Below are 72,089 nucleotides of genomic sequence, written 5' to 3' on the forward strand. Positions count from 1 at the left end.
ATATGATTATTAAACTAGTTTCATCAGTAATGTAAGCTTGCATGGTGCATTATAGGTTCATATGTATAGGTTCATAGGTATTTACTAGGCTAATGACCACAATGGCCTTTTTAAGCCTAGCCATGCATCCCAAATGTATTGAACAAATGTTGACTCCTAGAGGTTATTTTAGGAGTATGTAGAAAAGCTAGGGCATGTGTGGTCAAACATTTGCAGTTTGTCTCTATCCATTACAGACATAGGTGATAGATAGGGGAAAATTTCCAAATTTTCCACCCACTGCTCAGGTTATGCCTGAATAGGGTCAGTAAAGAACTCTGCTTCACATGAATGGGAAACCATTTCCAAAGAAGGGGTATTCTCTGAGACACATACTTATGCTACAAACAACATTTAAGTCCCTGGGTCAGGTAGCTATGATGCTCTTTATTTTGTAGATATGCAAGAGCTATATCAGAGTAGAATCCTGGAATGTCTTGTGTGAAGGTTGCTAGCCTAGCTAGATAGAATTTTGTAAATAATTCTACGTCATTGTAAATATTAATATGATTCACATGCTTGGTTTACAAATGTAAAGAGAACTATATGTTATGGTTAAATTGTATATTGTACTGAGCTTCAAAAATGTAACCACAGTGTTCTCTGGTTGAAGAAAGCTTATAAGTCAAGCATTGTATGACTGTTTGATCTCAAGCTCGGAGACTGGATGTCTGGACTAAGGAATTATTTCTATTGTCTTAGGACAAGAATTACTAGATTTTACATGTAAAATGTCTTTTATTGCTGTGGCTTCCTGCAAGTGCAGATTACAAAAATAAATGTACATTTTGAGTTTCTGTTAGCCTGGGAAACAAAATCAGAACTGTTAAGAATGATGTAATCTGAAATGACTCAGCAGTACTGTGTTATCAATTTAAGGACAGAAAGAAAAGATAGAGCATTTTGGATTTTGTCTGAACCTGAACACATCAACTCACCAGCACTCTGCCTTTGCTCCGTAAGTAAGATATTTATTTAGAACAGTGATTTCTCTTAGAGATAGACAGAAATAGCCATATTAGTCTAGCTGTTTTCTATATGTATGTCAGACTATTCTACAGTATTATTTAAAGCATTTTCCTGTGATGTCTGAACTCTGTAATATCATTGTGTTGAAGTAATAAGTATTGTCTTGTGTTTTCATTATTTATTATTAAATATTTTTAAACCTCTCAACTGTGGCTATTTTGTGTAAAGCTAATTTAAGCTCTTAGAGTACATTGCATGTATTTGGTGATACTGTCCAAGCCACTCCAATAGCTTTAGCCCGGGGTCACACTATTTGGATAACAGTAATATTACACAGTGAAATTGGTCACCCTTGTGGGAAGGGCCTTATTAGTAGCTGATAAGAGTAGTTGGCAGTGATTACTACCTTATAGCCTGGCAGGAGGAAGCATAACTGGAAAAACTGTGCCTGCCTTCCCCAGGAGTGTGTGTGTGTTTCTATATAAACCAAATCTCAAAGTGTGTGGGTGTCAGCCACTTGGGCAGGAACATGAAACACTGGTTGGACAGAGAGGGTACTGGAGGTTTTGGCTTGACTATTTGGCTGGGATATGAACCTTATAGCTGTGCCACTGGGGAGTTTTATTGGGTATCTGGAGAGAAAGGGAGAAACCAGACCCAAACTGACTGTGATCTCTGTGTGCTCTTAAGGGAAATTGTACTTTACTGTGTGTGTACTTGTTATCCTTTCCAATGTGCACGCCCCTCACTGGTACTAGTGGTGAGGATTGAGGCTTCTTGATTACTGGGCCAGTGCACGGGCATCATATCTTGTTTGCCAGATATAGATCATCCCTCAACAGTCTGTAGGAGACAGAATATATGGATAGGGATTTCAGTGGAGCAATGAATTCTTTGGACGTACGGGTTCATAATAGGTTAATGCAATGGTATAAGTTACATTTATTTATTTATTTATTGTGCTTTGTTTACCGAGAAAGTCTGATTGGCACAAGTTTCATTTTCAAAACAGGTCCTGGAAAAAAGGCTTCACATAAAATACATATTTACAATGAGAAAAAAAAAACTTAAACATTTTTAGTAATACTTTGCAGTTAGATCATATACCTTAGAATGTGTAAAATTTTAACATAAGCCAGACATGTTAACATGTAATAAGTGGTGATGCAAGAGCAATGATAATGTACATAGATTCAATATATATCTGTTGACATTTTTAAAGTAGGATGTCACTAGAGCATGAACAGGAATTGAGGAGTTAGGATATAAGCAGAAAAAATCAAGAAAAACATAAGTAGTAAAAGTTCTGATAGCAGAGAGGTTGAGATAACAGTAGAGAGTTAAGATGATGAGGTGGGTAAGGAGGGGGTGTTAGTAGGACAGAATTACAGATATAGGTTATTTGGAGGAGTAGTAGTGGGGATGAAAGAAAAAGAGACAGGGATAAGAAAGGTGAGTCAGTGTGATTTTTAGATTGGCAATGGAAAAGAAACTGAAATAAGGGTTTAGCCAGGATGAAAGCATTTATATAGCCATGAGGAAGTTAGGTGTTTTAGGTTTTGTTTGAAACATGTGGTAATGTTGTCTTGTTTTAGGGTGTGTGGGAAGGACTGAGCTCCAGTGCTTAGTAATATATGTTGAATAAAGTCACCTGTATTGTTATGAGACTTAGTTCTGGTCAGGAGATATTTGCTCTGTGAGAGGAGATTCCTAGAAGGAAAGTAATGTTTGAGGATGTTTTGTAGTGATGGGCAGGTATCAGGTTTCTGTATTATTTTGTGGGTACTAAGCAGTTGGAAGTTTATAAGGTAATTAGGTAATTTGAGCCAGTTTAGGTGTTTCAGACTAGGCAGTGGTGTGAATGGTTTGGTAAGTTGGATGCAAACTTAGCTAATTTTATTGCAGCAAACATCTAGTTTATTTTTTAAGGTGGACTGAAGACTAGTCAAGCCGGGCGCTCTAGAGAGAAGTGAAGTGAGAAGATATGATGTTGCTAAAGAATTCCTAGAGTAGTCAGTGAGAAAGGGTTAGTTTCTGTAGCGGAAGCCCAACTTTTGGTTAGTTTTCTTGATGTCTTGAGTGCTGTGTTGATCATATTTTAAGTTATCATCAATTAAGATGCCAAAAAGCTTCATCTGAGATATTCTGGTGGCAGGCTGTCAGCAGATGGTATGAATTTTTTTTTTTTTGAGTTTTTAGTTTTTATTTTTGGCAGGTGTTTTTTGACAGAAGAGGTAAATACTGGTTGGAGAGAAAGAAAGGATGTTTGTGGTGCTCAGCACTGCGTGGGATAGTGAGGCTGGTGGATGGTTTGTTGTTAAGAAGGAAGAGAACAGAGTGCATGAAATGTGTATTGCACTGGGTAGTTATAGGGACTGAGCTGTTGGTGATAGTTGTCGAAGGAGTAATAGTTTGCCTGGGTGTAATAGTATTTTATCTGCATAACAGAAAAGCTTACAGTTTTGATGATGGTTGACTTGGAGGTTGGAAAAGTATTTATTATTGTCTGGTCTGATTATTTTTGTTTAGAAAGGTTCTTAAGCTGTCTAAAATATTGCCAGTTTTTGTGTTTTCTCACTAGACCATGCTTTCTCTCTGTTTAGCATGAGTTGCATGGTTTCTTTTGTGAGTCATGGGGCTGGGCTGCATTTGATTTGTTTGGATCTGAAGGAGCTAGTTCACTCAGTGTGTTAAGGAATCTGTTGTTAAAATGAGTTACATTGTCATCTAGGGATAAGAATTTTAGAATATCCCAGTTGAATTTGCTGAGATAGCTAATGAAGGTGTCATTCTTGAAGGAGGAGAGTGTATGCACACTATTATAAATTATGTATTTATGTGCATGTTAGATTGCTGCACAACAAAGGTTTACAGATGGCCACTGATGGTGTCAGGTAGACAGCCAGTAGTGTTAATTTTGTCAGGGGTGGTGCTGAAGATCCAGTGTAATGTCGACTCCCTATTGCTGGATTTGTCTATTTGAGTAGCAGGAGTGATAATTTGGGTAAAACAAAAAGGACTGATGGAGAGTGTGGGAGAGTCACACCCAATAAGAAGGTAGTTTATACTAACATCATCTATGATGATGGTTTCTTTGTTGATATTGTGAGAGATCCAAAATAGGATTTCTTCTTACAATGGGCTGTTGTTTCCAGGAGGAATATAGATGGAAGTGATGCATATGCTCTTATGTTTGTTGATTTGCAGGAGAAAAGGAATTATTTCACCAATGGGAAAAGTTGACATGGTTGAGGGAATAGAAAGTGATTTCAAGGTGTTTTTTATATATTATAGCCATGCTACCAGCTATCTTATGCTGTCTGTCATTTCTAATGATGGTGTAGCCTGGGGGAGAATTTCCTGGTCTTTAGTACATGATTTAGCCAGGTTTCTATGGCTATTTGTATGTCGGGGTGTATGAGGCTTTTAAGCATGTAACTGTGGTAGTTTATTATTGATGATCCTAAGATTTAAGTACACCAGAAGTAGACTATTAACTTTGTTGAGTGGAAGAGGAGTACTAGGGGGAGCTGAGGGAATAGAGATACAGGTGTGTAGAGGCATACCTCTCAACTGTCCAGATTTTCTCAGAATGTCCAGTTTTTGCTTCATATTTTTGTTCTATTCCTCAAAAAAACTTGTAGTTTTCCAACAAATCAGCAACTTTCTAAGTTTCTCAGAGCAATATTTAAAATCAGTCCCAATTTCTGGGCCTTTGTCCCCCCATTTTCTCAGGCTTTGTCAAGATTTTTTGCACTAAGAGGTTGAGAGGTATGGTAGAGAGGTCTAGTATTATTATGTACATTATCATCAAGAGCAAGCTGATATGAGAGAGACATGTTTGTGTGTGGTAAAATATTTTTTTACATTTAGTTTTCGCCTTTAAATTATCTGTGAGTTCTTTGGTGAATTTGTAATTAAACAAAGCATGGAAAGTGATATAAGTATAGACTGGGTGCTAGAGCAGAGTGAGAGGGGGATGTCTTAGAATTATGGTGTAGGATTTTGGGGGTGATAGTGAAGTTAAGTAACAATGGAATGTGATAAGATATGGCATGGGCAAGAATAGATAGCTGAAGTAGAAGCAGTAAGCGAAAGGGCAGTGTAATGTAGTTATAGTAAAGAAAAGTAGATTTGAAGAATGTAATAAGGACTGATCATTAGAACAAATTAAACTAATGCTATTTAAATAGAGGTGAGTGGATGTAATCGTAGTGAGAGAAGTAAAAGCAGAGTAAAGAGGGAAGGACCAAAAGAAAGTTAGTATAATGTAATGCAGCTACTGTACATAGGTTCATAGATGTTTACTAGACTAACGACCACAATGGCCTTTTTAAGCCTAACCATGCATCCCAAAAAAAAAAAAAACTCCACCTAAACTCTGTCACACATCATCTACTCAGAGGCGATCCCTGCTTAACATACAAGGCCATGTCAAACCCAGAGCTGTTGGACATGCTACATTTAAAGAAATCCCAATCCCTCAGAGACACACGCTCCAAGGATCTAAACTTTGTTATCACAATGAACAAAACATGATGGAGGGATATGTTCCTGACCCAGAGACAGCCCAGACTCTGGAAAAGACTGCCCATACATGTCAAGCAGAGCACCTCTTTGGCCCTCTTCAAAAGGAATCATGATGATTGAATGGGAGATAGGAAATTCACCCCAGGGATCATGTCAGTCACCCTGCTAGACAGGGGTCCAGGGAAGTAAATACTGTGGGAAGAAATAGCCAGGGAATTGTTATGGCTAGGCTTGTATAGGCCGTAGGGCCGATAGCCTAATACCAACCTATGAATCTATGAACCTATGAAATCTCTGACAAGTTCTGCCCTGGGATTCAGGAAGCCATATTTTCCATGCAGGAACAGTGTAGGAGCTCCTGCATGGAAAATGGCCACAGAGCAATCCAGGATAGTGCCGTTTTCACATGCACAAGTAGCCCTACACTGTTCTTGCATGGAAAACCATCAGATATGCAAATCACCTCATTTGCTGGTGAAAAACATGCAAATGAGGTGATTTTGTGATTCACCAAGCTGCACAAACAATGTGGAAGAACAGTGTCAGTGTAGAAATGTATTCAGCTAGTAAGCGAATACATTTCTGCATCTGACAAAATGGAGGCATGACAGCATGTGTAAAAGCATGTATCACGTTTAATACATATGCCAATGGCCAAATATAAGGCCATTGGCATTAAAAACAGTTTATCTTTTTTTTTTTTTTTTTTGTCCGATCTTGGCCGTTTAAGCTTAGGGCAGCGGGGAGCAAATGGGATCATGCCGAAAATTTAAAAAAATGAGAAAAGTAAATTTTAAGTTAATTCTGCAATAGGCCATTATAGTCAATGGCATGCAGAATGTAAACATTACCAGGGAGCACTGATTGTCAAGGGGAAAGGGTCCGTTTTAGTGCAGTAACTGATGACCTACACACTGGGGAATCCAAATGAGGGGAGTTACATGGAATCACATATTTCTTCAAAGTGTCAGCTTGTACCTAAATGTGTAGGTACAGGAATACAACAGTACAAGTCTAAGATCTGGATGAGTTATTAAGGGGGTGTGTCATGCTTGCTGTAAGCTCATTAGAGCTCTGTGGCCCATGTTTGCCCTTAGCTAAGCACAGCTAAGGAAGAGGGTGTGTCAGATATGGGAAAGAAAACACACACCACAAAGTAGATGAACCACCAGGTATAATTTAATCCTGGTACCTCGGCATTTTGCCATTTTTCTGAGGGGTCTTTTCTAATTTCGTTTCTAATTTCTTCATTAAATTTTGTATACATTTATTAAAAACTATTGAAGTGCAATGATAGAGTACACTGTCATTTTAAATGTGGGGAGTACTGTTTTTTGGGTGATTGCATTTATATTTGCCAATTAATCAATTGAGAAAATTGTATAATTGTTTTATTAGGAAATTTCTTAAATGTGTTGCTATTTAAGATGCTGGTGTTTTACAAGGAAATATCCCTTGAAGGCAAAATGTACAGGTACCAGGATTAAATTATACCTGGTGGTTCATCTACTTTGTGGTGTGTGTTTTATTTCCTATTTTTGATGGTCTGGTTGTTGTTTGTTGGTATTTGAAGTTTTGGAAGTCAGTGTGTCCACCATGAAGTTAAATGGTTCCAGCAGTGGCAGTAATTTTCATAATGATGACTTTCCCTTTACCAGTTTTATTAAGGAAAGGGAAAAGAAATTTTCATAGACTAATCCATGAGGCTCTTCTAAGAGATTGGACAACTTGGGGCAATTTGAACAACTGGAGAGACTTTGACTCAAAGAAGTGAGTTTATTTTTTGACAATAAACTGCTGGAACAATATGTTAGTTTAAAAATTACCCCTCATGGTTTAAGGATAGATCACTTGCCAGCCGGAGAATTCTGTGAGGATGAGTAGATTATACATGAAGAGTGAAGACAGGTGTCTCTTGAATGTATTCTAGGCTGGCTAAAAATCTTGATCAAACGTAACCTTTGGACCAGCGAAAGGTTACGGAATGACATTTCAGTTCTGGAGGAGTCTATTAAAAAAAACTTCCCAGCCACGATATGGAGTGTTAAATTCAAAGAGATTTCAGTTAAAGTCAGCAAAATGAAAGGTGAAGTCATGAACAGAAAGGAAAAAATGCTGACTTGTGATCTCAATGACTCATTCTGGGCAGATTTACCAAAGGCAACAGAAACCACGTTGGGGAGATTTACAAAGAGACAACAGAATAGTCAGAGTTCCAGCAAAGAATAGTCAGGTTCTTTCAGTGATCTATCTTCAAAAATAGCATCTCTTTCAAGAGTATCCCTGGAGAGGAGTCACCTGACCATGCCAACCAATCGGGACAGCAGCAGAGACCTAATGAGGGAGCGAACGGAAGAAAGGGAAGAAATGGGAGAGCTAAACGAAAGGGAAGATACAACAGATGAATATTTTCTTCCCTGTGAACCGAATGGTTTCGACATTATTAATTTGTCGAACTTGGAACTTTCTTCCAAAGCCATTAAGGTACTGTTAAAAGGCACAAAATTTATGCCGACCAGATTGTCATCATTAGCTAATGTTTTAATTGAGGCTAACAGATTACACCTCAGAGTATCTTTTCTAATAAGATGAATAATGTTGATGGCAATAATTTATTATCCACAGATAGTGTAGATTGCATTGATGACATAGATGATTCATTGTTAAATTTATCTTTGTATGATTACGATGATAATTTTGTTGAAAATGTGGCAGAGAATGACGATGTAATTGAAGAAGTGCATACTTTCAACACGGGGTATGGTTGTTTGGAAATACCAGCACTGCCTTTTTCTTGTAATACTTTTTTTCCACCTAAATTAAGTCAGTTGGTCTGCATTTTTGAAAAGTTATTATTTTTTAACATTGAGAAAGTGTTCAAAATCTTTAAACACATGAGTTACAACTTGTGTAAAGAGAATGGCAGGCTTTAAAAGAACTCTGGACTTAGGTGAATAATGTTATTTTCAAGGAGGTGGACAAAGGTGGAAATTTGGTTTTAATGAGTAAAAGCCATTATAACCAAATGGTGGACAATTTACTGGGACAGGTCAAAGATTATATTAGTTTACATATGAATCCAGTAAAAGAGTATAACAGAATGTTATTTGAACTATTGGAAAAAGGAGAGAGGTTGGGCTTTCTGACAAAATCAGATGTTAAGAACCTACATATTACCGAACTCAGGATCCCATATTCTTTGCCATTCCGAAGATACATAAACACATAGAGACCCCCCCCCCCGGAGAGACCTATTGTCTCATGGAGGGGTTCTTTTTTGTATAATGTGGGGGGGGGGTTGGATCATGTGTTAAAACCCTACATGAATAGAGTTTCATCTCATATTGGGAATAGTCAGGACTTATGTAAATGTATTAAAATTTTGGAATGGCAGTGGGATTATTTTTGGGTTAGCCTTGATGTAAATGCCCTCTCTACAAATATTGAAACACAATGGGGGCTAGAAGCAGTGGGGGAAAACACTTGGGGAAGGGCCATGTACCTCATATATCATAGAATTGTTAGAATTTTGTTTGGGTCACAATTATTTTTTGTTTGACAAGAAAATTATTTTGCAGAATAGGGGGACTGCTATGGGGCAGCATATGCCCCTTCATATGCAATCCTATACATGAGTGATTTTGAGCAAAAGTTTATGTATTTGACACCATTTTTCAAATAGAATGTAGTCATGTATAAATGGTTTATTGAAGATTTAACTTTTATTTGTAAGGGACCCTTTCAGTAGCTTGTGGCATTTTTCGAAGTACTTAATTTAAACCCCCATGGTTTAAGATTTAGTTTTCAGACAAACAATAAAACCATCAGTTTTTTGGATTTGTGCCTTTTTGTTGATGAGGACAAGAGAGTTCAGTATAAACCCTTCTGTAAACCTACTGCAGTAAACAGCTTTTTGCATGCTTCAAGCATGCATCCACCACACTTGATCCAGGCACTACCCTGTGGGGAATTTAGGCGTATTTGGGTAACTACATCTCAGGTACATTGTAATGAGTTATTTTTGGATGAGGTGTAACATAGATTACTGAACAGGGTTTATGATAGAGAAATTTTGGAGCTCGCTAGGAATAGGGTCTAGGAAAATTTCATTAGGACTAATAGTAGCAGAAGGGTAATTAATTCAGGAAGAAAGAAGGAAAACATTTTTTATGTTATGAAATATAGTGCTTTTTCTGACAAAGTTGTACACATAGAAAATTTTGGCCAATAATTAGTTCTGATGAATTTTTGGGTAGCATTTTTCCTAGCAGAATAATTTTTTCCTATGGAATTTTTTTTTAATTTGAAGGAATTATTAAATAGACCAATATTGCTTCCAGAGACCAATGTCCGACAGGGGGCTTTTCCCTGTGGAAATTGTAACCTTTGTTCTAAAATAAAAAAAAATTGTCAGGAATGGTGATTAATGGTAGAAAATATTCAACAAGGGGAAAGTTTAATTGTAAATCCTGTGGGAAATATCCCTTGAAGGTGAAATACTGAGGTACCAAGATTAAAGTATACCTGGTGGTTCATCTACTTCATGGTGTGTGTTTTATTTCCTATTTTTGGTGGTCTGGTTGTTGTTTTTTGGTGTGTCAGATATGCCTGAGCAGTGTGTACATAGCCTAAATAGGTGTGCGTGCAGTGCAATGGGTTTAAACAAAAAAAAAAAAAGGAGTAATTGTCAGCACTGTTTACATTTGAGCACTAGGGGTTAAATAGGGAGGAACTGGGAAGGGGAAGCAGCAGTAGGAAGGCAGTCAAGGAGAACTAGCATAGCTGGCAGGTAGAACGTATCAGAATCAGCCAATTACACATGTAGCAGCCCAGCACACTACTATAAACTATGCAAACACCTTTCAGACTGGTCTTTGGGGAAACAGCAGTAAGAAGGCAATCAAGGAGAACTAGCATAGCTGGCAACTAGAATGTATCAGAATCAGCCAATTACACATGCAGCAGCCCAGCACACTACTATAAACTATGTAAACATCTTTCAGACTGCTTTTTCCACAAACTCTGCATCACCGGTATATACAGATGGGGGATTTTTAACTGGCAAATCTAACTAAAAATGTTAGAGGCTGCTACTGTTTTCTCCATCAATATGTGTTACAGACTGAGGGTGGTGAGGAGGAGAATGCTGAGAACCAATCCACAGAGAGGAGGAGGAGAAGAGTGTACAGACCCAAGGTAACCTACTAGGGCCTACATGAACTGGAGATAGTGGAGCGCTACAGGGTGGACAGGGACATTCTACAGCAAATCATTGAGCTGTGCCGGCCATGCCTCACACACAGAACTAATAGAGAGGAACCCATCCCAGTGGATACCAAGCTATGTCTAGGGTTAAGAGTACTAGCCACAAGTACCTTCCAAAGACCAAATGGGGATATCATGGGGTCTCACAGGTATCAGCATCCAGGGTACTCCACCAGTTCCTGGATGCCATAACACCACATGCCAGTGAGCACATTTATTTCCCCAACACCCATGAGACATTGACCAGAAGCATGCGTCTCTTCCACTGTATAGCTGAATACCCTGAGATAGTTGGTGCTATAGACTGTATGCACATCTACATCAAAGCACCACCCGCTGAGCAGGGTAGGGTCTACATAAACCGCAAGTGCTTCCCCTCCATCAAATGCCATGTAGTGTGCAATGCCCAGGGCATTATTATGAATGTGTGTGCTGGCAGCCCTAGAAGCTATCATGACTCCCACATCAGGTATTGCTCACAGATGTATCAGGCATTTGCCAGTAAGGACATCCCATATAGCCATCTAGTGGGGGATGCTGGCTATGCATTGGAGCCATGGCTGATGACACCCATCAGAAATGCACACACACCTGAACAAGAACACCATAATGAGGCAGATGCACAAACCAGGATAATTGTAGAGCATGTGTTTGGGATGCCCAAGTCACATTCTGCTGCCTTGACATATCCAGTGGAGCCTTGCAGTACTCTCCAGCTACATGTACACAAATGTTCATAGTATGTGCCATGCTACACAATATGATCCTGCGTAAACAGCTGCAGCAGGAACAGTATGGGGCAGGGCCACACAGCCCACGACCATTGCCAAGGCCAGCACATGCACAGAGGGACTCGAAGAAGGAACATCTTGAACCTGTACCCATAGGCAGAAGGAGGCATGCCCGGTATGCCCAGGCCTTGGAAAAGAGGCAATGCATGGGTTCATAGGTTCATAGGTTCATACTAGGCTATCTGCCCTAGGGCATTTATAAGCCTAGCCAGAGTGTGTTTGGCTTTCGCCACCCATTTTAAATTAATTTTGCTATGCCCTTTTTTGAGGTTAGTATACTGTGCCTCGGTCTAACAGTGACACAGAAGTGATACCCGGGGTAAACCTACGATCTTCCATCCACTCATCAAGATTCCTCTTGAAGAGAGTCATTGAGGGACTCTGTCTAACCTGGTCTGGGATTTTATTCCAGAGTGAAGGGAGCCTCTGGGTTATGAATCTGTCCCTCCAGCATGTCCTATTTATTTCAGTGCTGAGGTTCAAGTCTCTTGAGCGTGTAGCTCGATGGGATTTGGATTTTCTGAGGTGCAGCATATCCATTAATTCCGGGTTGGACATGGCTTTATACATCAGGCACAGATCACCTCTGAGTAGGTGGTATGCCACTGAGAAGAGCTGGAGTTTCTTTAACCGGGCAGCATATGGCATCTGTATGAGCCCTTTGATCCTCTTGGTGAGGTACTTTTGGGGTCTTTCCAGTTGCTGCAGGTGTCTGGTAAGGTACATACCAAAAGGGGCATTGTACTCAATTATGGGCCTGATGAGGGATGAGTAAAGAGGTACAATGACCTCCCCTGATCTAGATGTGAATCCCTTCATGATTAGGTGGGCTATATAAAATGTTTTTCTAACCACTTTGGCCACGTGGTTGTCAAATGAGAGATTGCTATCAACTTGGGTCCCCGGGTCCCTAATTACTTCTTCTGTACTTAATGGATTACCACCTATGTGGTAATTTGCGGGCACTTTGTTTTTGTCAAAGGGGATGACTATACACTTTTTGGCGGTTAGCTTGAGGCCATGGCTCTGGCACCAGTTGTCTGCTTCTATGAGGCCCTTTTGGAGGATGCTTGTGTCATGTGGAGAGTCGATTATGGCACCCAGTTTGCAGTCATCTGCAAACTTGGACAGCCACAGTCCTTCCATGTTGGCATGTACCTCCGAGAAATATATACCGAACAAGAGAGGTCCCAGGACTGAGCCTTGTGGGAAGCCACTTGTAACTGGTTTGGAGTCTGACATTGCTCCAGCAATTCTAACCATGTGGGTTCTGTCCTTGAGCCAGTTTGCAACCCATCTAGTGACATAGGGGTTTATATTTAAGCTGGTGAGCTTATCTATAATGCCCGAGTGGGGTATTGTATCGAAGGCTTTTGCGAGGTCCAGGTAGGCTGTGTGGACCACCTTCCCCTCGTCAATGGACTTGGTGACAGTTTCAAAGAAATCAACCAGGTTTAAGAGGCAGGATCTGCCCTTAACATAGCCGAACTGGGTAGGATCCAGTCTCTGTAGGTCCCCAATATCTTTATTTATGAGGTCCATGATGATCCTTTCCATAGCTTTGCAGACCAAGCTAGTCAGGCTTATGGGGTGATAGTTTCCAGGATCCATTGAGGCACCACCTTTGTAGAGAGGGACCACTGTTGCTGTACGCCACTCTTTGGGTACATATCCTGTAGTAAGGCTGAGATTGAACAGTAGTTTTATGTTTGGGTTTAGCTCTTCTTGGAGTTCATGTAGGACGCAGCCCGGGACACCGTCTGGTCCCACTGATGCTGTATTTTTTGCTTTGGAGAGGGCAGCTCTTACCTGAGCATCTGAGATGTCAGGGGGGCAGCACTCTGCTGGGATAGATATTTGCCCTTTTGGTGGGGAGGGGGGGAGAAGTTTGCGCTGAACCTGTTAGCTAGGATGTTGGCAATGTCTGTGGGTTCGCTGTATTTTTTGTCATTTTGGACTAATTATGAGCATATCTGGGAATTCCCACCCAGGTTCCTAAAACAACTAAAGAAAGCCTTGTGATTATCCTTAGTGTCCTATGCAATTTTTCTCTCGAAGCTGGCCTTAGACGATTTTATGAGTGCCCGTAGTTTTTTGCTAATACTGATCAGAGATGCCTTCCCTTTTTGGGGTTTTGCTCTATCATGTAGTAGCTTCCTCCTTCTATTGTATAGTTTGTTTATGGCTGGGGTCCACCAGACAGGACTTCTGCCTTTGGAGGATTGGGTCTTGGTTTTATTTGGGATTGCATGATCCATGCATTCCTGAAGGTGTTCATAGAATGAATTTGTAAAGGATTCTGCAGTCTGGGCCGTATTTTCCACAGGCCCGGGGGCTTTGAAGGATTCCACCTTGGTTTTGAGGAGTGTGAAATTTGCTTTAGAGAAGTTTTTCACTGTGGTTTCCTGGGCAGGGGGTGGGTCGGGATGTGAATATCCAGTGAGATTAGTTTATGTTCTGATCTTACCAGTGAGGGATACACTTCTGGTCTGGAGCATAGAGTCCCCATGTTGGTGATGATCAGGTCCAGTATGTTTTCCCCTCTTGTGAGAGTGGTACCAAGTTGTTCCATAACATTTGAGTTTATAAATTCTAGGAACCTTTGGGCTAGGGTGTTGGAGCTAGAGTAATGCTCCCAGTCTATGTTTGGGTAGCTGAAGTCGCCCAATATAATGGTGTTTGGAGCGACCTTCATATTTTCCAGTGTACTCAGGGAGGCCGAGTGGGGTTCCTGGGTTTGGGAGGGTGGTCTGTAGCAGGTTATAAACTGGAAGGCAGTTTTATCCACTGTTAGTTGCACCTGGATAGTCTCTGATGCTTCGTGCTGTGCCACCAACCTGGAGGTGTGGGTATCTTTGACGAATATTGATACTCCCCCTCCTTTTGTGGTTCGATCCAAGTTTTGGGGCCGAAAAGCATGGCATGAGGTATAACCTGGTAGTGCTGGGGTGCTCCCAGGAGCCTTGGACCAGGTTTCTGTTACTACACAGATGTCGATGTTCTCCATGCTAAGGAGAGTTTTGAGTGCGTGCATCTTGAGGTTTAGACTTCTGGCATTGAGTAGCATTACTCTTAGTTTCTTATCCCTTGTGATACCTATGGAGGTGGGTTTGTCTTTTGAGCCTTGCCTAAAAAAGGCACTATGGGGATAGCAAGAGCCTTTGCCAATATCCAAAAGCCCAGGGGTGACAGGTGCAAGCTGTCCCTAGCGAAGCATCGTGGCTTGTCGAGCATGTCATCCCAGGCTAACAGGCATTGGATCCTCTTTGAATGACACCAGTACTTAAGCCAATTGTTGAAATTGATCATCTTGTCTTCATATTGTGGCATCATTCTTGGTGAGGGTAAGATGCTACTCAAGGTCAGGGTCATACCGGCCTGGGCTACATGATCTGAGAGCTCCTCTGAGTCTCTTTTCATGTAGTCCAGGGAGGTACGTCTCAGGTCATTCACACCAGCATGGACAATGACTGAGTCATATTTGTACTTCCCTTGGAGTGACCTGAGCGCTTGTGTTATGTGGCGGATCCTAGCGCCCAACAGGCAGCTCACCGTGACCTTCTCCTTGTTCAGCTTGGTGAGCGGGATGTCAGTGTGCCTGATGATAGAGTCACCTATTACAAGTGTATTAGGTGTGTTGTTTAGCCTTAAGGGCTGTGACTGTTCGGCACACTAGCTTTGTGAGCTATGTGTTGAATGTGTTTTGTTTTGGGGTAGCGGTTGCTTGGGTGTCTGCTTTGGAGGTCTCTGCTGCTTAGGCAGATTTTTATTTAGAGCCTCCGAGTATGTTTTTGTGTGTTTATGTGTTTGGTTTGCTGTCGTGGTAGGTCTATGTGAGACTGGAATTGTAGTGAGGGTGGTTTCCTTCTCCTCCTGACTGGTTACGCCAGTACTGAGTTGAGAGAGCTTAGCCTCCAGTTTGCCTATATGGTTGCATCTCTCACATGTGTTGGAATTTGTTGGGAGGAGGAGAGGGTTGTCTGTGTACATGAGGCAGTTGTAACATTGCCTCAAGATTCCCAGATTCACCAGCTGGACCGGAGAGGAGATTGACAACTGATCTTTGGAAATGCTAGAATAGTATTGGGCATTCCTTTATAATTGAAAAAAAGGGCCAATGGGGAACAAGGTACTCAAGGGGAGTTTGTGAGAGTGTAGTGCTTTTAATTTTTTAGTGCTGACCTAGTGAGCAAGTGCCAGGTAACTTAAATGCAATGTGTTGCAGGTAACTTAAATGCAAAAACAACAAACAGTAACTTTCTTTCAAGTGAACCAAGGAAATAAGTACAGTAAGCAATGCCGATATCACTAGGGATCCACAGAAGCGCTGAAAAGCCACGTTTTAGGTGGAATTAGCATTTCAGGGAAATAACAAGCAAACAAACAACAAGCATACAAACAAAGCTAGATTTAGCAGGCCTGGATCTAGTCTATGTTACAGCAAACAAGGTGTACCATTTTCAGTAAGAAACAGTTCAAATATGCAGGCACTATAAGCCTTTAACCAGAAATTCCCAGCTCAGAAGGGCAGAGTCCAGCCTCTCCTCCCCCAAGAGTGCAGACCACGAACCTTCTTAATGTAAAATAACTGGCCTGAAGCCCAAGTGCTTAAACCAGAACTAATACACTTTTAGAATAACAGACACTGAGCCCTCAATTAGCAGTTCCCATCTTAGAAGGATGTAAGCTACCTGTCCTACCACCACAGTGCAGGCCACAAACCTTCCTAATGTAAAACAACTGGTCTGAAGCCCAAGTGCTTAATCCAAAAGACTTGGAATGATAGCTACACTTTAATCGTTGCTACCAAGCAGTAATAAATACAATTGAATACTTTAAAGAATGCCTGGATTAGTGCTCAAGTTATACAAACAAAGCTAGATTCAGCAGGCCTGGATCTTGTCTATGCTACAGCAAACAAGGTGTACCATTTTCAGTAAGAAGCAGTTCAAATATGCAGGCACTATAAGCCTTTAACTAGAAATTCCCAGCTCAGAAGGGCAGAGTCCAGCCTCTCCTCCCACAAGAGTGCAGACCACGAACCCTCTTAATGTAAAATAACTGGCCTGAAGCCCAAGTGCTTAAACCAGAAATAATACACTTTTAGAATAACAGACACTGAGCCCTCAATTAGCAGTTCCCAACTTAAAAGGATGTAAGCTACCTGTCCTACCACCACAGTGCAGGTCACAAACCTTCCTAATGTAAAACAACTGGTCTGAAGCCCAAGTGCTTAATCCAAAAAACTTGGAATGATAGCTACACTTTAATCGTTACTACCAAGCAGTAATAAATACAATTGAATACTTTAAAGAATGCCTGGATTAGTGCTCAAGTTATACAAACAAAGCTAGATTCAGCAGACCTGGATCTAGTCTATGCTACAGCAAACAAGGTGTACCAATTTCAGTAAGAAGCAGTTCAAATATGCAGGCACTATAAGCCTTTAACCAGAAATTCACAGCTCACTGAGCCCTCAATCAGCAGTTCCCAACTTAGAAGGATGCAAGCTACCTGTTCTGCCACTACCGTGCAGACCACAAACCTTCTTAATGTAAAACAACTGGTCTGAAGCCCAAGTGCTTAAACTAAAAGGCTTAGAATGAGTTACACCAAGCAGTAATAAATACAACTGAGTACTTTTAAGATGACGCAAAAGCAAAATAAAGTAGGAAGAAACACAAATACAGTAAAAGCAGAGAAAGGAAAGAGAGAAAGGAGTAGTGGAAACTAAGCTGATTGGCCTTCTCAAATGTTCTCCCTGTACTGGGTAGAATGAGGTAATGACACTAGACTGGGAGGAGGGTCCCAGATCAAATTTACACTAGGTGCGGGCAACTGCAAAGCCACCAACTATAAAAACACTCTACCAACAGGGAAGGAGGGTGAGAAACAAACTGCAGAAATGTTTCTCACAGCTGAAAAGCAGCAGTGAGCCTTTAAATGAAAGTTTTAAACAGCCAAAGGAGCCTCTAGAAAAAAGAGTTTAACTGCAATAAGTTATCAGAAACAAACAACCCAACAGATGCTTAATAAAAGTGGGCACACTGACACTGTTGAGACCCAGGGACTCATACCGCTCTCTGACTTGTGCATACAGTAAAAGGGATGCCAAACATGACACTACCTGTGCTTTACCATGTATAGGGAGTGTACTACTTGGGTTCCTATTAATTACTTGAACTTTTTAAAGTTCGAATGTCATATGGTCGACACCATATGATCAAACTTAAAAAGGTTTGAAGGTGAAAAGCAACGGCTTCGTACAGTGCATAACAGGAAAATTTCCCTTTTCTGCACTGAAGTCCACTCTTGGAGTTGGTATATTTAAGTAGCGGGGGTGAGGGGGGTGAGGGGGGGCTTGCCTCCCTGCTCAGAGCATTGAGGTAAGTTTTTTTTTTTATTATTTTTTATTATATTTTTGATGTTTCAGACTTCGCTCATATGTTGTCGAACATATGAGAATCAAAGTTTTGAAACTTTGAATATATAATATAGACCCTACTGCATGCATCCGACATAGTCTGACCTCCAGCACCATCCTAAATACTGACCCAGCAACAAGGTAAGTCACCCTTCCTACCAATTACTGAATGGAGTAGTATGTTCTCATAGTTGTATGCATGATATGGATGCAAGCATGCAAGGGAATTGGGTGGCTGAATGGGATAGCAGCAGACAGCTATATGGGACAGCAGGAAATTCACAACAAATACTGGTGTCAACATACTAGGCAGCACTACAGAAGGTGACAACCCCCCACCATAGTACATGTGATGGCCCAAATAACTGTGGGTGTCAATAGGTCACACACATGGATGTCTGTGAGGGTCACATACCCACCACCAGCCTCAACCAGCAGGACACGTATAGATGACCATAAAGAAAGGCCGGGCTAAGGCCCCCAAATGATGGCAATGGTGAACAGTCCCCCACCAGACCTACACAGACATACTATAACAGATCTGGCAGTTGCATTCCAGTTCTGAAGGGTAAGAAGTCTGAAACTGAAATTTATGCCATTAAGATCTAACATGTGTACTCTGCTGATATGCTTCCTTTCTGAATGATAGGTCACAATAAAATATGAAATGGAAGCCAACAGAGTAACCGGAATACCAGTACAGTCATTGCAAATGTTCAAAGTCTGCAGGTGTGTACCCCCTCCACAATCCCATGTAGAAATGCAGTAACAGATGGCCTGCAGCATTCTCATATCACCTACAGTCCTCTGGCAAAGGCCCATGCCTCACCCATAGTGCCTATGTATGGAATGTCAGGGGTCCCAACTAATAACCTAACACAGTAAACAGAATTTTGTCATTGTCCACGCTGGTGTGAACAACCTGAGACGTACCTCCTTGGACTACATGAAAAGAGACATAGAGGAGCTCTCTGATTATGTAGCCCAGGCAGGTATGACCCTGACATTGAGCAGTATCCTACCTTCACCAAGAATGATGCCACAATACAGTGACAAGATGATCAGCTTTAATAATCGGCTTAAACTCTGGTGTCATTCAAAGGGGATCCAATGTCTGTCTGCCTGGGATCCTGGGATGACATGCTGGACAAGCCACGCTGCTTCGCAAGGGACGGCTTGCACCTGTCACCCCTGGGCTTCCGGATATTGGCAAAGGCTCTTGCCACCCCCATAGTGCCTTTTTTAGGCAAGGCTCAAATTCTAAACCTACCACCCTAGAACACAAAAAAGGAAAAAAACTAAGGGTAATGCTGCTCAATGCCAGAAGTCTCATCCTCAAGATGCACGCACTTGAGGCCCTTCTCAGTATGGAGAACATCGATGTCTGTGCTGTGACTGAAACCTGGTTCAAGGCTCCCGAGAGCACCCCAGCACTATCAGGCTTTACCTCATATCATGCGTTCCGGCCCCAAAATCCGGACAACACCAAGAAAGGAGGGGGGGTGTCTATATTCATCAAGAACACCCACACCTCAAGGTTGGTGGCAACGCACGATGCATCGGAGACCATCCAGGTGCAATTAACCATATGCAAGACTGCTCTGCAATTTGTAGCATGTTACAGGCCACCCTCTCAATCTCAGGAACCTCACATAGCTTTCCTGAAAACACTGGAGGGGATAAATGTATCTCCAAACACCATCATACTAGGTGATTTCAACTACCCGAATATAGACTGGGATCACTACTCAAGACCCAACACTCTAGCCCAAAGGTTCCTAGAGTTCATAAACTCAAATGCCATGGAACAACTAGTCACCATCCCCACAAGAGGAGATAACATACTAGATCTCATCATCACGAACATGGGGTCACAATGTTCAACACCGGAGGTATACCCTTCACTGGTGAGATCAGACCATAAACTAATCTCACTGGAAGTCCACATCCCGCCCCCACCTGAGATAAAAAAGACCACAGTGAAGAACTTCTCAAAGCCGACTTCACACTCCTAAAGGCTAGTGTGGTCTCTTTTAAGGCCCCTGAGACTGCGGAAACCATTACTCAAGCCGCTGAATCACTTACAAATGCCTTCTACCAGCACCTACAGGACTGCATGGATCAGGCAATCCCAAACAAAACAAAGACTCTTTGTACCAAAGGCAAGCGTCCAGTTTGGTGGACCCCAGCCATAAACAAGCTCTACAACAAAAGGAGGAAGCTACTACAAGATAGAGCAAAATCCTTAAAAGGGAAAACACCCTTGATCATTATAAGTAAAAAACTAAGATCTCTCATAAAATCATCAAAGGCAAATTTTGAGAGAAAAGTCACTAAGGACTCAAAGGAGAATCATAAGGCCTTCTTTAGCTATGTTAGAAACCTGGGAGGAAACTCCCAGATATGCTCAGAATTAGTTCAAAATGATGTAAAAATTACTGAACCTACAGACATTGCCAACATACTGGCTGACAGGTTCAGTGCAAACTTCTCCCCCCCCCAAAAGGTGAGATATCTATACCAGAGAATTATAGCCCCCCAAACATCTCTAACGCTCAGGTGAGAACTGCTCTCTCCAAGGCAAAAAACACAGCATCCATGGGACCAGATGGTGTCCCCAGATGTGTGCTCCACGAACTCAATGAGGAATTAAACCCACAGTTAGGGCAGCTGTTTAATCTTAGCCTCACCTCAGGATACGTGCCTAAGGAGTGGCATACGGCAACTGTGGTCCCACTTCACAAAGGCGGTGCCTCCACCGACCCAGGAAATTACCGTCCCATCAGCTTGACAAGCTTGATCTGCAAAGCTATGGAGAGGATCATAATGGAACTCATAAATGAATACATAGGAGATTTGCAGACTTTGGATCCGACCCAGTTTGACTTTGTCAAGGGCAGATCTTGCCTTTTAAACCTGGTTGACTTTTTCGAAACAGTCACCAAGGCCATTGATAAGGGAAAGGCAGTCCACACAGCCTACCTTGACCTGGCAAAGGCTTTTGACACAATACCCCACTCAGGTATCATTGAAAAACTCATCAGCTTAAATGTAAACCCATACGTCACAAGATGGGTTGCAAATTGGCTAAGTGACAGAACCCACAGGGTCAGAGTTGCTGGCGCCATGTCAGACTCAAAGCCTGTCACAAGTGGTGTCCCACAGGGCTCAGTCCTGGGCCCTCTCCTGTTTGGCATCTACTTTTCAGAAGTACAAGCAAACACAGGAGGATTATGGCTGACAAAATTTGCAGATGACTGCAAACTGGCCATAGTTGAGAACACATCTGACACAGATATCCTTCAGAAGGGTCTTATAGAAATGGAAAACTGGTGCCAGAGCCATGGCCTAAAGTTAAACGCCAAAAAATGCATAGTCATACCCTTCGGGAAAAACAAGGTTACCCCTAGCTACCATATAGGCGGCAACCCACTAAGCACAGAAGAGGTTATCAGGGATCTGGGTACCCAGGTTGACAGTAACCTTTCATTTGACACTCACATCGCCAAAGTAGTTAGGAAGACCTTCTACATTGCCCACCTGATCATGAAGGGATTCACATCTAGATCAAGGGAAGTCATCGTCCCCTGTACTCATCACTCGTCAGACCAATGATTGAGTACAATGCCCCATTCGGAATGTATCTGACACGACACTTGCAGCAACTGGAAAGGCCCCAAAAGTTCCTCACCAAAAGGATAAAGGGTCTCAAAAATATGTCTATGCTGCCCGACTGAACGAACTTCAGCTCTATTCAGTCGCTTACTGTCTGCTCAGAGGTGACCTGTGCCTGACATACAAGGCCATGTCCAACCCAGAATTGATGAATATGCTTCACCTCAAAAAATCTAGATCCCTCAGAACTACAAGGGCGGGGGACTTAAACCTTGACACGGTTATTAATAGGACGTGCTGGAGGGACAGATTCATCACCCAGAGACTCCCTATGCTGTGGAACAAAATCCCGGTACATGTGAGGCAGAGCACCTCGCTGGCTTTGTTCAAGAGAAATCTTGACCAATGGATGGGAGATCACAGATATACCCCAGGGATTATCTCAGTGTCACTGCTTGACAGAGGCACAGCAAAATAATAGGCATAGTATCCTCCAAACTAAAGGGGTGGCGAAAGCCACAAAACTCTGGGCTAGGCTTATAAATGCCCTTGGGCAGATAGCCTAGTATGAACCTATGAACCTATGAACCTAAAACAAATCCAAGGTCATGTTGACAAATGCAAGTAGCATACCTCCCCATGTCCTACTGCATGGACTGTGGACCAGGCCATAAATACTACTGGGAATAAGACCCAACTATAGGGATACCTCTGAAATATTGCTTACATAATGTTAAGAAGAGGAGAGAATAACAAAGGGGGGGGTGTAGAAGCATGGATGTCATGGACTGTGTGAAGTCTGAAACTTTAATGTCCGCCCATACTACTCCCTGACTGTAAAGCCATGAATGAATAGCCACAAAGCTACTTGTAAACCACAGTGTGAAGGTAAACTGACCAGATATATAAGTCCTGCCTCTGGATAACCTGGGTGTATCTGTACATCTCAGAGGTATGGCCCCAACAAGATATGGCCATTACGTGCAGTTGAAAAAAGCACAAGGAGGGCATCCCCAGCCAGCTTAATAACAAGGTGCTGCACCATTTACACAGAACCAGCAGTCTATTGTCTGTAGCTACCCCTCCACAATGGCAGGTCTGTGCCAGAATGTGTAGTCTACATGCCTCAGAATATTGGTCTCAGCTTCCTTCATCCTGTATTTCCCTTCTAAATAACTGTGACCAAAGAATGATAACTGTCAGTAGTTGATGACATGATACATCACAGTGTAAAACAGTACATATGTCAGGAAATCTATGCTACAACCAAACATGTTGCACAAGCAGCACAGACAGCAATAGTTACAGTATCCCCCATATGTTATACCTATTGTGTCTCCATATTGGCAACCTATCTACAGATATCCTGCAGAAACAGTTTGCTAGGTGTAGCTGAAAACCCTGAACTGGAGTCCAACCCTCCTTGGAATGGATGCACACATGCAATATAAAAGGTCATACTGGGAATGCTCCTTCACTTGGAGAAATGAAGCCCATATCTCACAATACAGAGGACTACAGATATTGGTTATTCACAGTTGTCTTTGCACACACACCAAATTGTAAACCATTGATATTTCACACACACGCACACACACACACTGAATAGGAATACTCACACATATCTAAGGCCAACATAATATAATATGTCAAGCATACACACACAGAGACGTGGGGAAGAGAAAGACAGACAGTGACAAAGAGAATCCCATTGTGAGGCCTTTCCCACCCAGTACGCATCCTATTGGCCTATATCACATGATGTGCTGATGTCATTCACTGTAGAAATACCTTTGGTTAGCCCCCAGCCCTGTAGTCTCAGTGGTGCTTGTGATAACTATGTAACACTACAGTCCAAATAAGTATCCATGTAGCAGTTGTAATTTCAGTCCTGTCAAATGTTAAGTTGTGTGAGTGTGTGTGTGTGTGTGTTTCTAGATGAATGTGGTTGAGGCCATTCCAACACACACACACACACTAAACTTCCCTTACCCCTCTTTCTGCACTGCTGCTGATGTCACTCACCTTCAAAGATACCTTTGGACAACTCTCCAACAAATAAGCTCCATGGTGCTTGTGATAACTGTGTAGTACTATAGTGTAGAAAACTAGTTAGGTAGAAGTTCTACTTCTGGTCTTGGTAACTGTGAAAATGTGTGTGTTTGTGTGAGAGAGTGTGTGTGTCTTTCTAGATGCCTGATTTTGTGGTCCTTCACACTTACTATACTTTTCTTACTTCATTTAGCACTGCTGCTGATGTCACTCACCTTAGAGATATGTTTGGAGAATGTTCTACCTATAATCTCTGTGGTGTGTGTGATAAATGCGGAACAATGTCGTAGCAATAACTACAATAGGTAGGGGTTTGAATCTCATTCCTGGCAAGTCTTTGTGTGTGTGTATACATATATATATATGTCTGTACCTTAAATATTTTGGCCTCATTATCACCCAGTACACTTCTCAGTGCCTGACTTTAGCAGTCTTGCAGATATCATTCACTTTAGAAGTACCTATTGGAAACCCAAAACCATGTAAGGTCAGTGGTGTGTGTGGTAAATCTGAAACATAATGGTCTGAAAACATAGTTAGATAGAAGTATGAACCTCACTCCTGGCAAATGTAAATGTGTGTGTAGGGTAATTTTTTTTGTGAAATCTCTCACCCACTACATCACCCAATGCCAGTATTTACAAGGGCTGGTGATGTTCCTCACCTTAGAAGTACCTTGGGACAACATCCATCCTATAAGCTCCTTAGCTTGTGTGATAAATGTGTAACACTGTAGTAGCAATACATAGCTAGGTAGGATTTTGAAACTCAGTGCTGACAAGTGTGTGTGTGTGTGTGTGTGTGTGTGTGTGTGTGTGTGTGTGTGTGTGTGTGTGTGTGTGTGTGTGTGTGTGTGTGTGTGTGTGTCTGTCACCAGTATCCTGTGTGGGTGTCGGTGTGATTGTGTAATAACAGGATCCATTGGTGGGCTTATTTTGCTAAATTATAATATTGAGGACCTAGTATATGTCCCAATGTCCACATTACAAGGCCAACAGTTGTCAAACACCATAGAGGTTGGTGTAGACAATCCATAGCCCTAAATGTGTAGTGCCATGTGCAATGACTATGTGACAGTATGGATTAGTGAACAATATAGGCAACCCTTCTTATACTCAGAGACCACTCTCCACCAATGAATCACACAAAAACATACTTGGCTAGGCAGTAACCGCTATTTTGGTAGTTCTCCTGCAAATTGCCTCACAGATAGTTCCCACAGTGTGATTGCAGTGGACTACATGCCTGTTGACCATAACAGTGCCAGTGACATCAGAAAGTACTTTGTTACATCTCCTGACTGAGTGTGTGTTATCCAGGAAGTAAAAGGACATGGCACCCTGTTCCATCCCCTCATTTGCCCAATCAATGGGTACAGTGGCCCTTTTGCCATGTTCCCCACTGGATACGTGCAACAACTGTAGAGTCTGCAAACGTACCCCACAAAGGGAATAGCATGCCTTATATACATGCCATGTATGGACAAATGCCAATAACTCCAATGAATCCATGTATCATACTGTCTATACAGGTGCAATCACTACCTCAGTTACATAGCCAGGTCTCAACAAACAAGGTCAGGAGTGATACTATTGAAGATATCAGTTTGTCCACACAACATGCCCCAGAGACCTCAAGCACACTTCCACACTTCAAAGAACATATATGTGGGAGATGTGCACAACCTAAACACTGTCCATGTTATGGAATATAAATCACATACATGTGAAGCAGTGCACATCACTGGCCACCCACAGTGGAAACCTTGATGAGTGGGTGGGGAATACAATTACCACCCCTGGGGACCACTTCAGTGACTATACTCCTGAGCCACACTGCAGACTATTTTCATGTTGCCTGATGCCAGGATATTCCCTTGGGCTAGCCTCAGGCCCACTCACCTACTACACACCTATGAAGCAATGAACCTATGGATCTCAGTACTGGCAAATGTGTGTGTGTGTGTGTGTGTGTGTGTGTGTGTGTGTGTGTGTGTGTGTGTGTGTGTGTGTATGTATGTGAGTGTGAGTGTGTGTGTGTGTGTGTGTGTGTGTGTGTGTGTGTGTTAACAGTAATCTCAGTGTGTTTGATTGATGAATATCCCCTGTGGCTGTGGTTATTAGCAATCGGAGGTGTGTCCAAACCACACCATGTACCAGTCTCCGTTCTACAACAGATGTTGTAAATCGACATATACCTATGTACAACCCTCAGCCCTATAATCTGTGAGACATATGCAATCACTGTGTTACAGATCAGGGATTTCTGTGCACATACTGTACCCTGCCTATGATACGGTGGATGGGTTACCACACTGACATACCCTGTGATCTTGCTGCAGGGCCACATCCTGGTGACACACAGACACCTAGAACGGAAATGAGATACAGCATGTGAGAACACATTCACTCAGCCCTTCACTTGTGGGGGGATAGAGGGGTAAAGCTGGCACTGAATTTGTTGCCAAGACTGTGGCCAATATCTGTTGTCTCAGGGTAGGTATTAGCATTGTGGAGTAATCACAGCACTTATGTTTAATGTTGTGGAGGTTGTTGATGTAACTATCAAAGGCTGTTCTGACTGTCATCAGTGTCTGCTGCCTCTCTGACATCATAGATGCCTGTGGGGGATTCCATGAGGGATCCAAAGTTGTGTTTGAGGCTAATAAGGGAGTTCAACAGTCATGGGACACCACCTTTCTCTGCAACAATGTCCTCCTTCTTATGTACACTTTAGTAATGGCAGTGGTCCATCGCACTGCCTCCCACTATTTGGAGGACAGTGTCTGGATTTGGTTGGCTCTGGCTAGTACCATGCTTTCATGTACCTGTTTATACAGTGCCTATGTGTATGATTCCACAGTCATGCCACTATTTCCCATTGCCATGGGTGCAGTGAAGACATCCACCCCTGTTTTCATGGCTGCAAAGACAGCTTTGGAGAGGGTTTGCAAGGTGGTTACCTTTGTGGGGGGTGTGGCTGACATGTTGAGTTCTATGTTGATTGCAGCCTGTGTGAATCTCACCATGCAGGTACTGACATCCATGGATGAGCAACAGTCCCATAGTTAAGTGGTCAACACAGGTCAAGGTTATTGCATCCTCTACCAGAGCTCAGTATGATCTGGTCCAGGGCAATGGAAATGAGGAATCCCAGAAGTGTTGGGCCACTGTACTTGGCCACATTCCCCAGGTGATGGAGGGGTAATTGAAGACTCATATTATCTCAGTGTTGCCTTGGACCAACATAGATTGCAGGGTGTTGAGTAATGTGCATTGACAGTCTGGTGACATTGATGTGGACCCATAGTAGGCTATGGTCTGGATTGCACTATTACCTCAAGGCAGTTGTACCTGACGTATCTCCAATGCATTATGATGGGGATACTAGTCTGGAGGTGTTCCTAGCCATAATGAATATGGAGACAACACCACCTGTGGAGTTGTGGTGTGGTCCATGTTTGAGGCCTGACAGCTGTGGAATGTGTCATAGCCTGATACTGCAGGGCTGCTGTCTGCTGCTGTGAACCACCTCTGCATTACAGCAGACATGTGTCCTTCACTCCAACTGCTATGAGTGACTGCATCCTGACAGATGTCTACTGTTGAGTAGCATGACCATCAGATTACATACATCTGTAGCTGTTATGGTGGTAATAACATTAGGAACACTGCCTAATAAGGCATCATATGGGTTTGTAAAACACTTAGCCAGTACCTGGAAACCCAGTGGTGACAGATGTAGGACATCTGTGGCAAGCCATTGGGTTCTGTCAATCATGTCATCCCAAACAGAGAGGTACTGGATCCCCTGAGAATGACAAATAGCATGTAAGCCAGTGTTGCAGTCAATCTGTTGATAGTACCGCAGCATCATTCTGGGTGACATTGATATACTGCCCAGGGCTACTGTCACACCTGCCTGGATCACATAATCAGAGAGTTCAACTATGTCTCTTGTCATGTAGTCTAGGGAGGTGTGTCCCAAGTCATCCACACCCACATGGATACAGAGTGATACTCATAGTTGTTGTGGAGTGCCATGACTGACTGTGTCATGTGTTGGATGCTGGCATGTGATAGATATGTGTCTGTCACCTGCTCCATATTCAACTTAGTGAGTGTGATATGTGTGTCTCTCAGTATTGAGTTGCCCATGATCACTGTATTGTACAAGGTGGTTAGCCTTAGGAGCTTAGGTTGAGGGACACACTATGGAGGTTAAATATGTGTCCCTTGGCATGTTCCATATTGCGGTGTCTGAGTGCGTGTCTGTTTTGCTGGTCTGTGCTGTTTGGGTAAATGTCCATTGAGTGCTCTGGGAAGTTGGGAGTGTGGCTTTTCACTGTATGTCATGGCTGTCAAAGTGGGTGTCATGATGAGCTATGTATTCCACATGGTGTGGTGCAGGCATTGATCATATCCTCATGACCTGCTAGTCCAGTCTTTGCTGGAGAGTGCATATGTCCACATTGGGTGATATATGGGTAACCCTCACAGGTCTGAGTGTCTGGAGTCTAGAGTGGAGGGTTGTCTGTGTACATGAGGCAGTTGCAACAGTGCCTCAGAATGGACTAGTGCTCCAGGTTAATGGGTGAAAGCACAGATAACCGCTCTACAAGCATGCCAGGAGGGGTGAACATAACTAGTAAATACTGGGGCTACTTCTGTGATGAACGAGTACTGCTGATGGCTCCCAGGTGTGCCACATGTATTGACAGAATAACATGGTGAAGTGCCAAGCCATAATGCTAGTTGAAGTGCAAGACAGGAAGAACTACCATGATGTATGGGTGGAACAGAAGGGTCTATACTGCAAGCGCGAATGCTTAGGTTGTCGAATATGGCATGATCGACACCTATTAAGTGAACCACAAGTACACCGAATGCCAGAAACTGCAAAATTCGAAATCATAATTCGGCATAGTTGGCCCTTCTGTGGTATAGCTCCGTAAGGTAAGTGTGCGATAGTTACAGACCTTAGGGTTAGGGTGCGGGTTAAGGTAAGTGCATAGATAGTAATGTATGTAAGGGTTAGAAGTAAGTTTTTTTTAAATGTATGTGTGTGGATTATTTATTTTGTTTGGGTATAGCTTATTAAGGAAAGTGTGCGATAGTTACGGACCTTAGGGTTAGGGTGCGGGTTAAGGTAAATGCATAGATAGTGATGTATGTAAGGGTTAGTGTAGGATTAGAAGTAGGATTTAGGTTAGTGTATGTATGTGGCTTATTTATTTTGTTTGGGAGGGTGGAAGGTAGTGAGTGGTATAGTGGGAAGTATGTTTTATTTTCGTCACTAGGTGGTATGGTGTTTGCCAAACAAAACAATTCAGTGATGTGTATTTCTGCGTTTTGAGGTTTCAGTGAATTGTGCATTCTCTTAATAGGTGTTGATCATGCTGTATTCGACAAGCTAAGCGTTTGCGCTTATAAGATAGACCTGAACAGAAGGCAGATTGTCTGCCACCTGTAATACTTTATCACAGCTGTGCAGTTACCAGCAGTTTTGGCCATGTGAAAGTTCAGTAAGCTCTATAGCATGTATGGTAATTGTGTAACACTTTAGTAGACACACCTAGATAGGTAGGAGTTCTAATCCTACTACTGGCAAATGTGTCTGAGTATGTATGTATGTGGGAATCATGTACTGTCTGGCTTATACCATTTTTGACCTGTGTACTACCCTTTACACTTCCCTTCACTCCAATTTATTAGTCCTGTTGATGTCATCCACCTTAGAAGTACCTTTGGAAGAGGTGGAAATGTATAAGCTTGGTGGTCTGTCTGATAACTGTGTAGCACTATAGCAGAAATACCTAGATAGGTAAGAGTTCTAATCCAAATAATGGTGTGTGTTTGTGTGTGTGTGTGTGTGTGTGTGTGTGTGTGTGTGTGTGTGTGTGTGTGTGTGTGTGTGTGTGTGTGTACGAGAGAGAGAGAGGATCATATCTTGTGTGGCTTATACCATTTTGATGTGTATACCATACATGGCTGGTGACTACCTCCCCCTGCCATTACTTTATATAGTATGGTAACAGCATCTGCCGCACATGCAGCAGGTTAACCATTATACATCCTCTGTACAGATATGTCTGGTATATCTACATGTTTGCAACCTATACGTGGTCGGAAGTGGTCTGTTTGCCTTAACAATGCCCATGTATGTGATATCATAGCCAAATAGGCCACAGTGAGTGTACTGACACATATGGCAGCATGAGGTATCATACCCGACTAAAACATCATGCTGATACGATGTCTGCCACCCTCACAGGTGGCCAGCCTTGAAGGTGAAATACATGAGTCCAGATGCATGGTTTTACAGGTGAACTGTTCCTGTTATGGGTCACATTACAGGGTAGAAGAGGTGTGGACTGTCATATTGTGGCCCTAATTAGTATGTAACAGGAACACCTTGCATCTTAAGGGGGGTGTGTACACAATTTATATCCACTGTATACCACTAATGTGTCATGCATGATGCTACCTTGGGCCGTTTGTCCAGCCCATTTTGCTGGCCTCTGTCCAGACATCTTGGCACTCACAAGTTGTGAGGTATGCTACAGGAATGTTGAATTCACATCAGATAGGCCTCATTGGTGACCACTGTGATGCAATACAGTTAACCCCAGCACAATGTATCTGCTTTATCTTCTGAAAAAAAAAAAAAAAACTTGTTTTCCCACCTTTCTAAGCTAGTATAGTCCAGTTTTCAGGTTAATGATGAATTCAGAGCAGTGTTACAAGTTTCTATGTTTGCCCATACCTTACTTGGATCGAAGGAAGTTTCTCTGTTCACCTGTGAGAGAGGGGAGCTTTGAACAGTCTATCTGTCTGTGGAGGAGTGGTTTCTATCCAGAAATTAGTAGTTTATTGGCCATTTTGGTCTAATTTCTATCTCTTTCATTTCCCTGCTTTAAAAAACCACTTTAGTGCAGTTTTGCATGCTGGGCAGGGCCATTTAGCTAGGTTATAACTATTCCCGGCTCCACAAAGTCTACTCTTAAACTTTTTGCCTTGGAACTAGACAAACTTCCAACTTGAGCACTCAAACTATTCACTTCTCTGCCTGGCACTTGCTCAAAACCTCATAGCAAGCAGTACAAAACTAGACCCCCCTATACTGTAGAGAAGGACAAGGCTCTCTATTCAACCTTACCAGCCAATCAGTAAAACAGTTCACTGTACCTATCCAGGCATGTTTAAAGGGCAGTTTCAGGCATATTTCCAGTCCAACTGGTGAATCTGGGCATTTTGAGACAGTGTTACAACTGCTTCATATACAAAGACAACACTCTCCTCCTACCACCAAACACTAATACATGTGAGAGATGTTATTATACAGCCAAACTGGAGGCTAAGCTCTCTCAACCCAAGACTGGACCAGACAATCAAGAGGAGAAGGGAAATACTTGCATCACACTACCAGTCTCACACTGACCTATGAAACCAGCACTGAAATACACACATAAATACACGAAAACATACTTTGAGGCTCTAAATAAAAATCTGAAAAAGCAACAGAGACCTCCAAAGCAAACACCCAAGCAAACTCCACCCCCCCCAACACAAACCATAAAACACATATTTCACAAAACCAGTGTGCCACACAATCACAGCCCTAAAGGCAAAATAACACACCCAACATACTAGTAATAGGTGACACTATAGTCAGGCACACTGACGTCCCACTCACTAGGCTATACAAGGAGAAGGTTACTGTTAGCTGCCTGTCGGGTGCCAGGATCAGCCACATAACACAAGGTCACTCCAGAACAAGTACAAATATGACTCTGTCATTGCCCATGTTGGTGTGAATGACTTGAGCCATACCCATACCTCTGAACCTGGAAACATCAAAAATCTGGACAAGGCCCATGAAAAATAGGTACAAATCTGTATGCTGATTAACATCTAATTTGCATACATAGTTACATAACCCCACCCACTCCAATGCAATTGTGGGACACCAACTTTTAAATACAAACTGAAGAACAGACAACTAAAATATGGTGCCAGAGTCCCCCGGCAGCCATTCCAATGTCCCATTACCTGAATATTTCACCCAATTTGCCATAAACACTAATGTGTGCATACTGCTTTACTTCTACAATGATTTGGATTTTATTTTTACATTTTACAGCACAACAATGCACAAACAGTAATAGACATCTGGTAAACAAAGTGATACTGTCTCACAATGAAAACATACTTGGCATTAAAAGATCCCTTGAAACTCACATTAATTGAAACAGCATTGACACCCACACTACATCCAAAGAAAAAGCATCTGGCCAGTGGTGGATAAAGATTACCTTTGGGCTGTTTTCAAATCATTGGCCCCTTGCACACAAGACAAAAAACATACATGTGTTCTTTTCTTTGATACACCTTCCTGACTTTAAATTATATTCCTTGACCTTGTGAACTTGTATAATACAACACACTTGTTAGACAGAGCTCATTTTAAATGTATTGTTTGAACATTTTTCCAGTAGGCTGTACTGTAGGCAATGAAACAAAATGCATGAACCAATAATGACAAAACTGTCAAATTCAGAACATTTCCATCATAAAAGTCTACTTCCACATCCACACTGTAAATAGCATGACAATAGTGTAAGCCATAAGCATCTTGCACAGCTTCTCACACTTATTTTCAATTTCATTTTTTTTGGGGGGGACACAAAAGGTCAAAAACCAGGGACACATTTTAAACATTGCTTGTATAATTTTGCAAAGTTGCTCAAATAAAATGTTATGTTACCACCATGCATTTCACTGGAAAGTCTTAAACCCAGAACGCTATGCACTACAGTCAGAGCAACATACCACTATGCCAAATCAGCAGCTTCCTGAAAAATAGGAAGACTGAAACCTAATGGCTATCATTTAGTGAATTAATTTCTCAGAACAGCTCTTATCCTCTTAGCACAAAAAACATGGGAAAAGCTCTGAAATGTAATGGATATAATTTAGTTTGGTGCCTGTGCTGGCCAACAAGTATGATTTATTAAGCTTGCTGTCAGTGCTTTTTTTCTTCAAATTCTTAAAGATTCCTTGATATTTGCTACATAGGATTTAGAACCTGTTCATTTGGCTAATGATCTGGCCAACTAATTGCATCCTTGGAAACAATGCCTGGCTGGACAGGGCTCTACTAGGATGATGGATAAACATATGTGGCAGCTTTTGTATATTCTAGTTCCACACAGCCACAGTTATGCCTTTACTCATAAATAATCAGTGTGATAGAGGCAATCTATTGAAATGTAACTTATAAATTTACGTAATATAGTTCATATTTATCTCTCTATACTTCTCACTCCCCTTTACACTCAATCTCAATATATCCATTCACAATTAAATCAGTTTTTGCTTTACTGCCTTTCCTTGCCCACACCTATTCTATACTGTTAGCAGACCTCTAGGACTATAATAATTTACAAAACAGATGCATTATAATGAGACATTAATCACTCAAAACCCAGTTAAAACTCCTGCCACAGACTTGTTTGCCTTGTTAACTTTTGTCTGTCACTTTGTGCTCCCCAATTACTTAATGCCTTTAATTTGGAATGCCCTTAGTGCTGACATAAAAATCACTGAATTTAAAGTTAAATTTTGGTATACCGGCACATATCAATGTATCATGGCAACACTTTGGCTTGAATTTTACTTCTGTTTGTGTAGCATAGTCACTATAATAAAGCAGTTCATTACCACTGAACATATGTTACTAAAGTATTTTGAGTTTTATTGTGTTACTTTCATCTTAACCTATGTGCATCATGCATGGATATGTTGTAATAGTAGAAACCATATTTTTCTTTGCATGCATTGTAATTTTTTTCTAGACCTTCTTTTCCATGGGACCTCTCTGGCTCTATCTGCCCAACCCAGATAACACTTTGGGCTGAATTCGTGAAGGCTTGCACAGAGTCTAAGAGTAGAGTAAGACTCCAGCAAGCCAATATGTCCGCCGAGCGATCCAGGAACAGCCAGCAGGGGCATGCAACTGAGCTCTCCAAACTAGTCCTACACGGATAGGGCTGGGATATGCAAATTACCTCAATTGCAGGTGAAAGTCATGTAAATGAGGTAAAATTGCGATCCAGGAAACCCGAACCTGTCCGAGTAGGAGTAGTGTTATTTGCAGAAATGTACTCAGTTGATAACTGAGTACGGTTCTGAAAATAGCAAAACGGAGCCATGTCAGCTGGAAAAAAAGCATGCATTCACAGGAGGAAGTATGCCAATGGCCAAAAATGCGGTCATTGGCAATGGGAAGTGATGCAAATTAAAAATAAAATAACTTTTTTTTAATCCCGATTTCCGGGGTTTAACCGTAGCGCAGCGCCGTGCAAAAGCCCTAAAAGCAGAAAATTAATAATTAAGATCCACAAATGTGTATTTCATAGCTAAAATGAATTCACAATGCAAGGGAATGGCAGGCTGAAGACAACATGGCCACCGTGTAGAGGTTGCTAAACGGGGAAGCTCAGTCTAAGAGATGTAACTAAGCATTAGTAGGCAATCCTATGCAAATGAGAGTTATGATAGTGAATCGCAAGTTTACATAGCAAATGAGCACAGTCAGTGGAGTGTAGGAGTAGGATAAGGGGAGCAACAGAGTAGATGATAGGTGACATCAGGAGGGGGTATGTATGAAAGGAGTGCAGCTCATTGGAGCAGAGTGACGTGTCAGCTTACATTTACATAATAGTGAAAGAGGTGTGTCAACAGGTAAGCCAGGTAAAGTCAAGAAATCGAAGGTGTATGCTGTGGATAACACCAAAGTTTCTTGCTGAGTGTGCATGCACGCGTGTGTGCGCCAGTACACCCGAGTAAGACAGTGTGCACACGTGTCAGCGTGTGTGCACGCGTGTAGGCTTGAGTAAGCATATGTAAGGCTGTGTAAACAGTTGTAAGCGCTTTTGCACCGGTGTGCATGCGTTTTAACAAGAATAAGCAAGATTTAGTCCGTGTAAGCATGTGTGCACACGTGTGAGCTGGCGTGCACATGTTTGCGCTTGTTTGCGTGGCGTTGCCCCCTGAGGAATCAGAAAGGGAAAAGAAAGCACAACAAATAGTAGGAAGTTAAGCAGGGAGTACTAGCAGAGCTACCAGGTGAAAACAATCAGAATCAGGCAATTACACAGGCAGTACACTAGCCCAGCCCAGCCCAGCACTTAAAACTCAGCAAAAAACATTCCAGTATGTTTTTCACAGACACACTGCAACACTGCAGTAAGCTAATAGAAGTGAAAACTGAAAAAGCTTTACTGAGACAAAGAAATGTTAGGGACTGCCATTGTTGTCATAAGGCGACATATGCAACATGGTGAGGGTGGTGACAATGCAAATGCTGCTGAGCAACCCACAGTGAGGAGACGGAGAAAAGTGTACAGGCCTAGGGTAACCTACCAGGAGCTACATGAGCTGGAGATAGTGGAGTGCTATAGAGTGGACAGAGACCTCATGCAGCAAATTGTTGAGCTGTGCAGGCCACTCCTCACACACAGAACCAACAGAGGGGAACCCATCCCAGTGGAAACCAAGGTATGTGTTGGCCTAAGAATATTAGCAACAGGTACCTTCCAGAGACCAACTGGCAATTTGATGGGGATTTCACAGGCATCAGTATCTAGGGTACTGCACCAGTTCCTGAATGCCATGGCAGCACATGTCGGTGATCATGTATATTTCCCCAATTCCCATGAGGTATTGTCCAGCAATATGAGTCTCTTCCAGCAAATAGCGGAATACCTTGAGGTAGTGGGTGCAATAGACTGCAGGCACATTCGCATCAAAGCACCAGCCGGTAATCAGGGTAGGGTCTACTATAAACACAAGGGTTACCCCTCCATAAAAAGCCAGGTCGTGTATGATGCCTAGGGCATAATAATGAATGTGTGTGCTGGCTGCCCTGGAAGCTACCATGACTCCCATATCTGGCATCTGACACAGCTGTACCAGACATTTGCAAATGGGGACATCCCTCATGGTCACCTAGTGGGGGATGCTGGATATGCACTTGAGCCGTGGCTGATGACACCCAATCAGAAATGCACACACCTGAACAGGAATGCCATAATGAGGCACACGCACAAACACAAAATGTAATCGAGCATGTGTTTGGGCTGCTCAAGTCATGGTTCCGGTGCCTGGACACATCTGGTGGAGCCTTGAAGTACTCACCAAGTACATGCACCCAAATAGTCATGGTATGTGCTATGCTACACAATATGATCCTGCAAAAACAGCTGCAGCAGGAGCAGCATAGTGCCGGGCACAACAGCCCCCCATCATTGCCAAGGCCATCACAGACAGAGCGTGACTCAGAGGAGGAACACCATGAGCCTGCCCCAGTAGGCAGAAGGAGGCATGCCCAGTATGCTTTGGCCTTGGCAAAGAAACAATGCATAGCATACACACTGGCTCAGTAGGAACCCTGGAAATGATACCTCTCTCCAACTCACACATATAGTAAAAGTGATGCCTAACTTGACACTACCTGTTAACAAACATGTATAGGGAGTGTGAAATGTGCATCCAACATAGGCAGCCCTGCAGCACCACCTGAGTCATGATTGCTATGTGTTAAGCAATATAAAGCACTGCTAAACAGCTCTCACCACTATTTAGTGTATGTAAACAAAATTGCACACACTAAGTAACACAACTACAGGCAATGTTCAGCAATATTGTGCACTGTCCAGCAATGTTGGGCAACATTGAGCAATGTTGTGCAAGCCTGGTCAAATGTGGGTAGAGTCCATCAAAAGCAGGTTAACAAGTTCATATTTGCTTCACTTTTCTTGAAGCAGTCTGTTCTGGCATGTATGAAAATATGAAGCAGTGACAGTCCTCAAACCCAGGATACAGTGCACTATAGTCAGAGTACAGAACCACTAAACCATGACAGTATGGCAATGGTCAGCTTGTATGAAAAAATGTTGATAAGTCAATGCTAAGTATCTCATGGAAACCTTGCAGGCATAGCATAATCCCTGTTGAGTTAAGGCACAAAGGTGAGGCCTGCAGTAATAATAGAACCTGATATTCAACACACATATAGTATAAATGTTAATATTGGTAATGTTCATACACATCAACAAACGTAGTGGACCTCAGACAGCAACATACTGCAAGGTCACACTGGGTATGCTCACACACTTGAAACTATGAGACAAATGGCAGGCAACAAAACACTGAAAGTCTGAACTGGGCATGCTCACACATTTAGGGCAAGTTTGAGTACAACAGTGGGCCACACATATCCCTCAGTTGCATGTGTCAACCCAGGAACCTCGCACTATTCACCAATCCACCATGTGCACACAGTGATATGACAACAGACACAATATAATATAGTGAAATCCTGTCACAATCAAATATGTTATGCAGAAACCTAGGTTGTTCATAGGAAGTGGTAAAGCAAAGAAGAAACAAAACCTGCAATCAGTGCCATCATTGAACAATGTGCATCCCGGACATTAGCATAGGTTCAGAGGTTGACACTAGGCTATCTGCCCTAGGGTATGTAGAAGCCAAGCCACAGTGTGTTTGTATTCTGCAACCACGCTAGATCAGTAGACTGTGCCTGTTAATAGTAGGTCACACAAGATATCTCACATATGTTCATTTCATTCTGCCTCTGTCTAGCAAGGACCCATAACATATCCCACGGCTAAACATATGATCACCCATCCACCTGTGAAGATGTCACCTGTAGGTGGTCAGCATGAGTCTGTGCATATGTGGGACTGTGATCACATTCCCGAGTGAATGGAGCCTCTGTGATGGTAATATGCCCCTCCAACATGTCCTATTAACATCATTGCTCAAGTACCTGTCCCTGGAGCATGTAGCTGTAAGGGACTTTGATATCCTCATGTGGAGCCTGTCCGTCAATGCTGTGATGGACATGGCTTCAAACAAAAGGCACAGACTGCATCCAAGTAGGCAGTAAGCAACTGAGGAGAGCTGGGGTCACCATAGCCAAACTGTGCATACCATCTGTGTGAGTCCCTAGATCCACTTGGTTATGTAAATCTGTGTACATTGCAGTTGCTGCAGGTGTTGGGTAAGGTACATCTGAAATGGGGCATTGTATCCAAGCATGTGCCTGATGACTATAGGGTCACAATGACCCCACCTGATCTGGATGTAAAACCGTATGGGATAAGGTTGGCTAAATAGAAGGTGTGTCCAACAACATTTTCAAAGTGAATGTCAAAGGCGAGTGTACTATGTATTCATGTCCCCAAATCACACACACTGTAAGTGATGTATCATCACCTATGTGGTAATGTGTGTGCACAATGTTACTACCAAAGGTGATGACTATGCATCTAAAGGAAGGTAGCTGTAGGCCATGGCTCTGGCACAAGTCATCCATCTCTGTGAGACCCCTTTTGAGGATGCTTGTGCCAGCTGTGGAGTCGATTATGGCACACAGTTTGCAGTCATCTGCAAACATGGTCATCCATATTCCTTCTGTGTTAGCCAGTATGTATCAGAAATATATACAGAACAAGAGAGGTCCCAGGACTGAGCCCTGTGGGATGCCCTGTGTAACTGGTGTATAGTCAGACATGGCACCTGCAGTACTGACCATGTGTGTGCTATCCATGATCCAGTTAGCAATCCATCTTGTGACATATGTGTAGATATTGAATCCGGTGATCTAATGTGTAAAGGCCAAGTGGGGTATTGTGTAGAAGTGGTGTGCGAGCTCCAGGTAGGCTGTGTGGACAACTCTGTGTACGTCTATGGACCTGTTAACTGTTTAAAGACATCAAACATCTGCAAGAGGCAAGATATGCCCACAACAACAACAAATTGTGTAGGATCCAGTGTCTTTAGGTTCACAATGTGTATGTGTATGTGTTCCATGATGGTACACTCCATAGCATAGCAGACCAGAATAGTTAGGCATATATTGGGATAATGTCCAGGGTCCCTTGTGGCACCAGCACTGTGGAGCGGGTACACCATAGCTGTACGCCATTCCATGGGTACACTTCCTGTAGTAACTGTGATATTGAACAGTGACATAATGTGAGTGTGAATTTTGTCATGAATCTCGTGTATGCAACAGTCTGGGACACCATCTGGTCCCACTGATGCTGTGTTGTCTGCTATGGAGAGGGCAGCACACACATGTTCATCTGTGATGTCAAGGAGGCTACACCCTGTTGTGATGGATGTGTGCACTGCAGGGGGGATGGTGGGGAAACATTCCCACTGAACCTGTTCCCAGGATGTTCGCAATGTCAGTGGGTTCACTGAATCATTTATAATTATGCAGTAACTCACAGCATATCTGTGAGTTCCCACCCAGGTCCCTGACAAAACTAAATAAGGCCTTGTTATTGTCCATAGTGTCTGTTGCAAGTGTCCGTTAGAAGTGGGCCTTAGATGAATCAACAAATGATCGTATCTATACCATAGTACTGATCAGAGGGGCCTTCCTGATTGTGATTGTGCTCTATAATGTAGTAGCCTCCTCCTGTCCCTGTATAGCTCAGTAATGGCTGTGGTCCAGTAGACAGATCCCCTCCCTTTGGAGGAGTGAGTCTTGTAGTTATCTGGGATAGCATGATCCATGCATTCCAGTAGTTGTTCATAGAATGTGCTTGTAAAGTATGAAGTGGTCTGAGTCGTAATTAACACTGTCCCAGGGTCATTGAGGGATACCATCTCAGTTTGTACAAGTATGACATTTGCTCATGAGAAGTATGTCACTGAGATCACATAGGATGTGTGTGTGTGTGTATGGGATATGTATGTCTAGTGAGATGAATGTATGTTCCGATCTTAACAATTGCAGGTATACCTCTGTTGTGGAACATAGAGTCCCCATGTGGGTGATGATCAGGTCCCACATGTTTAACCCCCTGTGGGTGTGGTGACCAGGTCTGCCATAGCATTTGAGTGTAACAATCCTAGCAACTGTTGTGTGAGGGGGTCAGTGCTTGAGTAGTATACCCAGTCAATGTTTGTGTATTTGAAGTCACGCAATATAATGGTGTTTGGTGAGACCTTCACATTCCCCAGTGTTCCCAGGAATAACGACTGTTGTGCCCAAGTTTGGGAGTGTGGTCTGTAACAGTCTACATACTGAAATGCAGTTTTGCCCACTCTCAGTTGCACATGTACGCTCCCCAGTGCTTTGTGTATGGCTACCAACCTGGAGGTGTGTGTATGAATGATGTATATGGATAACCCCCTATTGTTGTTGTCCGGTCCGAGTCTTGTGTCTGAAAACCATGGTATGACGTAAAACCTGTTAGTGCTGCGGTGCTTTTGTGAGCCTCAACCAGGTGTTAGTTACTGCACATATATCGACAGATTCCATACTGATGTGAGTCCTGAGTACATGCATTCTGAGGGTTAGACATCAGTTGTTGAGCACCATCACTCTCCGTTTCCTGTAGCCTGTAATGTCTATGGCTGTGGTTATGTCTTCTGACCCTTGCTTCAAACGGCTACTATGTGTGTGTCAAGAGCCTAAGGCAGTCTGTGAAAGCCTAGGGGTGACAGGTGCATGGCGTCCATAGCGAATGTACATGGCATGTTGAGCATGTAATCCCAGGCTGACAGACACTGGATCCCCTGTGAATGACAACAATATGTTAGGCAACTGTTAAAAGTGATCATGTCATCTGTATACTGTGACATAGTACTTGGTGAGGGTAAGATGCTACACAAAGTCAGGGTCATACTGTCCTGTGCTACATGATCAGAGAGCTCCTCTATGTCTCTTGTCATGTAGTCCAGGGAGGAATGTCTGAGGCTTTACACACCAGAATGGTCAATGATGGAGCCATATTTATACTTGCAGTGGACTAACAACATTGCATGTGTCATGTGGCATATCCTGGCACCCGACACACTGCACAAAGTGACCTTCACCTTGTTCAGCCTGGTGAGTGGGATGTCAGTGTGACCGACAATTACAGTCACCTAATACAAGTGTATGAGGTGTGTTGTGCAGGCCTAACGGCAGTGACTGTGTGGCACAATGACTTTTTGAACTATGTGATATGTGTGTATGGTTGTGTGTTAGCAGTTGTTTGTGTGTCTGCTTTGGATGTCTCAACTGCTTAGGCAGAGTATATTTAGATGCTCCAAGTATGTCATTGTGTGTCAATGTATATGGTTTGCTGTTGTCATAGGTGCATGTGCGACTGTATTTGTGGTGTGTGTGGTTACCTTCACCACCCGATAGACTGTGCCAGTCATGGCTTGGGAGAGCTCAGCATCCTGTCTGTCTATACAGTTGCACCTCTCACATATATCTGAGTTTGTTGGTAGGAAAACAGTGTTACCTGTGTACATAAGGCAGTTGTAACAATGCGTCAGAATTCCAAATGCACCAGATGGACTGGAGAGTACACACAAAACTGACCTTTGGACATGCCAGGATATGATGATGACATACACTGTCTACTGATCACAAAGGATCAGTAGTGTGTCAAGTGTGTAAAAGAGTATAACAGGGTTTTAGTGTTCAGCTTTGTTGTTGCTGTGGAAAGATAATCTGCAAAGGAGTACAGACAGAAATATTACACCTCCTTCAGCAATGTCAGAAATATTGATGTGCAGTCATATATGTCCTGAGTCAGGGTCAACTGTACCTGACTGACAATGTCGACATCCTGTCAGACAGGCACATACATACATACCCACCTCCCAGCAACAAAAGGCCCTAACATCATACCAGGAGATATCACATGTAGAATGTGTAAACTGGTCTTCCCAATGCCAAATGAATCCCATCACATGGATAACATTGTTTCCCCATATGTGTCATAAATGAACAAAAGGACAAACAGACACTGCACCCTAACAGTCTATTGAGTCTCACATTCTCTACAGGATATTACACCATTGAATATGTTACAGCAACATGTGGCACACCCCACAAGTGTTGGTGCACAACACACCATGGGAAGTGTATTCCTATAAGCCTACGAAGTCCAAAATGCTAGTCCATGGAGTCCATAATGACTGCAGTCAGGAACAGAGATATTGTAAATCGACAAACACACAACCCAAACATCTGTGGTATGTTAATGAGCACATCATGTTCCCCAAACCTGCTAAATATCTTGCAAGGCAGCCACCCAGGACATACATCACTGGCAGGAGCAACACAGGTCCCACAGAGACTTTGAATAGCCCTTTACCAACATCACAGACACATGTTGTATCCACAAAACTTACAATCCATGCATGAAAATGTATTGTCATATGAAGAAATGGTAATTTGTCCACAGATAGATCACACCAGGTATGAAATGTGTATTCCTGTTCAAGATGTTCACACCTGCTGACCCACAAGGTTCATTCCTGGGATTGCATAACACTAAGTGCACACACATTACCATGTCCAGTCTGATGATGTCAGCAACCTACAAATATAGCATGTGAATAAAAACCAAGCAGTAAAGCATATAGCATGTCATGTTAATGCGTACCTCACACGTATCATAACATAGTTAGGTAGGTGTTTGAATCTTGCAATTGCTGAGTATGTATGTGTGTGTGTTAGATTGGCTTTGAGAGGAGTGGCCTTTTTGGAGTCTGTGGAAACACATTAGGAGTGGTGAATACCTGTTTGCCAAGTGTGATGATGCCAGCATCCTACAAATAGAGCTTTGGAAATAAATGCTTCCAGTAAAGCAAATAGCGTGTCATGTTAATGTGTATTTCACCAGTGTCATAGGATAGTTAGGTAGGGGTCTGAATAATGTGTGTGTGTGTGAAGTTTCCTTTGAGAGGAGTGGCCTTTTTGGAGACTGTGGAAAAACATTAGGAGTGGAGAATACCTCTTTGCCAAGTGTGATGATAAACGTAAACGAAAGAATGTAGCTGGTTACTGCTGATTGTATAAAAACAGTTTATTTCCACAGAACAAACAGTACGGTATTAGCGCTTTCGGGCGATTGCCCTTCATCAGATAAAATTCTTACAATTAAAAACTCCTTTTTAAAAAACAATGTATCCAATCACAATTCAATAAAAAACCCGCCTTTTACAAAGTGTGGGCTTAAGGGGGACCACATCATTTAACCCTGGATTCCTATGGGCTGTTAATTCCAGGATCCATCTTGATTCAGCTAATTCAGTGGTTTGTTTAATGTCACCCCCCCTATGGGTTAACTTTAAATTTACAATAACCCTAAAAGTAAATTAGATAAACAAGTGACCAATAATTGAAATTTTTTAAAGTAATATATATAGTATGTTATTGTTATTTTTATCATTCTTTTCATCACTTTCTGCATTTGGAATTTCCAATTTAAGGACAGATTATTTCAATTATTGGTCACTTGTTTATCTAATTATGATTAAGGTTTTTATATTTAAGTGAGCGTTTTGCATGCAAGTATGGTTCTGATGAAGTCTATTGATGAAAGCGCTTAACCATTTTTTCTGTGAATAAACTGTGTTTCGTGTTATAGGACTTTGGCTGTGAGGTGTATTTTGTATTTGGATCGTTTGGCAGTGTTACACCTGTTTTGGCACCATTTTTTCTGTTCTGTGTGTTCTCTCGGTGCATTGCAGCCTCCTCATTTGGTTATGGATACCCATTAACTTTCCCCTGTCTTCAAGGATGAGTTTGATGCGGTTCCATTCCCATGTGGACAGAGGGTTGATGACAATGGTGACAGTTTACTACAGTTAATTCTGAACTTAACTAACAAAGTTTCAGAATTGCAAGAAGCGGTTGTCCGCTTACAAAAAACCCCAAATTCATCACTTCCGGTTTCCGGAAGTGAGATTCCATTAGCGCAAAGAGAAGCAAGGGATTCTTCTCAAGCAACGATGAACAGCGTAATGTGGATTTTTTGGAAGAAGCACTCCATGTTGACAACGCGAACTCCAGTAGAGGGGGAACTTGTACTTTTAACCTAAATTGTGATCGTTTAAGCGACTGGAAGAAGACAGATTATGCTTTCTTTAAAAACGGAACTGTGGATACTACTAACACATTGGATTCGAGGTTAGTATCATTAGAAACTAAACTGTTTAAAGTTAGAGCCCTGCAGTGCGACAATGCATACCTCAAAGAATGTGTGGAGAAGAAAAAGGTTCCCAAAGGCCTACGTATTTATAAATTTCCAAATGGTTTGAAAAAGGGACAACCTGAGGTTGGTGAACTGTTGGAGATGTTTGACAGACACGGTTTAGAACTGTTGGACTTTATCATTAGGATTAACTCTAAAAGAATTGATGGACTTTTAAATGAAATTGATGAAGTTAATAATTATATTTTGAATTATGCTAATTTTAATAGAATTAATTTTAGATATAATAATATTTTTGATAAAGTTGAATATGATGTAGGTTTGAATATAGAAAGGAAAAAGAAGAAATTGCTTAGGGATGACTATGAATACAAACATAACATTGCTTATCCCTTACCCAAATCATATTGTGATGGTGAGAATACTGTTGTTAGTACCCAGACCAATGATGGTATGGCAAGAGTTCCTATGCACATGGAAAGGCAAGGTTTGGTAAATAATCAATATGATTCTGAATTTCCCTCTCTAAGAAGATCTGCTCGGTTACAACATAAAAATAGTTATAGGGATGAACAAGTTTTTTTTAGGTGCTCAAGGGGGAGGGGTGAGAAAAAACAGCTACAGGGGGGACAAACGAGTTGGAAAAAGAACAGTTACCCCCAGTCGTAGTTAGAGATGAGGAATTAGAACCTGTAGATTTAAAGGGTATTACATCCAAACTAGATGGTTTGCTTTATACATATAAAGGTTTTAGGATTTTCAACTATGCAGGGATTAGTATTAATGAAGACATGTTTCATTTATTTATGAAAGGAATTAAATTTGTACCTTCCAAAAAAGTCAATATTAGCAATACGTTAACTGAGTTAAAGCTCTTTGTAAGGAAACTAAATTTGAGCTTTTTATACAAAAACTCTCCCCGTGAGATTAACACTAGTAGGACAACTTTATGTCTGAGGAAGAAGAGTTGTTTTAACCCCCCTTTACATCCTTTGTTAAATACTTTTGAAAAAGTATGCAGTCAGGAGATATACCAAAAATTGAGGACTCACAAAATAAAATATTTTAATCTTACCAGGACTGAGAAATTACTTTTGGAACAGCTGAGAAGTAATGATAATTTAAGGTTTATGAAACCGGATAAGGGGGGAGGCATGACTGTTGTAAATAAGGTAGATTATAACAATAAAATTTTTAGCATGTTGCAGGATGAAACTAGGTTCGAATGTGTGTCAAGGAATGAAATAAATATATCACACAGGAAGATTAGCTTATTATTAGAAGATTCTTTACTTTAAGGTGCTATTAATGAAGAAACATATATATTTTTTTATACACTGAACTACCTACTATCCCTATTGCCTTTGGGATTCCCAAGACACATAAAAATATAAGTGATCCACCATATTGTTTAATTGTCGCTGGTAACAACAGTGCTACATACCCTTTAGGGGTATTTGTGGATCGGATGGTTAGGAAACGTTTGGCTCCCATCGATCATATTCTGATTGATTCCTGGGATTTCTTAAAAAGAATTAAAAATGATTATTATGATAATGAAGTGTGTTTTTCCACTATTGACGTGATAGATTTATTTACTTCTATCCCACATGAGAAGGACTTAGAGTTCTTCCATGAGGCATTGGTTGAAAAGACAAACCTGGGTAACACTATGATTAATTTCATCATGGTTTTGATGGAAGTCATTTTAAAAAATAATTTTTTTATGTTTGAAGGGGAATTTTTCAGGCAAGTTGTTGGTGTAGCCATGGGAAATAGTTGTGCCCCTCTTTTTGCTAACTTAGTTATGTATAAATGGGAAACTAAATTTATTTTTCGGAGTATATTTTCAGACAAATGGTTGGTCTATCTTAGGTTTTTAGACAATTTATTTATTCTATGGAAGAAAGATGGTCATCATGAATTATTTATGGAGCTTTTAAATGACAAATGTGAGTATTTCAAATTTACTGGTTCCTTTGGACTTTCCAACATTAATTATTTAGGTGTATTCTTGTACAAAGATCCAGATAAGGGGTGTTTTCAGTCTTGTATATATAGGAAACCGACATTTTCTAATGACTATCTGGCCTTTTCTAGTTGTCATCCTTATTATGTTAAGAGAAATATTGTGAAGGGTCAAATGGTTCAAGTGGTAAGAATGTGTTCTGATATTGTTTCTGTGATTTCTGAAATGGATAAATTGATGGATATGTTTAGAGTGAGGGGTTATCCTTTGAAGTTTGTAAAAGATATTAAGGAACAGGTGGTTAATGAATGGGGCTTTAGATTTAAACCACTACTTGGCACTACTGAGATTACCTTTGCAGTTGAGAATAATAATAGGTTCGATTATACAAAATCTATGGTGTTGATTGAGGGAGAAACTTCAGCCCTTGTTAAAAATACTATTATTAACAACTGGAATATGTTTAAGTGTAATCAAGACTTATGGACAAGTGTTGGTAACAAACCCTCTTTCACTTATAAGGTAAATAACAATTTAAAAAGTCTATTGGATAATCGCGGACAGATAAAGAAAATTAACAACAGAGGGACTACCAAGTGTGGTGCCTGTGAGTATTGCAAACATATTATTTGCACCCCTTCGGTGTTTTTGGGACCCTAAAATATTGAGGTTAGGTTCAGGATAGGGAAATGCAATACTTCTGGAGCTGTGTATTTAGTAGTATGTCAGTCCTGCCAGCAATACTATGTGGGAAAGACGGAAAGGAAGTTATGTAGGAGAATCTACGAGCACCTATATAACATTTCTAAACATGATGAAAAGAATGCATTATTTAAACATATTAAATCTTTCCCTGAACATTTTTTTCAGTTTGGTATCCTGGAAGTAGTAGGTAAAGATATTAGAGGGGGTGATTTGACTAATCAACTTCTTAGGGCAGAAGCTAGATGGCAGTTAGAATTAAATGCCACTGTTCCACGTGGGCTCAATGATCATATTAGCATTAAATCAGAGCTCAAATTTAGGGCTTATAAATTATAATGAATTTGTATTAATTTGTTTATATACTAACACCCTTACAATTAGTAACATTTGATTTGTGGGATAGTAGTTGTACCATCTATATTTGTTTTATTTCAGCCTATTTATGTACATAGTATATGTTTTTATGTGTCATGTTTTTATGTGTTTCAATGATATAACAAAAATCCTTAGTATATCATAGGGCAATATATATATTTTTTATATATTTTTTCTATTGCATCTACGTGACAGTATTTTTAAAGTAATATATACAGTATGTTATTGTTATTTTTATCATTCATTTCATCACTTTCTGCATTTGGAATTTCCACTTTAAGGACAGATTATTTCAATTATTGGTCACTTGTTTATCTAATTATGATTAAGGTTTTTATATTTAAGTGAATGTTTTGCATGCAAGTATGGTTGTGATGAAGTCTATTGTTGAAAGTGCTTAACCATTTTTTCTGTGAATAAACTGTGTTTCGTGTTGGAGGACTTTGGCTGTGAGGTGTATTTTGTATTTGGATCGTTTGGCAGTGTTACACCTGTTTTGGCACCGTTTTTTCTGTTCTGTGTGTTAATGCATATCTTGCTAGTGTCATAACATAGTTAAGTAGGGATATGAATCCTGTAAATGTGTGTGTTTATGAGGTTGCCTTTGAGAGGACTGGCCTTTTTGGAGACTGTGGAAACACATTAGGAGTGGTGAATACCTCTTTGCCAAGTGTGATGATGTCAGCATCCTACAAATAGAGCTGTGGAAATAAATGCTCCCAGTAAAACAAATAGTGCATTGTGTTAATGCGTATCTCACTAGTGTCATAGCATAGTCAGCCAGGGGTTTGAACCCTGCAAACACTATGTGTGTGATTTCCTTTGAGAGGAGTAGCCTTTTTGGAGACTGAGAATACACATTTTAAAAGAGGTACATCCCTCTTCGGAAAGTCTGATGATGTCAGTATCCTACAAATATTCAAGGAGAACAATAACCACCCAGTAATGCATATAGCATTCCCTATTAATGTGTATCTCTGTAGTATCATAACATAGTTATGTAGGGGTCTGAATTCTGTAAATGCTGTGTGTGAGACTGCCTTTGAGAGGAGTGGGCTTTTTGGAGACTGTGGAAACACAGTAGGAGTGGTGAATACCTCTTTGCCAAGTGTGATGATATGAGCATCCTACAAATAGAGCTTTTATAGGTCACATATGTATGTATGCATCAAGAAAGGCCAATGTAGTGATCCATGGCCAAGGACATCCCTGCCACACACTCCCATGACACGTACTATAGAGTACTGTGAGTGAAAGTAATTGCTGGGGTATATGTCAGACATTTTCATACACAACAACGACTGGCAATAATGGACAGTCATTATAGGTGTGCACCAGCCCTGTGGATATGCATGCAGGCCCCTAATGTGTTATGTGAAACACCGAGGGACCCCACAATACCTATGGATATGTGGATACCAAGGGACAGATGAGATAACATGTGTCTGTCTGTACACATTGGTACCCAACATACGTGTTCAGGGCTACCACCTATGTGGCACTGTTGGGATAGTATGTATAGTAAATGTGGATGACTATGCCATAGACGGCGTACTGCTATACTGCAGTGTAGGCCAATGCATGCATTTCCAGATGTGGATGGACATATCCCTAGTATGTTTGCATGTACCTAAGAGGGCTATATGCCACACAGGTGTGGTCCCAGAAACGTGTGGCTGTCAATACCACTGGTTACTGTTATAGTATAGTACTGCAAGGATCCAACTGTTACTGAGTTCCCTACAACTGTGAGTCATTTGTCAGGACATCATCTAATGACTGGTTATAGTCATGCTGTTGAGGTGGTGTATACTGCCAGACTGCAGATCATTGACAGATATCAACGGTATCACCCACAGCATAGTGCCAACCCATGTCATACATACATGTACCCATGTTAGTACATATCTGTAGTAGAATGCATACTGGCCATCGAAAGATACCATGAGATGTTAACAATGTGTAGAACAGGGTATGTCGCACATCCCACATGTCCACTATGCATGTACATGCAGACAGTGCGCACATACCATGTTCACAGATGTACAACTGGTAATTTGTAATGCACACATCACACACATACTGTCCACTCACTAACACATGCTGGCAACACTGTACACTTCAGCCAAGTGGCACATGGGTGGACAATACATACTCAGACCTAACACTAGTGTAAACAATGCTACAATGACTATCAGAGCTGTGATGCATAATGCCTGCTCAGATATACCTACAAGGATATCAGTACACCTTCCTGTTGGCAACTTGCTACTATTGCTACACTGCTATAATGTCACCCTGTGTATCAGAACCATGTTAGCCTATTCCTGCATCAATGTGACAGATGACAGGAGGTGGCACAGGTGTCATCATATACACAGGGTGTGTTGTAGGTTTGCAAGAGCCTGACATTGACCCATCCAATCGGCATGTCTATGTGTGTGTGTGTGTGTGTGTGTGTGTGTGTGTGTGTGTGTGTGTGTGTGTGTGTACTGCATGGGCCAATGTTGATGTAATGTGTGTGTGTATGTGTGAGCCCTAGTTGTATGGTAAATGTGTGTGTGTCTGCATGCACACAACTGCACCATCTTGCTGCCATATACGGGCAGTTGTGGGACAGCCACAGACTGTACCTGCTAGGCCGTACAGATCACTGTCTCCGGCCATGGACACAGTACCTGTGCCTAGCAGGGGTGCTACGGGCAGTATCGGGAACCAATCCTAACTGGGTGCTATCCTCAGAGGCAGAGGTATGATGACTGGACCCATGTCCTGCTGGGACTGGCCAGTGCCACGTGCACGTGGTCTAGTGGGACGGTCAATGGACAGGCCAGCCCCAGCATTGCTGGGGCTGGTACTGCCACTATGGGAGCAGCTGTGATCCGTGGTCCGTCCACGATGACTGCCAGCTGATGCTGTTGCTGGCATGCGTCCGCATCAGCTTCTCATCCTTCCCGCATGGTCCTGGCTCATGGCTAACACATTGTGGAGGACATCTAATGTCTCCCTCTAATGGCTATCAATGACCCCGGTGTAATTCCGGATGGCACCGGCAAGGTCATGGATGCTGTCATTGATAGCAGTGTAATGGGCCCTCTGCGCCCTTAGTCCCTGTCGGGTGTACCGTTCCATATGTACCTGTGTCTGCATTACAGCCTGGAACATACTGGAGGTTGTAATACCTCTGGGGGCATGTCTGCCAGGGGCAATATGACCAGTGGTGCTCCCCCAAGAACCCCTGGACATCCACCTATGTGGTACCATTCCAGTAATGCAGCTATGGCTGCTGTGAGGGGATGCACGTGCCATAGGCACCACACTCTCATGGTCAATGCCAACTGTATGCTGTCCCTCAGCTATGGCCTTTGGTTACGAGGGATGTATTGGCAGTATGAGTGGGCGCATAGATGGGGTTGACCGCTGTGTACTGTTGACTGGTGGACCAACGACAGACTCTGTCAGACTTTCCTGTTCCACTATACATGTCTCATCATCTCCACTATTAGTGGTGGTGACATCAGGTTCCCTGCTGCATTCAGCCATGCCTAACTCAGCACCTGTGGAAGGAAGGCAGGAAACGCACTTTACAATCTGTACGTGATGTTAGCACACTTGCACACATGCACACATGAACACATGAACAGATGCACACATGCACACATGCACACATGCACACATGAACACATGAACACATGAACGCATGCACACATGCACACATACATACATGAACACATGCACACATGCACACATGAACACATGCACACATGAACACATGCACACATGCACACATGAACACATGAACACACAAACACATGCACACATGAACACATGCACATGAACACATGAACACATGCATACATGCACACATGCACACATGCACAGAAATACACTGGTCACCACAGCACACACACACACACACACACACACACACACACACACACACACACACACCAGAAATCCAACACATACACAATAGTGGATGATGGTGGGTGACAGTATCACAAGGCAAACAGTCACCACACACGTGTCAGCAGGCAGACCATGTGTTGCTCAACACCATGCAGTGCAAGTGTAGACAGCCCTATCTAATGGCATTATACATGGCTTTGATATATGTGTGTAGTTGTTCAGTTATTGGCTACACCCTGGAATACAATGTGTACATAAACACAACATTGCTGTGCAAGTATTATCTGCTCTGCAATGTCATGTGCACCATCACTCAATGGTATACATACCATGGCTGCATGTGTTATCTGTGTGACACATAGATTGCCCTATCTGATGACAGTGTCTGTGTCCATAGCACATAATAGTGGGCAGAGGTGTAGCAAATGCATGCAATGTACAGGCATGGGATGAATGGTGTATGTAGACATGAAGGAATCCCAATGCACGACATGGACATTGCACAGTGGTTATGGTGAGTGTGGGACATATTGCAGATATGTTGTTGCCAGCCATGACATGGCATGCTACATGACTGCAACATTAAACACCACACATGCCCAATGTGTGTAATGTGACCTATACACCCAATAGCATTCCAGGACATATATGTGACTCTTTGTACAGATGGTGACTGTTGTGCAAAATGTGTATACTAGCATATGTAAGCACACACACACACATAACATGCTATACATGGTGTGTAAAGGTGATTATGTTTGCACACACAGAACAATGAGGTGCACAGCAAAGACTGCTATGTGTAGTACTGTGGTCACTGTAACCGAATGGGGTGTAGTACCATGTGCCATCATCATCATCATGCATCTTGTGGTCACTCACAGCTACTACTGTGTGACAGACCACTGCCTAGCATGCTGTACCTGAACTGCAGTCCCGTGGAAACATTGACTATTACACAGCAACTTTGTACATGGGTGTATGAGGTGCCCAGTAGGGAGCATTGCCTAACATGACTATGTTATGTGTTGAAGAATGTTGCACAGCCCCATGATAGGCCTCTACCCCTGAGGAACATCATGTGTGTGTGGATGACATGTGGGATACTGAAGTGTGACCTTACAGTGGGTGTGTGGTTATGCCATATGTAGCATGACTTTGTGTACTGCATGTGATAAATGTCTTATGTTGTGTACAGGTGTTGCAACTATGCCTATCCAATGTGCAGTACGGGGTTGCCACAACTGTGTGCCATGCTCTGTGTATTGTATGTCATTGAGGCAGCTACTGACATTACTGAGCTGTGCAACGTCTTACAGCAAACATGCATGGCATGCATTATGCATAGGTGTGTTACATGTACATGGCCTACACCTCACCTATGACATGCATATTTCATTACCAACATTGCAGGTATAACACACTCACCAGCATGGATCGGCTGCCCTGCCATCACACCAGAGAGACCTACGAGAATATGAGAGGGTTCATCAGTGGCCACAACTGTGGCATTGCTACAGTGGGTATGCTAAACTGCAGTACAACAACAGTCAACAGTCACAGGTGTAGAGATATTATTCAAACTATCCATATTGCACAACACTAGGCAGCAGAACTGGTAAACAAACAGTACACATCTCACATACACATAATCTAACAATACAGTTAACTGTAATTTACAGATAGGGAATTTTACCTGCTTGCTCCAGGTGGATGTGCTGGGTGGCTCCGGCCTCCATTACAACACATGTCAGAGGTTGATGCAGCTGTTGTCCAGGAGCCACCATGCTTAGGAGCAGCTCTTCCGCTTTGGTGAGGGGGGGATGAATGGCCGCCCTACCACCTGTGGCAAGCTGCTATCTTTGGATATCAGACACATGCCGTCGGACTTGTCTAATTAAATCACTGCAGTGATGGCGTACCTGCTCATATGTCCGGTTATGCATGCCTATGTCATTTACCTGACTAACAAGTTCCTGCCACAGCGCAGTCCGCTTCTGCTGGTGCTGGCTGCTTCTGGAGAAGAGCATTGTGTACCACTGCAATAGGCTGTTGAGTATCACCTCTTCCTCATCCGCTGTGTACGCTGGGTTGCGTTGGTGGGCCATCTGGCTGAAAAAGATATGAACAATATGTGTGAGAGTGTCCTGTGGCACACTTTACACCTTTACCCACAGATATCACTTTACTGACATATATACCGTCCTATTGTCTGTCAGAGGTTACACACGTTTAATACCACTTATTGGTTCTCAGGCCACAACTAACTAACACTGCCTGGCAGACTCTATATATCACACCACTATACAACAGTACCCGACACACTGTTTGTGACACATTGCACAACCTCAAGACAGGGGTGTATATCACACCAATGCTCGAACAGAGATGTCATCCATTGCAATGGATGTAAAGTACAGATACAGTAGTAACAATCAACCACCCTAGTCATTGATGCCATAGCCCTGCCTAAAAGATGTGTCCATTTGTTACTATAGGTGGCATACTGCTGTAACAGACTATATATGTTGTTGGATACACATGTTAACCCTGTAACACACATATGATTGCAGCCATTGTACAGGCATAATCACACACACATCAGGCAAACATACAACGCACCACTGTATGCCAACACAGATGAGCATTACCTGTGTACCATATGGCACTGTGTGCCACTACTTACACACCCTTATGCCTGCAGTCTGTCCTCTGTGCAGACTACAGGAAACACACATGACAGTGTTTCCAAGCAATGTGAATGCACACCATACTGTGCTGTTTAGGCCTACAGCTTCAGGTAGTACTTCAGTTCATATTGGTGATGGATTCACCAGCAGTGCCACTCACTAAGCATACATGTATTGCTTTAGCCTACAATGAGACACCACATTCATCAACAGAGAACTACGTCACATGATATGCCGTACTACTATGTCTGCCTAACAGTAAATTATACATCAGTTGCTGTCTTCACTGCTAGGATAGGCACTACCATGTCAGATACAACATCACACTAAGCTATCACACATTTGCAGACCTTGCACACATTCAGCGTTACACTTATTCAACCTCACATAGCAGCTATTGCATTAAGTACATGTGTGAGTGCATAGTGTCATAGGTAGGTAATATGCTATTGGCCCTAGGGCCTATGGCAGTCAAGCCATATGCTACCCTGGACTTTGACACACATGTACTTTGATTTCTCTTGCCCCTGCCAACCTGAACCACAGAGATGTTTCCTGGGGTGTATTACCAATCTCCCACACAATCATCAGGGGTATTTATAACAACTGCTAAGGAGGAGCCTTGTTTGCTATTGCTATGTGGTCTATTATAGTGTAAGGCATATCTCTGAGATGGGAACCTATCCCTCCAGCATGTGCTGTTTAGTGAGCTGACAAGGTTTAGGGCCCTACAGTGTGTATCCCCGAGGGATTGTGATATGTTGCCATGGTGGTTGTCACCCAGCTATGGGTGTGACATACCTCTGTATGTCCAGCAGAGGTTACCTCTGTGTGGCCAGTATGCAATACAGTGTAGTTGTGGTTTTGTGAGTCAGTCTGCATAGGGCATCTGTTTGCGGACAGTATTACCCTTTGGGAGGTCTGTCTGTGGCCTGTTCACCTGGTGTAGTTGTCATGTGAAGTACATACCACACAGGGCATTGTGATGAGTAGAGGGGAACTCTACCCTATACTTCCATAGATGACACACCTGTTGTCATGACACATACCACAGACAGATTACAGGTGAAGTATGGCACTGTCTTCATCAAAGTAGAGGCTACTGTCCACCTGTGTCCCATGTTCCCTTATCACACCTTCAATGTTAGGTAGATCTCTACCTATGTGGTAGTTAATGGGTACACTGTTTTGGGAAGGTGGAATGGCACTGCAGTATCAACACTTGTCTACAGTCCATGCCTTGGTCACCACACACCTGTTGCGGTACATATGACCCTGTGTCTCTCATATATCTATATATATATATATATATATATATATATATATATATATATATATATATATATATATATATATATATATATATATATATATATATATATTATATGCATATCTATGCACATACATGTACACATCCATTGCTGTACACATGGATGTACATATAGGCACATGTACAGTCCACCTTTCATGGTGGGGATATCACTTATGCGACAGTTGTGGGATGTACGGGTATGTGATTAAATTGCACAGTGTTGTGCAGAATGCATGTGGGTGTCCTCAGCTCTTGTAGCATTAGCAGGCCTCACTGTCTGTAACACAGCAGATCTGACAAATCTGTCCCACAGCATTTAACCATCACATGACATATATCAACACTACCATAGCTGGCCTTAGGCATAGGCCTACTGGACGTCCGCCTAGGGTGCAGCTCTAGCAGGGGTGCTTTTCCACTATTTATGTGGACACAAGGATGGGGCACCCGGAAGTGTGGTAGGGGGTGCCATGGAGCCCTTTTGCCTAGGGCACCAGTTGACCTAAGGCCACTCCTGCGCACTGCATGCTGTCTTCTATGCTGCACACTACGACCTACATGGATATATGCACATATCAACCTTTACTGGCAGATTGCTGTCCACCCTTCACTAACAGTTGCAGTATGTCCCTTGCCCTATGCACATGTGCAGATACAGATAGATACATACTGCTGCCATACATGGATGATTTGCAGTGTGTAGAGTACTCTTCAGGAACATCTACAACATGCCATCACATACATGTGAGTTACATACCTTACCTTTGTATTTCCCTGCTCCGTGTGTTACGGTTTTGTAGTTTTTTTTTTTTTTTATTGGTGGTTTGTTTTGGGTTTTCACCCTCTATTTAACCTTCGGTCTCTGTTTCTCACTCTGTTCTGTCTCTGTCTCAGTCTGTGTCTGTGTCCGTGTCTCTCTCTCTCTCACTCTCCATCTCACAGCACCTGCAATGATATAATTGCATGTGTGGACTGCACGTACAGCCTGCGTTTCTAGGTATCTGCACTTGTGCATGTGACAGCCTCTGCACCAATTGCTGCCCATCATTCAGTAATTGCATGTAGCATGCTGTTTGCTGATTGCATTACTCACTGTGATTGCAACCCACTGCTGTAAATTGCTAGGTTAGGTAGGTGTAGCCCTTTCAGATTTCCAAGGTGGGGCCCATGCTTGTTTGCTCTGGACACCGTTGTGTCAGTCTGAAGGTTGGTATATGTCTCTTATCTGATGCTAGGGTTGTAGCCAGTTATATGCATGTTGTACTCATACCTGCATGTTGCTGCTTCCAGTACACACATCTCAGCGTAGACATGTACGTACCCCTCCAAATGCTAACACAGGATACATGGGAGTATTTACTTTTTTCTCACTTACACAATTAACTGCCATACAAATGTGGTTATTGCACTGTATTCCTATGGCCGGTATTTATTCTGGTCTCATAGTGTGTGGTGTTTGTAAGGTGCTACTGTAACATTATTCCCTGCTAGGATGGCTGGTTCTACTTTCACAGTCATGTCATGCAATTCCACAACCACTGCTGGTAAAGACCCACAGAAAAGGGTTTGTGTTATACCATTCCTAATTTCTATTTACATTCCTTCATTGTAATGCATGATATATTTATTTCAGAACATAGTTATTTGCTTATCTGCTGTGGCTTAGTGGTAATTCATGCAGTCTATTGTGTCAATGGTCTGGGGTTTGAGACTGGTAGAGGGTTTTTCTTTTGCTGCTGAGCAGAACAAGGGCCCTGCCATAGAGTGACTAAGGCACTTTTAAGCAGCTGTAAGCGGGTTTCTGTGGGTTTGTGCGATGCTTAACGACACTTAGCTAAGCGTACACATGCGCACACTTGCTTAATCCCGCTTACTACTGCTTAAAAGTGCTTACTCCCACTAACCCCCGCACTCATTTCTTTGAAAGAAAAGAAAATGGGGAGATAGGAAAGTGGTGAAAAAGGGGGGCACAAAGAGGGAAAGACAGTAGGAAAACAAACTAGGGATGTGCAGGACAGGTGTAGGGAAAGTCCATAGCTGCCCATTTCTTTACCAGCAACAGCTGTGCACATGTTGATAATTTGGAGTGAAATTTGAAACCTTCCACCCCTGAGAGAGGGGTGAGGACAACATAGTTTGTTGTACTGCCAATTGGAATTATCAGTGTACATGTCCAATGGACATATGTGCAAAATGGGAAGCTATGTATGGGGCGTAATTTTTTTTCGGGTACAGATTGCCCTTTTTGATTTTTTTTTTCAGGGGAGAGTGGAAAGTGAGGTAGAGGAAGTAGGTATATTTGGGGAGGTAGGTTGGGTAGGTAAACAGACAAGACAAACAGGACGCATACAGGGGCGGAGTATGACACATAGGATAGGTGAACACAATTGACGGGGACGGATGTTTGGAAATCGCAAGCCCATGAGCCCACAGATGGTAACAGTGGGACTGAGATCCCCACCCATGGGCAGTCACCACTGGACCTTCACAGACCCGAGGGTCGCTGTGCTGGCCGGCTCACCCGTGAGTTGCGCCACTCTCACCTCGAGCTGGCGTAGGGAATCAGTGACTAAAAGATGGATCTCCCTACGCACCACAACCCTGACCCTTCAGAGGGTGACAGGAGGCCCTTCTCCACCCACGTTTGCAGGGGGGGTGAGCCCCATCCTCTGCAGTGCATCCACCAGAAGGTGGCACAGGACCTATGGAGGAGTGTGGCCCGGGCCGGGCACCAGACCTGCTGGTGCCAGGTGCAAGTGCCAGCTGGGGAGAGACAGGTGGGTCCGCTGGGACCAGCATTCCCATACGTTCTGTGATTAGGTGTGTTTAATTACAACATAGACAACAGCATTCCAAGTTAGTTGTAACAGCATGCAGTAATATTCCCATTAACCCAACACACCAGGGTTACAACAGTTGAACAGCAAGCATAACACATGCATGTATTGAATGACAGTGGACATTCCAACAGCATGCAGGGATGATTGGTGGCAACAGGCCACCAAGATTGTGGTGTTTTAACAGGGGACATGCATCAAAGTAAGTGCAGATTTTATATAACAATAGGACATATGTCCCAACAAATGTTATGAGATTAGACATACCCACTGAGGTGTGGAATTGCATTGTTTATGCACATGGAGTAGGGCGTAAAAAGAAACCTCCATTAACATCTTATTAGTACTTTAACTGTACACTGCATTCCTTTTGACTGCAGGTGTATATCCCCTACATGTATTATTACACTAGGCAACATGCATTTGATTGTGTTATGTGATTTGCTACTTCATGATATATCTGGCTTATATCTGACATGGTAACTGTCTAGGATGCAGATGTTACTGCTACATACTTGTATTAAATTGACTTGTTTATGTATCTGCACATCTGGATATGTTCACATGGCTTTTTTACTTGTTTTCTACACAACCCTACTTTTCAGGTAGCACACTAACATTTCTGGGGAACACCTTGACATGCTACTCATGTGCCAGATTTAAATATGCATGTCAGCCATTTCAAAACTGTTTAGGACTGTAGCATACTTCACAGCTACTGGCACTTCCTTCATCCACTTTATATGGGACTGCACTACTGGGGGTTGTCAGCACTTACAACAGAGTAACATTTCTTCACTGCAAGGGTACAACAACATTTCTGAGTAACTGGCACATACACACTGCAAGTATTATACCTTTTTTATTTACATTAAAACTCTTTTCTACAGGCTCTCTCCTGTATTTGACATTACACTGCATACAGCAGACCTATTCAGGACATGTTATACCTTTATTGATAGGTTACAAGACTGTTTTACAGGCTCACTCACTTTTTATCTATGATAGTGCATGCAGAGATAGTATTCCAGACATGTTTTTGCTTTATTCATGCGTTACTACACTCTATTCCTGGCTATCTGACTTATGATATATAACAGTACATGCAGAGGATTTATTCAGGGAATGAATGTTTTATACTTCACACCTATTGCCACTTCCTTCATCCACTTCCTATGCTGCACAACTGTGGGTTGACAGCACCTAATACAACAGTACTATTTTTTATTGCAAGGGTACAACGACATTTCAAAGTAAGTGACACAGACACACTCCAAGTTTTATACCTTTATTAATTACATTGAACACTCTTTTCTACAGGCTCTCTCCTTTACTTGTTATTACAGTGCATACAGAAGACATATTCAGGACATATTATAACTTTCTTGATAGGTTACAACACTCTTTTTCAGGCCTGCTCACTTATATGTTATGACAGTACATGCAGGGATAGTATTCCAGAATTATTTTACCTTGATTGGTGGGTTAGTACACTCTATTTCTGCCTCACTGATGTTTGTTATATAACAGTACATGCAGAGGATTTACTCAGGACATTTTATTGCTGTATTATTGGGCTTAAACACTTTTCTCATGCTCACTCACATATATCATGTAACAATACATGCAGAATATTTACTAACCTGCCTGGTGGTGCAGCCTTAGCAGCCTATCTGCATAGGCTTGCTGATTCATAGCGCGAGCACCTGCAGCTGTGGAGTAAATAAAGGGATATTGAGACATACCTATCCATTATTTAGACTATATTAGCTTATCTTATCTACTGCATTCCATGGCTACCTACTTAGTAGAGGGGCATCCTGCATTTGATGGGTCTCCTGGATCCACTGGTTTGGAAGGTCCTGCTTCTGCCTCTTCAGGTCTGCATGGTGGTGACGGACCTGCTCACCAGTCCTAGGGACGCCTGTCGCACTGGTGAGTTCATGAGCCAACCGGTTCCAAGCCTCCACCTTATACTCCATTCCTTGGACTGGCCCTGCAGGAGTTGAGTCTCATGCCGATGGACTAGGAGCCAAACCATATATCTTATAGGTTCATAGGTTCATAGGTTCATACTAGGCTATCTGCCCGAGGGCATTTACAAGCCTAGCCCATCGTTTTGTGGCTTACGCCACCCCTTTAGTATGGGGAACTATACCCATTATTTTGCTGTGCCTCTGTCTTGACTCCTCGATGCCCCAACGTTGCACTCGAAAGCGTGTACCCTCTCCAGCACCAGACATTCTAACTGCAGAATGGGAGCTACAATCAGTTATGGTGAGTATTCCCGCCTATGCGGCTTAAATATGCCGCATTTCTCGCACTTTTCTGTGATTGGCCATTTTTGAATATTCTCGGCTGACTGCAGACCTGCTTAGCAATGGTTAATCAAACATTTATTACTATATATATGTTAACAGTGGATGTTTATTCTAAGCTGTTGTGGCTTAGTGGTTCAGTGCTTTGATTATGGTGCACAGTGTCCTGGGTTCAAACCATATCATTGCATTTATTTTACTACTGTCCAGACAAGTTAGGGGGCGTGGCTGAGTTTAAACAACTTTGCTCTATGTTGCTCCACGTTGCCCGACAGTGCGCTGGTTGGCGCGGCACACACCTCCTCATAAACTGATTGTGCTGGCTAAAGCGCTATTTAGCTTTGGGTAACTATTTTGCTCTGGGTAAAGTGCGATTTAGCTATGGGCAACTACATTGTGCTGGGTAAAGCACGAGTTAGCTAGGAGCAACTATATTGCGCTGGGTGAAGTGCTGCTTAACTGCGGGCAATTTTATATTGGGATCCTTTAAAATATTTATTTTATTCACTGATACATTGGCCATTTCACTGCTTTTTAGCTATGTTTAAACATATATGTTGGGTATTATTCCATATACTGATTTAAAAAATAAATACAAAAGGGAGTGGTGGGACTTGAACTGTGAATGTCTCTTCTTTGTGCGAATGCTCTACCATTAAGCTAATGCAAGTTGGTGAGCTTTGCATAAACATTATTTCTTATGCTCTTCCATGTCAGAATTGCTAACTGTAGCTAAGCAATGGGCACACCCGCGCACACACGCACAAATACGGGCAGCTATTTTGGGTATTAAAAAAAAAAATTTAATGTTATGCGTTTTAGATGTGTGATGGGGGTTTACAATATCAGACAGTGAGGTGTTGGGTGCAGGGACATTTGAGCGTACTCGCTCTTGTTTATTTCCTTTTATTTTCAATACTTGCAGGGGGTGGACATTTAGACTGCTCGGCAGTCGGACACACCCCCTGCTTTCTTGCATGGTCCGTGTAGGACTTACGGTTGGGTCAGCATGTCCTCATGCATATTCATGGCACACTGATGTCATACCATTCAACTGCAGCCTCCGAGTAAGACTTATTAAGTCTTACACGGAGGATTTGTGAATCCAGGGGTATATCTGTAATCTCTCTCTCCCTTTAAATACCCACACACACGCACGCACATACACAGACAGATAGGCTTTGGTAATTTATACTTTGATAGAAGGTGGAAACACACACACACACACACGCACACACACACACACACACACACACACACACACACACACACACACACACACACACACACACACACACACACACACACACACACACACACACACACACACACACACACACACACACACACACATATGCACACACTTCTGCCAGAAATAATCCTTTCCTGCCTGCAAAATCCATTCCTTCCAAAACGTTTCTGAACACCAAAGCCAGGCACGGCACTTTGAATTATGAAGAGCCGGCACAAAGCGAGCTCATTTGAGAAAAGAGCTGAAGCAACTGTTTCTAAAAAACATTACAATGAACCGGCAGAACGTTTCAGTGCTCATTTGAATAAACTGCTCAAAGATCATAGGAAAAGCCAGAAATGAGCTCTTGAGCTCAATTCCGATAGGCTGAAAGCCCTGACGGAGCTGACGTCATCGTGCAAGTGATGACGTCAGCTCAAAATAAGAAATTGGAAAATTGAAAAATAAAATGAAAACTAAAGCTGGTAAAAGTCAGAAATAGAGGGGTGCCACTCAGGAATCATGGCACCCCAGTCTCTGTACCCCAAAACTCAGTAAAAACTGAGTTATTCGGGATGGTTGGGAGGTATGGCTATACCTTCCTTGACCACATGAAAAGAGACATGGAAGAGCTCTCTGATCATGTAGCCCAGGCCAATATGACCCTGACCTTGAGTAGTATCCTGCGCTCACCAAGAATGATAATATGGTATAAAGAAAAAATTATCAATTTCAACAATTGGCTAAGCGTCTGGTGTCATTCAAAGGGGATCCAGTGTCTGTCAGCCTGGGATGACATGCTTGACAAGCCACGCTGCTTTGCTAGAGATGGCTTGCACCTGTCAACCTTAGGCTTTCAATTACTGGCAAAGGCTCTTGCCAACCCAATAGTGCCTTTTTTAGGCAAGGATCAAAAGACAAACCCACCACCATAAATTGCACAAGTAACAAAAAACTGAGGGTAATGTTGCTCAATGCCAGAAGTCTAAACCTCAAAATGCACGCACTCGAGGTACTCCTCAGTATGGAGAAAATCGATATATGTGCAGTAACAGAAACCTGGTTTAAGGCTCCAGAGAGCACCCCAGCACTACCAGGCTACAACCCATACCATACATTTTGGCCACAAAACCTGGACCAAAATACAAAAGGCGGAGGCGTATCCATATTCATCAAGGATACCCACACCTTCAGGTTAGTGGCACAGCACGATGCTTCAGAGATCATCCACGTGCAACGAACAATGGGAAAAACTGCAATTCAAATTGGAGCTTGCTACAGATCACCCACCATGTCCCAGGACCCCCATTCCACATTTCTGGAAATACTGGGAAACATAAAGGCCCCACCAAGCACCCTGATATTCAGTGATTTCAATTACCCAAGCATTAACTGGGAAAACTGCTCTGGTGCTAACTCCCTTGCCCAAAATTTCCTACAATTTATAAATGCAAATGCCCTGGATCAACTGGTCAACACCCCCACCAGAGGTGACAACTTATTGGACCTGGTCATCACCAACATGGGCGACTGGTGCTCGAGACCAGAGTTCAACCCCTCGCTGGTTAGATCTGACCATAAACTAATCACTCTGGATATCCACATTCTGTCTCCAACCCGGTCAAAAAAAACACCGTGAAAAACTTTTCAAAAGCAAACCTCACGTTACTTAAGGCTGAGGTGGAAAGTTTCAAAGCCCCCATACTAAAGGATAATGCTGCCCAAGCTGCAAAATCTTTTATTAATGCACTCTATGGGCACCTACAGGAATGCATGGATCATGCTATCCCAAGCAAAACCAAGACTCACTCCTCCAAGAAAAGGAAACCAGTCTGGTGGACCCCTGCCATAAACAAGCTATACAATAGAAGGAGGAAACTAGTACAGAAAAGGTAAAATCCCAAGAAGGTAAGACATTGCTGATCAGTATCAGTAAGAAACCATGGTCCCTCATAAAATCATCCAAGGCTAGCTTTGAAAGAAAAATTGCCAAGGACTCCAAAGATAACCACAAGGCATTCTTTATCTATGTCAATAATCTAAGTGGCAATTCTCAGATCAGAGTTAGTGCAGAATGGCATAAAATACACTGAACCAACCAATATCACCAACATCCTGGCAGACAGGCTCAGTGCAAACCCCCCCCCCTCCACCCACAAAAGGGCCCATAACCATACCAGAAAAATGTAGTGCTCCTGAAATCACTGACACACAGGTTAAAACAGCCCTCTCCAAAGCCAAAAACGCAGCATCAATGGGACCAGACAGTGTCCCAAGCTGCATCATATATGAGCTCAAAGATGAGCTAACCCCTCACCTAAACACACTGTTCAAATGCATCCTCTCCACAGGCTATGTGCCCATAGAGTGGTGTTCAGCAACTGTTATTCTGATCCACAAAAGTGGAGCCACAACAGACCCTGAGAACTATCACCCTATAAGCCTGACTAGCTTGGTCTGCAAGGCTACAGAGTGCATCATCATGGATCTCATTAACAGAGACACTGGGAGCCTCCAAGCACTAGACCCTACCAAGTTTGGCTTTGTTAAGGGCAGATCATGCCTCCTAAACCTGGTAGACTTCTTTGAGACAGTTACCAAGGCTATAGATGAGGGAAAGGTGGACCACACAGCCTACCTAGACCTCACAAATTTCTTCAACACCATTCGCCATTCTGGTATTATCTAAGCTCACCAGCCTGAACATAAACTCCTACATCATGAGATGGGTTGCCAACTGGCTCATGGACAGAACCCACATGGTAAGAATTGCGGGAGCTTTGTCTGACTCTAAACCGGTTACAAGTGGTATTCCCCAGGGCACAGCCCTAGGACCTCTCCTATTCAGCATATACTTCTCAGAGGTATAGGCAAGCACAGAAGGTCTATGGCTGACCAAGTTCGCAGACGATTGCAAACTAGGGGCTATAATTAACTCTCCGGCTGACACAGACATCCTCCAAAAGGGTCTCACTGAGACAGATAACTGGTGTCAAAACCATGGCCTCAAGCTAAATGCCAAAAAGTGTATAGTCACCCCCTTTGGAAAAAACAAAGTACCCACAAACTACCACATAGGTGGTATCCCCCTAAATATCGAATATATAATAAGGGATCTGGGGACCCAAGTAGATAGAAATATCTCCTTTGATAATCACATTGCCAAAGTGGTTAGAAAATCCTTCTATGTGACCCACCTAATCACTAAAGGGTTTGCATCCAGATAAAAAGAGGTCATTGTTCCCCTCTATGCATCACTCATCAGACCCATCATAGAGTACAACACCCCATTTGGGATGTACTTTACAAGACACCTGCAACAACTGGAAAGACCACCGAAGTACCTCACCAAGAGGATCACTGGCCTCAAACAGATGACCTATGCAGCTCGACTGAAGAAACTCCAGCTGTACTCGGTTGCATACCACCTAATCAGAGGTGATCTATGCCTGACATACAAGGCCTTGTCCAACCTAGAATTGATGGACATGCTCCACCTAAAGAAAACCATATCCCCTCAAGCCACACACTCTAGGGATCTAAACCTCACCACAACAATAAATAGGATGTGCTGGAGGGATAGATTCCTGTCCCAGAGACTTCCCATGCTCTGGAACAAAATTTCATTCTACATTAGGCAGAGCTCCTCACTAACACTCTTCAAGAGAAACCTTGATGAATGGATGGGAAAAAGAAAGTTTACCCTGGGGATCACTTCAATGGATCTGCTGGACAGAGGCACAGGGGACTAATCTAAAGGGGTGACAAAAGCCAACACAATTCTGGCTATGCTTATAAATGCCTCTGGGCAGATAGTCCAGTACCTACCTATGAACCTATGAACAACTGAACATGCACAACAAGCAATATAGCTATTACATAAAGCAATATAGCTATTATTGATGGCTGTGTGCATGGTAAATTGCATGCGCTTCACATGCCTGGGGTATTACCAGGCAGAACAGAACACTGTCATACTCACTAACTTCAGGCTGTGGTCCCATATGCAGACCAGGGGGTCCTAGGTAGTTGTGAGAGGATTGTCAGCAGACTCACATGTGGCCTTGGTACAGGATGGATGCAGCATGTCTGCACATCTACAGTACTAACAGCAATAACACGCAATGTCCTGTCCTCACCATAGATTGCACCTCTGTGCATTAGAAAACCCCATCCACAAGTGCAGTTGGACCTGACACATTCATGTAGATACAATACAGATACATGTAGTCTGATACATTGGTGTAGTAATCCCCACTGGGCCCTTACCTGCATGCTCCTCATCCAGTATGTGTGTGCAGCCCACCTCCACAATGCTTCCCTCAGCATCATGGCGTGTGCATTGGCGTGTGCCAGAAGTTTGACAAGGAGGTCCTCGGTGGGTGTCAGTGGGGGCTGGATGCCTGGGCCCCCACCTGTGGCTAGCCGGTCCCTCGCTACAGCAGTAACCTATTGACAGGCATGGCAGATGAGGTCGGTGTCCCGATGCTGCACATGGTCATAAGTTCTGCTGTGCAGGCCGGCATCATTTACCCTGTGGACCCTGTGTGATGTTTACATTATGCACAACATTAAGGCGGCATAACCTGCAGTACACGTATGTGAAAACAAGGTTGGTTACTGAAACAACTTCCCAAGCTTACAGTGGATATAGTAAGTGTGCAAACCATTTTTAACATGCAATGATTTTGTGACAGATCACATGAGACACAAGTGATATTGCCATAACATTTCCACAATTTCATATGACATATAACCTGTGCACTCCAACTGAAGAACATACACATCAGGTAAGGTTCACATATCGTACATGATATAACTACAATAGCTGGGTTGCATAGGGATGTACACCTGTAAATTGATACTTTGGTAAAGCACCTGTTCATGTCATCACAGCATTCAGCACTGTTGGGAAGGTGTGTATCAGCATGGCACATCTTGACATGGCAATGTTTGCACACTCTCCATTGTAGAACACCTCCAAATCTGCCAGATTGCAAAGCCATCCCCTGTGCACTGCACTTGTCAGGTCACCATACAGATCGTGTATTGTATTTAGGTGTGGACTCAGGCGTGGCCACTGCAGACTGTTGATTATGTTCTTGTGAAGCCATCCATTTTCCCAGTGGATGTAAGGTGTGGGCCATTGCTGTGTGCAATGCTGACATACCTCCCCATACACAGGTATGTGGCAGATACCAGAAGGATTATAGCCACAAGGGACTGATGTTTGAAACTGGTCATAATACACTACAAACTGGCTACAGCCCCAGTTCTAAGTTGTGAACAGCAAATCTAAAGCAGGACACTGCTGTCAGCCTTCTTCACTGTGTGGGTAGTGTGCTTCTGCTGTTGTGCAGTGGTTTTATATGGCCAAAATAACATGACTGAATTGTGGACAAAGTTTAACATTGGTCTCATAACAACTTAACACAGTTACACATGTTTTTTGAAAAGCTGATGTATTGCTGTCCAGAAGTTACCCAGGCCTGGATTTTGTTTGTTGTGAAGAACAGCTGCCATCTTCCAAACACACCATATAGCCAAGACATGTGAAGACCAAATAAGATTGTTGTCACATGTAGTACACACACAGTACTTGCTAGAGATGTCTGTCACTCCTTTAGTGTTTCTGTGTGGCTCCTGGCAGCCTTCCTGGACATTGTTGGTATTGTATCCTCCACATAGATGTAGGGATGTCCACTTCATCACAACGTCCCTGTTGCACCATATCTGGAACACCTTTGGATGACTATCTGCTCTGTGTTCCATGACATATGCAATGCTGTGGGTATGTTTCTGTAGCCTTCTCCAGGCTGATACCTTTCTAACATGTAATCCCTTTGCAGCATGTTAAGCTGTATGTGAACCATGGCTTTTGCTGTGTCAGGCAACTGTGGGTCTATGTTGGGATATCCTTGGTATGTGAGTTGAGTGCTATTTGCAGATGATCCAAGAGTTAGTAATTGATGGCAGGTTTGCATATAATATGATGTACTGCTGTGATTTTGTCACATGGTGCTGCACCACAGTATGATCTTCATCCTGTGCACACATATGCATCTAGTTTCTTGGACAATTTCCATGTCACATACTTGTTCCACTAACAGATATGTTTGTTTGTCAATTGCATTGTAGAGATTATAGGTCACAGGAAAGGTTGGATATATGTTTGGTCGTGCTCACATTGTCATATATCAGAAATACCTGGCATTCTAACAGGTGTGTACACCTTTCATATGCACTGTATAATAGCAATGTCTACAATATGTCCCTACTCCTGGCCCTTTGTCCCCGCATTTTGCCAATCTTTATGCAGATGTCCTGCAATGGCAGATTTGTGAGGTAGGTATGCTACAGATATATGACATCACATGCAAATAGGCCTCTGTGATATTCACTGTGATATTAGGCAGTGAACCCTACTACAAGTGATCATGCAGATATTGTCAGATGACTCTGTGTAACACCTTAACATGCCTGGGGTACTGGTGAGCCAAAACAGTAAGATCTCATACTCACCAGCTTTAGGCTGCTGTACCTCATGTAGAGTCGAGGGACCTAGGTAGTAGGAAGGGAGAGGTATTGTTAGCTGATTCACAATATGCGTTGGTCCACAATTAATGCTACATTTATGCACAGGTACAGTATAAACTATGATATTACACAACTTGCTGTCCTTCACCATAGATGTGCACTTGTGTGCATAACTAAACCCCACCCACTGATTTTATTAATTTATCTATTTTACAGTTAGTTTACCAGGATAGTCCATTGCACCAAGAAGAGCCTGCTTTCAATGGAGTCCCATGGAGATAATCTCCATGAACAACACTATAATATGAAGACAATGCATTTACTGTTATGCAATAGTATTGAAGAATGATGGTATTACATAACATTATAAAAAATCTACAATTGCAGTGAAAATATGGTTACAAGTGTAAAAGGTAAAATTACACACATATATGTCCACTAGAATAAGAAAACCCCATTGCTGCATATTTCTGTTACATTTGTTAGAATATGCCATAACACAGGATTGACATTATAGTTTTAAATTAAATCTTAGCATAGTTAAAGTAGGATGGGTAATAAGAGGTGAAATTGTTGAATCTAAGAAGAGTGGGACAATAACAAAAAAGGAAAAAAAGTAGAGCAAGAGTGCAAGTAATGAGCCAAATGAAGATGGTAGTAGTCAGTGAAGCTCAGTATGATGAAGAGAAGAGAGAAGTAAAGGAGTGTGAGAAATGGGGAAAACAGGCGAGTCATGTGTGATGAGAGCAGGAACATTCCCAGAGGCTTTTGAGATGGAAATGAAGCAAGGTCTTAAAGGCAGAGTGGTTGTCTGTAGTACCAATAAGAGGTGGCAGGATTTCCAGAGGTGAGCTAGGGAAAAGGATAGCAGGTGTCAATCTGGAGGATGAGCAGGCTTGTGCAGTTAATGAAAATTCTGGTTATTGGATCTTAGAAGTCTGTTGGGTATCTGCATTTTGAAGGAGGATGCAAGGGAGGGGTAGATGGAGGGATTACAGATGGGTTTATGGGCATGAGTAAGTTGAATGTAGATAGGCTCAGACTTGGCTTGCATACAGTATGTAATGGAGCTGGAAGCATATGTCTGAGTTTGTGTAGGATGCAGACTGGAATGTTATCAGTCCCCAAGGGGACTTGCTATTTTTATGTTTAAGTGGGTGGTTTGCATCTGATCCATGATGATGAGGGTAGTGGTGCACGTGGTGTGCATATCCACCTATACTGATGTTGATCAAGGGTGGTGATGTCCGGCCTAAATGTGTCTGAAGCAGGTTGGCTGTAGTGATGGTGTGTGTTTATGTGCTATGATTGACCTCCATTACAGGGTGGTCTGGGTTGTTGCCTATGAGACTGCAGACATATGTGAAGATGACCTTCTGGTTGCCCTCAGTGTATGTGTCCAATTTATATTCATAGTTAGCCTTACTGTAATCCACCTGTGACCTACTATGGTCATCCAAACAAAGGATGACATGCTGGCCAGTTGGTGCCTGCTCCTACTGTTCCATCTACAGACAGTATAGCATCACATTATGTGCTTTGTGCACTACTGCTGTTCAGCAAAGGGGTTTACTCTACTTTGGTTGAGACAGGTTGTACAAGTTAGGTATTTCTGAGGCCATACAGTGGTGGGTGGTCATATCAATGTTTGTAGTAGGCATGACACAAGGTCATAACACAGTTGGACACCTCTCTATTTCCTACATGATACTCCTGCTTATGGCAGTACCCATGTCTGTGTCAGGGCAATGGAACAGCCATTAGCTGTGGATGTGTGACTCAGTTGGATGCACACACATTAACATTAGACACGTGTACAACATGTAGATCACAGTTACATGATGTTTTGCATCCCATAAAAGATGTTATGAGGCAACCAGGTACACTTACCCATACATGCAAACATATACACAGGTAATAACTACTATACATTTCTGTTCTATGTCAGTATGGCTCACTGTCATAACACGTTTGTTGCTCAGGCATACCTGTCAACCCTGTAGGGGCAACATATGGAGGATGCCGTACATACATGGTGGACTATGGACCAAAATTAGTGACACTGTCTTCATATTGCTGTAACATGCATAGATCATTTGATATTTGGGTAGTCTTTGCATTCACAGTCATACACTGGAGGATGTGCAATGTTTCTATCACAGACAGAGAGGGAAATGGCTAGGAGTGTGGCAGTAACTGTTAGGGACAGTTACACATTTATACAGAAAAAGAGGTTGGCAAAGGAAAAATGGGATTGTCAGATAGATGAAGCAACTACACAGGAGTATAAGGGAATGGGGTTCATGGCAAAGAGAGTGGTGGAAAAGGCTAGGGGTTGTGTGCCTGAATGGTTGTATGTAAAGTTGGACACCAAGGATGGAGAATAGGACCTGTACCAATTGGCTAGACAGACGCATGTAGATAGGAGGGATGTGCAGCAAATAAGGGTGATTAAGGATAATGTGGGAAACGTACTCACAAGCATGGAGAGTGTGTACAGCAGATGGAAACAGTACTTTGATGGTCTGTTGCATGAGGAGAATGAGCGTGAGAGAGAAGAAGTTGCATGATGTGGGTTTGGTGAATCAAGAAGTGCAACAGATTATCAAGGCAGAAGTAAGGATAGCTGCAAAGAGGTGTAGCATTGGTAAGGCTGTTAGTCCACAAGACATACCTGTGGACACATGGAGTTGTTTAGGAGAAATGGCAGTGGTGTTGTCAATCACATTGTTTACTGGGATCTTGGGAAGTGAGAAGATGCATGAGGAGTGGGGAAAATGTGTTTGTGTACTGATCATGAGAATAATGGTGGTGTGCACAGCTGTAGTAACTACAGAGGGATAACATTGATGAGTCACAGCATGAGGTAATGGTAAAGAGTGATGGAAGCTAGGTTAAGAAGGGTGGTGAGGATTATTGATCAGCAGTATGGTTTCATGCAGGAAAAATCAGTACAGATGTGATGTTTACTATGAATGTGTAGATGGAGGTGTACAGACAAGGTCAGAAGTAACTGCAATGTGTCTTTGTGGACAGACATACAACATATGACAGGATGACTAGAGGGGAGATGTGGTATTGTATGAGGAGGTCAGGAGTGACAGAGGAATCTATAAGAGTGCTACAGGATATGTACAAGGCTACTGTGACAGCAGTGATTTCTGGTTTGGGAGTGACAGGTACATTTAAGGTGAAGGTGGAAGTATATCAGGGAGCAGCTGTGAGTCCTTTTTCATGTGCAGTGGTGATGGACAGCTTGACAGACATGATCAGACAGGAGTCCCTGTTGACTGTGCTGTTTGCAGATGACATTGTATTCTGTAGTGAAAGTAGGGAACAGGTTGAGTAGAACCTGGACAGGTTGACTTATGGCCTAGAGAAGGGAAGAATGTTGGTCAGCAGGACTAAAACAGAATATATATGTGTGAATGGAAGGGAGGGTGGAAGAATGGTGAGGATGCAGGGAGTACAGCTTGCAAAGGTGGATAAATTTAAATACTTGTGAACAACAGTTCAGAGTAATGGGGAGTGTGGGGGGGAGGTAAAGAAGAGAGTGCATGCAGGATGCAGGTGGTGGAGGGCAGTGTCAGGTGTGATTTGTGACAGGCAACTACCATTAAGAGTGACAGTAAATGTCTACAAGAGGGTGGGAAGCCCAGCTGTGTTATATGGGTTGTAGACATTGGCACTGAAAAATAAGACAGGAGTCAGAGGTGGATGTGGTGCAGTTAATGACATTAAGATTTGCACTGGTTGTGATGTGCGTGTGCAGGAGTAGGAAGATATATGTTAGGTGGTCATCCCAGGTTGGATGGCTTGGGGCCAAAGGCAGAGAGTGGCAAGATTATGTTTGTTTGGACATATGATGAGCAGGTATGCTGAGCATATTTGTGACAGTATGAGGCTTCTGGGTAAGAGGAAAAGGAAGGCCTGAGATAAGGTGTATGTATGTGTTGATAGCAGACATACTGTTGGTTGGTGTGAAACAGCAAGATGCAGAGGACTGGAAGACATGCAGATAGATGATCTGCTGTGGCAACCCTTAACAGGAACAGCCAAATAAAATGCAAAGAGATGTTGTAATGTCAGTGTTCACAGACATGTTGTATATCATACTAGTACTCACAATTAACATATGGATATATGCAACATCCCAGTAGCTGGCCTAGGAGTGTCACATTAAGTATTGTTCAAAGCACACTCCCATAGTAGTCATATGTGACTGACTTAGGGGCATGAGCTGTGTTCTATGTCACTACAGACAAACACAGATGATATGGCCATAGGTTCTGATCAGCAGTATATCAATACAGCAAGTGTTGTTGAGAAATATTTGTTGAACTTCCTAGTTAACTCTTTTACATACCCTCTACTACATTCCATTACATGATTGGTGTGTCTCACAGATTTTTTTTTGTAGTCTGGTTGTGATGGTCTTACTGTTTGTTTGTTTTCTTTCTTTCTTTCTTTTGTTCTC

Source organism: Protopterus annectens, chromosome 1.part1 (genome assembly GCF_019279795.1).
Source record: "Protopterus annectens isolate FY-2018-M chromosome 1.part1, PAN1.0, whole genome shotgun sequence".
Classification (NCBI taxonomy): domain Eukaryota; kingdom Metazoa; phylum Chordata; order Ceratodontiformes; family Protopteridae; genus Protopterus; species Protopterus annectens.